Here is a 68,450-nt window from a genome sequence, read left to right as displayed (position 1 = left end):
AACTGTCAAGTAAGGGTTCGTCTAGCTCGTGTTTGACTCATTTTCTGGCAGTTAACAACTTCAACCATCGCTGACTTTCTTTTGGGGATTTCGATAGGATGGGGAGATATTTCTGGTCTTTGCCTCTTAGTTCATTTATTCTTTACCATACGAATGTCCCCGGGTAATAGATGAAGGTTATCAGATATTGTAAAGGATCTTTTCGTTTTCTCTGCCGCATTTCAATCAAACGACATTTGTGATAACACCGATGATAACACCGGGATAACACCGATGATAACATCGTGATAACACCGATGAATTTAGATTGATATTTTTGCTGTATTTGACAAAATGTTTATTCTATCTTCATAGGCATCATTTTCGTACAAAAATATATTTTAAAGGAAAATTTTCATTTTAACTTTACCATTTCTTTGTATTTTATAAATTAAAATAGGTGATTAAATAAATGTAATCCGACTATTATAGATCACTTTGGATCAAATTAAACATATCAATCACAGTCACCTTAATTGTCACCAATCTATGTAGAAAACTGTGAAATCATAAAATTCAGGCCACAAAACAATTTTCCTTGCAATGTGCTAGTTGTAAGTGATCAATTGGACAATCTGTGTTATGCAACATTGACTTCAGCTCAAACACGCATAAATCGAGTTTCAGTATCAGATTTGAAGGAAATCCTGATGCATTGCGCGAGTGTTCTACTAGGTAATGATGTAAACTTGGTCCTGTGAATACCTCTTTTATTTGAGCATTCCATGCAATACTTTTTATTCCATAAAACGGCCAAAAGAGTTTTTACTGACCTATCTTGTTTGAAGCTACAAATTTTGCTGTCCCGGATCCCAGTTCCCATATATGACATTAGACACGGTGAATCCCACATATCAATTAACGTAACCTGTTTTCCCTAAAGGGGCTCGGTAACTGGATATAAACTTTCAACCATCATATCTACTTTTATTAACACCACATATTGAATTGAGTATACGGATATTGATAGTATACCATAATTATATTGATGATACACGTAACACATATGTTAAATTTATAATAAACGTAGTAATCTTGGTGTGAATTATGGAACGCCATGACTGCCTTGTGTTAATGATCCTAATTATATGCAGTGGTCACAACATTATTTGCAGTTGTCGCATCATTGTATGCAGTTGTGACAGCATTAAATGCAATCGTGACAGCATTATATGCAGTGGTCACAACATTATATACAGTGGTCACAGTATTAGATGCAGTGGTGACAACATTAAATGCAATCGTTACAACATTAGATGCAGTTGTCAAAACAGTATATGCAGTTGTCACAACATTATATGCAGTGGTCACAACATTATATATAGTGGTCACAACATTTTATGTGTTTTGTTGATGACAATAGTGAAGGTGGTGGTTCAAATTCGGTAAACTGCGTAAATTTTATCGGACATTGCCGAATCCGGTCATATATATATATATACATAAAAAGATTGAACAGGTACAGTAACTGAAGTCATATAATTTAGGCAAGTGGACTGAAAACTTTATCAGAGAAAAAATAACACCTGATATTGTATGGAAATTGAAACCGGGGTAGTTTATTCCGAGGAAATGATGAAACTGAGAGTTACATGCATTTATAATAGTTCTGTTGTCCTAAGAAACACGAATGGCATAATGTGAGTAAAACAATGAATATTAATAATCATGAAACATTCAATGGCAGTTTGTATACTATATGCCTCGAGGTCATTTCTTACGGAACCACCAATAGCTAGGTGCACGTACCATTTAGGTCGATATTCAGTGCCATAATGCATTTATATGTAAGACTCAGATCGACGTCCGATCCTCAAATCAACGTCCAATCTGACGTCACATTCTCAAATCCAGGTCTAATATGTTTACCTTCTTATCGACGTTTGATGTGATGTCATGACTGTAAACCATAGCTATTCTCCTCTTTTCGATGTTTAATATGATTTAATCATTTGTTCCCAGTTTGATCTTTATTTATTGTCTCTGAAGTGATCGTTTTGTTTTCGTATAATGCTGTCTAAATATACTTGTTGTTTCTTTTTCTTTCAATATTTTATACATGACAAATCATAATGACTTATGTAAAGGAACAACTAAGGATAAAACACCCCGTCCTGAAGAATGAAATAAAAAAAACGAGAAAAAAAACGAACATGGATAAATGACAAGACAATCATCGACAGCAGATTCTATGGACATTAATATTTTGATACACGAAACAACTTGATCCACTCAATCTACGTTGTCTCATTCCTTTCATATTCATATGAAAAAAGGAGATATGGGTATACGTCAATGAGACAGCAACTCAACGACAAAGATAACCGTACAACACTGGAGTCATAAAGACGGCAACAATAGACAGCTATATATACAATATATAAAACTCTGAATTGAAATAAGAAAATTTATAAGTAGGACCAATTTACCCGAATTTATTCCACGCCAGGTGCATTTTTAAAGTCTTTTAATTATACTTTAATTATCAGTATCATCATAGCTTTATGTTTATACTTTAAGTAATTAAGAACATATATAATTGCGCATTTCTGAACATTTAAAAAAAACCAAAATAAACATCTTCGGATTACTCGACACTGTTACAATACTGTAATGGTATCTTATACTATTTTCGAGAGACCAGAAATATTACCCCTTTCCTTTGACATATTTTACATAAATTGTATAGACGCCTGTTATATTCAAATAATTTACAACCGATGTATTATTAACATGGGGTATGAAATATTTAAGTTTTATAATTAATTCATAATTCATTAATATTGACGACAAAATATAATATGCTCGTTTTGGAGATCAGCATTTTATAGTTTACTAAGTCTTTACAACGAGTTAACTAAGTTGTTATTACGAGTTAGCTAATGCGTTATAACGAGTAAGATCAGACGTTAAAACGAGTTAGCTAAGTCGTTATAGCGAGTTATGTAAGCCGTTAAAACGAGTTAGCTAAGTTGTTATAACGATCGAGTTACTAAGTCGTTGTAACGAGCTAACTATGTCGTTATAACGAGTTAAAATAATAATAAAAAAAAAATTCTCCATGGCACGTACCGGCTTCCGTAAATTATGACCGGATTTTCTTCAATGTCCGATAAAATTTACATCACTTTCACTGATCATCACCTTCATCAACAAAACACGTATAATTTTGTGACCACTGCATCATTGTGCATATAATGTTGTTACCTCTGCATAATGTCGTGACGACTGCATAAAATATTCCGACAACTGCATATAATGTTGTGACCACTGCATATAATGTTGTGACCACTGCATATAATCCTGTCACAGCTGCATATATTAATGTTGTCACCACTGCATATAATGTTGTCACCACTGAATTTATAGCCTAGTCAATTTAGCTCTAAAATCGCTCAACCTGCAACTAATTGCAACACAAGGTTTTTTGAGTGCAAATTATAATATAGACTTGTACTAACAACATACTAAAACTATACATCGATATAATTTGCGGAAAAGGTTATTTTGGGGTGAAATATGTGGTTTTTAGAGAAAAAATGCTGAAAACTGGAAAAGAAGAAAAATTGTTATTTATGGTTACATTTTTAGACCTAAAGCTTGTTGAAGACAGGTAACCTTATCTTAATAGAGTATTATGTGGTCCTTTAGTTATTATTATTCATATTGAAGTAATTTTGAGGTGAAATGAGTGATTTTTAGTGAAAAAACGCTGAAAACTGGAAACGTAGAAAATCTCCGTTGTTAATGGTTAATATTTTTGAAATTTGATCTATATAGAAAAAAGAACATACTATTTTATGTTTTATTTGTGAAGTCCTTTAGTAATCAATATTAATATTTGGGTAATTTTGGTGGAATGTATGTTTTAAGACCGAAAACCCGGAAAACTTGAAATGAAAATATCTCGGTTATTGATGGTTAAAACTTTCAAATTGGGATATTAACAGAAAATAGAGAATACTATCTGATGTTTATCTTAAGAATTCCTTTAGTTATTAGTATTTAAAAAATTGTAATTCTTGTGTAAAATGTGATTTGTAGAGAAAAATTGTGAAAAATGGAAATAAAAAACTCGATTATTCATGGTTCAAACTTTTAACATAGGATCTTTATATACAGACTATATTATCTTATTATCGCATATGTATTCCTCTTGTTATCGATATCAATAATAATCAATTTGTTATGTGAAATATTTTGTTTTACACACTAACTACAAAACAACAATATATCCATAGTACACGGATGCCCCACCCGCACTATCATTTTCTATGCTCAGTGGCCTGTGCAATTGGGTCAAAACTCTAATTTGGCATTAAATTTAGAAAAATCTTATCATAGGGAACATTTGTACTAAGTTTCAATATGATTGGACTTCAACTTCATCAAAAAATGCCTTGACCAAAAACTTTAACAAAAAACTTTAATCTGAAGCTTGGTTATTTCTAGTTTGATTTTCAAAAACGAAAAAATGGAGAATGGAAACAGGGAATGTGTCAAAGAGAAAACAAGGCCACTAATGGGTCTTTAACATAGCAAGTAAATCCGGCACACGGAGGTGGGCTTCATCTGACCCCTTAATTATTTTGTACACTAGTTCAGTAAAATGAACACCACCCTAAACTCCAGTACATACAAATGAACCAAAATTATCACCAAATTAAAAACACATACAAGACAAACAAAGGATAGAGGTTCCTGACTTGTGAGAGGTGCAATAATGTGGCAGGGGTAAAACATGTTGTGCGAGAACTCAACCCTCCCCTAGTTTCTCTAGACAATTTAGAATAAATAAACACACAGTAAAACTCAGTTTTGAATATGTGCATTTTGTGGAAGTTTGAAATTTTATCTTATGTTTCGGTTATGTATTTATAGTATTTATACGTGTAGGTATAATAAACAAAAAATGATTGTGTTCAAAAATAGCTCTAAATCAGTTTGAATACTGACTTTGATTTTGTCATGTTAATAGCTGGAAAAATCATTTTTTCTAGTGTACTTGCATCGTCATTGACTGTAGTCCTTTTTGTGTATTTTTTCATTAGCTACTTTTACAATATTTGAATTGCATAAAGTCACAGTTAAACACAGACGATTAGCATTAAAAGAGGGGCAAAAGATACCAGAGGGACAGTCAAACTCATAGATCGAAAATTAAATGTAGATCTGATATTGTTTAAGGCAATATCAAGAGCAGCTTTGTCAATACGATTATAACTTTACCTCAAGAGCTTGAATTTAAATAGTAAATGTACTAACGTGGTCCAATTTTGGATGTTGAAAATGAGATAAGCACTGTTGAATGAAGTAATGGGATCACTTCCTGGAGGAAGTGTTAATAGCAACAGCGCCTTATGTGTGTACCATATAAACCTGCATGTGTGTGGTGGTCTGAAACATCAACCAAATGGTAATGACAAAGAACTAACATGGGTTGTCTGCTATATGAAAATAATATGGTTAAAGATATATATATATACTTACTAGTATATAAAGAAAAGCATTACCAAGTTCTTTATTTAATATATCTCATTGAATTAATTTAATAAAAGGTAATCAGCTTTAGCATAAGAACTGTAAAAATGATCATGCATCATCTGTGTATGAATTAAAATTTGTAGTGTCTGTGGGCGACTTTGATGGCCAGAGATATCGTTTAGATAGTCATGTCTAATCTGAAAGTATGTCTGTTGGTTTTTGTTAATCGTTTGGGTTGCTTTCTTATTGACTTTAAAAACCTCAAATCTCTTAATTCATAAATATACTCTATTACAGATATATCAATGTTAAAGACGCTGTTTTCTGCTTCCGGAATGCTGACCTGTCTTCAACTCATTTGAACGAAACTATAAAAATATTTTAAAAAATACACCTCATGCCAAAAGAATATAAATGTTTAGCTTTTAAGGTCCACTAAACTCTATAAGTGATCTCTTGGTAGTAAGTTTGATCGCTTGCCAATGAAACCATCACTTATTATAAAATCTCCCCACTTTAAAAACATAAGAAGATGTTGTATGATTGCCAATGAGAAAACTTTCCACAAGATATATCAATGATGCGGGTGTGGATGTAAACTGTAGTTCATTGTCAAAATATAAAACAAGTCAAACGAGAAACTCAAAGGCCTGATTAATGTTAAAACAATAAACGGAAAAATAAATATGACAGACAACAAACAATAACAACCAAGTAATAAAGGGCCACTGACTTGTGATAATCATATTCATAGTGTGCAGGGTTAACCCTGTTTGCGAGCACTCAACCCTCCAATAATCAGGAACAGTTTTTATTTAGGAGCCGGCTGAGAACCACCTCCTGGTGCGGGATTTTCTCGTTGTGTTGAAGACCCATTGGTGGCCTTCGGCTGTTATCTGCTCTTGATCTGGTCGGGTTGTTGTCTCTTTGACATACAGTATTCCCCATTTCCATTCTTAATTTTATTTAAATAGCAAACAACGTAAGAACAAATTGTAAAACCCAGTTGGAAAGAGGGCTCAACTCAAAAAGATCAGCACGGAGTATAGAACCAATAAATAAAAAGACACTGAGTTCTCATAGCTAGTTCAAAGCTTAGTAATTACAGTTGATGAATAAATACTGTTGGCACTGACTAAAATATAAATAAGTACACATCCGATTAGTAACCAAAGTGAAAAGTGGATTCAGTGTTACAGTCAAAGCTTTATTTATATGTGTGTGAGTACTGAGATCGTCGCAAATTACATGAGTAGCTATTTGCTTCGAGGAGCCTGAAATTTTCATTTGTGAAAAAATATTTAACAAAAAATCATTTAACACTCATCATTCTTATTTTTTAAAGAAACATTTTTGGATTCTAAATCTTAACATGTTTGTTCCAGAAGGTAAATGAAAAAAATATATTGTTTTCTTTCTAAAGTTGTGGAGAAAAAATACATTAAAGACTTTGAATCTTGCAATAACATTTTTTTTTATAAAGAACAAAACATGATGTGTTTCTGGAACCCCTCCCCCAACAAAAAATAAACTCTCTGTGCCTTTAACACAGGGGCAGAATTCTTTCAAATACCAAGTAGGAATGTGACTAAGTTGATTACTCTAATTCATTACAATTTTCCATTTATAGGTTACTAACCAACAATATTTTGGAGAACTAGATTCTTGGATTATAAAATAGCAGAACACAGTCTCGGTCTATATCTTTATTCAAATATACAAATTTTGAGACAGGAAAGTGATTCATTTGTAATATTATTATTTTAAATTGAAAAAATTATGTATTGTATTGTATTATTTCAACTGTTTTAGAAAATACAGAACATTTTTTGTTTAATTTTATTTTTTTCAACTTTGGCAAATAAGGGGAAGGAACTCATATAACCTTACTTTTACTGCAAAACATTTTTATAAATTACACCACTTTCCGCAAAATATATTTTTGTATAGTTTTAGTATGTTGTTTATAGATAGTAACAGACTTGTTTTTCAGAGAAACACTTTGTGTTGCAATTAGTTGCAGGTTGTTCACTAAATTGACTAGACTATTAATGGTGGTCACCAACATAAGGCAGTCATGGCGTTCCATAGTAAATAATAAAAGTTTTTGTATAGACTGAGAATAAGAAATACATCTACTTTGATTAAAATCCGAGACACTGTAGTCGCTCTTGGTGTTGGTATATGTATCGGTATTGATTAGCTATCGAAAATGGCCGTACGTGTATATAGCATAGATGAACGATAGACAGTATTTAAATCAATCCAACCGGAGCATTTTAAATGTCATACAACAGGGAAGTAATATGTTCAGTAAATATGTTTACAAAGCTTTGCATAGTTTGTAACTAGGGAGCAATTACTACATTTTACGTGTAAGTATAATCATTCAAAAATATGTAAATCAAATGATAATGCTGTATTCATCGTTGAAAGTACCCCCGTAAGGTGCATACTGTATGTATTTTATAAAATTATTTTATTTACATGAATTAATTTATATGTGATTTGTGTATATACACTTTCGTTTTCGATTGATAAATCTTTAATTAGTTTCATAAAAAAGGAAATATAAAGTTGTATTTATAAAACCTTGCACCAAGGACAAGTTATGATAAGGACACTTGTTTAACCCTTAACTCAAGGTACGTTATACATACACGCTAAAATATATGTTATTTAAAATATATGTTATTTAGAATATATGTTATTTGTAGTGTTAACCATGTTAACCGTGTATAATCCTTGGTTATTCGTATGGAGAATGTTTTTCGTAGAGTCTCAATTGCATATCTCAACACCGACTTATGACACCTACAGTTCACAGGTGAAATAGAGCGATCGTTTCAAAGATAAAATCATTAAAAAATAACATTACATGTACATTTTATTTTAACGGTATTAAACTATTCTAAAAAAACCAACCCTGATATATCGAGCAAATAACTACTTACATTTTTTCTTGTTTTTTCCCCCTCTCTCTCATTTTATACTCAATACTTGTCTTTATACGACATTTCACGTTCAATTGTATAAACATTCAAATGAAAAAAATAGTGCAATGAATTCACATCCGAATCAGTTTTTTTCTACAATTATATGGTTATAAATATTTAAATGTGCGAGTCTTCCATGGATGACTGCGCTGCCAGCCAAAAGCGATAAACTTGTTTTTGGATGCCCTTATATATCATGTCTCTACACGTTAATATATCTTCGCGACAAAGATGCGGAGGAGATATTGTAACGGGACGGACTGTCAGTTCGTCCATACCACACTTGTGCACACTGTAAGGCTTATGTTTCCCAACAGATCTTCACCAAACTTGATATGGATATTCAATATAGGGCGGACTTGAAGCCTATTGATTTTAATGGTCAACGAACAGGTTATCATCGCCATTTTATTCTCAATTATATCAAAGAAGCTAGAAGTTCAGCGTCTGAAAAGATGAAATAAAATATTGAGGCCCTCTTTTTCAAATTCAATTAAAAAATAAAAGTGAATTCTATCCAACAAAGTAATTGAATGCTTTAACAAGAAGAATATATACTCAAACAAACATACAGGCAAACATTTGTTCAAGCCAGTTACTTACTAATAAGTCTGTCACAGAGATGTTACATATCTAAATGGATATTACAAAACACAAATTGATGTGACTGCATGGTATGTATTTGTCATCCTTTTCATGCCACTATACATCAAGCACTGTGTTATTATTTAGGTTACGCCGATGAGGAAAAGCCTCACAAGATTAACGAATGCTATATTTTATATAGCATAGGTCACCGAATGATTTAGGTGGTTGGATATAGATCAGGAGGAGTTGCAACGATGTCACACAAGCATAGGGTTAAATCCTTTTACCGCAAATATGCGGATCTAACACCATTGGGAATAATTTGAGCCGATATGTATTTATAAGTCTGCGTATTTGTGTAATAATACTGATACATTATATGAATAAGATGAAATAATATTGTATTAACAAATATTTCGGCACAACACATGGCCTTCGTCAGTAGAAGGCGTGAATGTGTACATGTACTTCGATATCCCATGATGTCAAAAGGTAGAAGTAAATGCAAATTTATACAGCCAAAGTTAAAAATGATGAACGCATTTCAAAACCTTAACTGCTCTTTCCTTTTTCTGTTGGTACCGTTTGAAAGAAATCCTCTTATACAAAATCTTTTCCGATTACACCGCAGTGCATTATTAAAACGGACTGAAATATTCATGTGTCAATCGACTGATTTTAAAATATCTACAATGTATATATATCGACATCCCCCAAAAATAAATAATCATGAATCTGCGTAGTATATCAATTGATAATAATAAGAGAGACGGATTTATATAAGTTCTTCTTGTTTCCGAATCCCAGCATTTTATATTTTATAATTGTATTTTGTGCACTTTTGAAAATAAAATATTGTTTAAACTAATAATAGTCTTTTTATTCAAAAGCAATACAGCTTATAGAATTTACATATACCAATATAAGAGAAGTGTCTTTAATGATAACAAACATTTAATTTTGAAATGTATTTTAGGGGAGTACTACAATTTCACACTTTATTGTCAACTTAGTTATATTTAAAGAGGATTGGGTTGTATGGTACATCTGGGGCCAATATATAAATGCATGTATTAGTCCCTGGGTACGTGTACGTTGAAAATGATCTTCGGTAGAAAAATAACAATCGTATGCGTCTAAAGCGCTTTAATGGATTTTATCAGAAACACTCAAACCCAAGCATTTGAAAGACAATGATTAATAAATACCTGAATACGTGGGGAGTGATATGACCAAGGTCAGCTTTGCTTGGTGGAGTTGTAACCTTGGTTTCAAAATAATTTCTGAATTTATCAACGGAGACTCAGAGAAAAGTTGGAACAAATTACAAAATAAAAAAAGGTGACCGTACTTATTTTTGAAAACAGGAGGCTATAAATTGTAAATTTCTGTAATTAAGTTGAAATTTTCTGATAACATCAAATTATCTTAAACTAATTATACATGTATTTTCAATAAATAAAGATAAAAAGATTTTTTGATCTGATAAATATTTATCTTAAATTTTTATGTCACCAGGAATCTTTAATTTAAAAAAAAGTCTACTTTTTAACTACTGAGCCAATTAAAACCAAACTTGACTACAATCATCCTTGTGTTAATTAATTTAGCAATGGCTTTACTGTCGGATAGGAGAAGTCCATTTAATGCTAATTAAAAGTGAAAGATGCACTCATTTTCAAATATAACATTAAATAAAGATATTGCCAGGAGAAACTCAACAGGGGCATAATAATCCCTTGTTTTTAATGTTGTGTTTCTTCATAAACTATAATACACAGAGAAAAACTGTATACAGTTCAAGTTGCGGATCCAGGATTTTGAAAAAAAGGGGGGGGGGGGGGGGGGGTATAGTTAGCTGACGTTTGGACTGATGCTTATAAAAAGTATATATTCATTAACATACATATAGCTCCATAAGGGGGGCCCGCCTGCCCCCCCCCCCCCCCCCCCCCCCCCCAAATCCGCCTCTGAGTTCTAAAAATAATTAAACATAGCCGGAATCATCAATTGACCCCCTATATTAGTTATTGTCCTTGAAATATGGATACCCATTTTTGCATATTTTGCAGAAACAATAATACAGACAGGGGAATAATAAACAGCAAAATTGTTAAGAACGACAAGACGGGAAAACTTATCGGAGTTATTTTCTAATTTCTATAAATTTGTTTCGGGTAAAGTAGCCCTTCTTTCCCATGAGATACAACAGATAACTCCTCATATCATTTGATAGAAGTGTCAAGAATGAATTTGATAAACATTGCCGATATTAAATGGGATCCGGTCTGTGGGGAGGGTGTTGATCCTGGGGAAACTAGCTTTTGTATCGGTAGTCGGCTGTTATTATACTACAAGATACTAGCTTGTAACATCAGGTTAGATGTTTCGGTACCAATATATGAGATATTGGGTTTTTATTAGATAATTTTAACTCTTTTAAAAGAATTTGGAATTTACCAACTCGTTTATGTTTATTGGATTAAACTGCCGACTTGGGTGTGAATGAACTGTGAACTAGATTCCCATCCAAGTGGCCAGTCTAATCCAATAAACATAAACGAATTGGTAAATTCCAAATTCTTTTAATGAGGTCCAAAAATAAAATGAAACAGTATTACAAATCAGTAATTTTAAACAAAAGGTAAACACATCTGCTTGTGTTAGAAAAACAGAACGCAGTTCGTGTGGTCTCGTTGGCATATCCATACGGAGTCCCCGAATAATAATCTAACTTTCTTTTAATTTAACTACCAAATAACGTTGCTTATACCAGTACTTTTGATTGTCTCGAAAGCTTAGAACGGACTCTGTAATCTTTGTCGTAGTGTGGCTTTGGGTGGGACTGGCTTTCAACGGGGATATGGGCTCATATTCCCTGTCATTAATCTATATCCCATTCGCCTGTCTGCTTATGATCAGGAGGTATTAAACACTGACAGGGAAAATGAGCCTATATCCCCTGTGAAGATCCCCAAAAAAAATATAATATATTTGCATAAACCTCACGTTGGGGTAACATTTCTTATACCGTTATATACTTACATAAAACTAACATTAGAGTAACATTTCGTATAACGTTTTCTATTTACATAAAACTGACATTGAAGTTACATATCTAATAACATTAGTCTTTGACCAAGAAGTAAACTTTATATTTTACAATTATGGATTGTTTGCCTGTGAGAGAACTTTCACATGTTTATTATATCTTTGTTCTTTATGTGTTAATTCAATATTATGGTGTTGGGATGTATAAATACTCATCCACGCTTGCTGTTTTTATTATTGCCCCCTGCTATGGTTTTACCTAGATTTCTTACCATCTTTGCCTATTATTTCTTATTCCGTAATTGTGATCCCAATTCAATGTTACAACCTCCGGTCTTTTTTATTTTTCCTATACCCCTACTTAAATAATCATGACATTACGAAATGGAAAGAAATTGAAAAACAATCCTACTCTTAGGATATCCACGTGCTTAAATAATCGTATTTCTAATATAAATTCTGCAGCAGCCTATCAAAATTATCCTGCTACATTTAGCACTGTGTACAATTGTGTCAAAGGAGGCAATGCCTCTGCAGCCAGATTGTTAAACAGAAATGCACGTGGATATCCACAAATTTTTCCGTGCAATGCCAGAAAATGACTGACCTGTTTCAGATTAACTTCACACAATACTGTTAGGTCAACAGTGAACGGGAGAGCTTTTTCGCTCTCCTTTTCCTGTGACATTACCTGGAAAACGTAAACCTTATTTATCTGGTAACTTGAACCCAGCCTAAGTGTGGAATTCAATATGTGGGACATACGGGAAGAGCATATTACAAAAGAAATCAAGAGCACCTTTACCGCTTTCGAAGACCTTAAAAATTCAAAAGTTTGATATACCAACATTTAGATAAACATATAAATCACAATCTTTAATTGATAAAATTCCAACCATTTGAAACCGTTAAGAAACAACCAGGACAATCACACAAACAATTTAAAAAATCTCATGAAGTTCACGAACTATTTTGGATGAAAAGACTTCAAACAGCTTAACCTCTCGGTCTCAATGACAAAATATTGGGACAGTGGAACATATCTAAAACTTCTATCGATGTCATGAATATTGTCGATAAACGGCTAAGAAATAATAGGTCTCATGGTAAACGTAAAAACTGTAATCTACGTATAAAACATCGTATAAATTTTACACTTGTTGATCTGTTATCTATAATAAAAAATGATGGTAGACATCAATTACTATGCAAACTTGGTCATACGCGGAAATCACTATGTGATCAGTGTAAACTTATCGAACCTTTTAACAAATTTATTAGTAAAGGTTATCTTATTAATGTTGTAATAAGATCTTTGAATATTGTTTTCATTGGCACTAACATCGATTTTGTCATCAAAAATTTAAAATATAACTTTTATACAAAATTTGTATTCTTTTCGAATGGTTTTTGGGATATATATATACACATCCACGTTTATTTTCTATTTAGACATTGTTTTATCTATACATAACATCATACATATTTATTATAAGGTTAAATCCTAACTATCCTACTGCCTGTCGTTACTTTCATTTTGGCATTGCACAAGTCATGTCTTCTTTGACTGTCCATGGCGTTAAAACACTAAATCCCTGCCTGGGATGTGTTTTAATTGATTTTAGTCTCTGATGCATGTTTTTTTTTTATCATTAATTGTTTTTGGCTTTTAACTAGCTTTCAGTAACTGCAAGTACTCTCAAATCGTACTTTCGTGTTAATTTGACTTGTTGACACAATTTGTAATGCATTTCTGTTATTCAATGTTTACTTATTTTGTGTTATATCTCGTCTTACTATTTTTAATATGTACCACCTTTGATAAGTATTTAGTATGACGAAAAAATGTTCACTTCTGTACTCGTACTATGAATAACAAATTTATTTTGTAAAAAATGTTTCTGTACTCCTTACAACAAAATTATTATTATATTTAAATTTACCTGTGTACGTTACTTTATTTTACGCCTTTTTGTCCTAGGTTAACGTTGTCTTTTTGATATTGAAACATCTTTTTTTATTTATATTGTGTCATAGATCAAACTTATTCGTTCAGTGTGTATTTACTTGTTTTTTTTTTGTATTGTCTTTTTGATCGAGTTAAGCCATTTCAATTGATATTTTATTATGTGTCTTTGTATGTTGTAGTGTTATACCACTGTTTCAGGTTAGGTTGAAGGTTGGCGCCTTTTAAAACGTTTAAACCCGCTGCATTTTATGCACCTGTCCTAAGTCAGGAGCCTGTTGTTCAGTGGTTGTCGTTTGTTAGTGTGGTTCATAAGTGTTTCTCGTTTTTTTATATAGCTAGATTAGACCGTTGGTTTTCCTGTTTGAATTGTTTTACACTAGTCATCTTGGGGCCCGTTATAGCTTGCTGTTCGGTGTGAGCCAAGGCTCCGTGTTGAAGGCCGTACTTTGACCTACAATTGTTTACTTTTTACACATTGTGACTTGGATGGATAGTTGTCTCATTTGCACTCATACCACATCTTCTTATTTATATTTAAGCTACATTTGTGATAACGCAAGCAATTTTTTTATGAAACACTTTTTTAAAGGGACAACTATCTTATATTATGGTGGAAAAGAGGGGGGGCAGACATATCAAAGTGCCAAAAGGTTTTAATGTAACGTTATAAACGAGTTACATCATGTTATATATAACATGGTCAGTAATTTAACATTAAATTATTATGTTAATCCAACGTGATATATATGTTAAAAATTTACTTATTTGAAAAACATTATTCAGACGTTGTACTGTCGTTTTAAGGAATGAATGTAATATTTTTTCTGTCTATGCTGTATATGCTAGTTCACAAGGTAACAGTCCGCAAGAAGACATGTCACCTTACACGGACACATTATTCTGACTCCGAGCCGACCAGTCTTTGTTTTTACTCCTTTATGCCGCGTGCTTAGCAGAGAAGCAGCAAATACCAATGTTAAAGTTTTTGCTTTGAACCTCCCGCACTCGAGGCGAACATGCTACCACGAGACCACCGAGGCGATAACGACTTTAGAACATGAACCAATCATGCACAGACAATTTCAAAGAAATACATGTTTATACAGGTTAACTGATAAATATGGAAAAAAAAATGTGTTAGTTTTACTTATCGGTAACTTTCTATATTGATTCTGGTATATCAAAACGCAGAAATACAAATAATTGTCCATGTTCTACTGCTTTTACAGAACGCCATGTTTATCTCTTTTAAAACATTTCAACCCTTTAACCGTGCTAAGGACATATATGTCCCTTGTCGGCAGACCGCGCTAGGGACATATGTGTCCCTCATTTAAATATGAAAAAGAAAGCTTTCCAAATAAACAGAAGAATAATAATTAACTTTTACTACTAGAATACTTATTATAACATATATTCTAGCATCCTTGAAATTTAAACAAATAACGATAAAACGCCATAATAACAGATTCGACGCAAGAAAATGCAGTTTGAAGATGGATATTTCTAGGCTAGACGGACATGGTATTGGAGATGATACGTGTGAGAGTGTTATACCCAAACAATATACAACTTGTAGTTGCATTGTTGGCTAATGTAAACTCAGAAAAATAAAGTTTTGCTTAAAATTATTTAGTTTTTACATTCATAACTACATGTCTTGTTTTTTTTTCTCAAGAAAATGGACACGTCTTGGGCTAGAAGCGCAAAAAGTATACCAAGATGATTTGAGACGTAAATAGTAATTGGAGTATTATTATACGCCAGGTAGCCACTGCTTTGAAAGTATTATGATTATATGGTACAAGTTTATGGTAAAATATGGTTCATAATATCATGCAAATTTGCTAAAGCTAAGGTTCAACTCTCACAGGCAAACTTAAACCTACACGTTTATGCACTTTAAATTTTTTCTTTTTTTCTTTTTTTCTTTTTGTTTCTTTTTTTTTTTGGTTTTTCAAACGTTTGGTCTCGCGCGTATGAAGGTTACATCATTTTGTGCGCAAAGATTTTATATACAATATCACTTTCGACAATAATAGGCCGTTGACACAAGGAGACAAACAATTTTAGTCACAGGAATGATTCCAGAATAAATATTAAAATGAAATTTATCATCACTCTTCATTGGGTCTTATTTAACGAATATCTTTCTTAGTTTCCAGAAAATTAAAAAGAAGAACCATTAACCAGTGGTACTATACATTATGGCACTTCAAACCTTGTATAAACAATGAGAATAAAAATGGGAAATTCGTCATCCAAAAATGTAAGTAAATTTATTTTATAATAAAAAATCGTTTTTTTAGTTTAACGTTCACCGCGATATAGTTCAACCTACAATATAGAATTGTTGTAATGAACAGGAACATGCATGTGCTCTGCATTTCAAAACGGATTTTTTATCATGCATGATAGTCGTCCTTGCCTCTCCTGATGAACTGTTACTACCATCGACCCGGAATGCAGTGAATTTTGTTATTTGGCCCCTGAAATTGTAAAAATAGTAAACTTATTCAAGCTTTTCAACATTATGAAATTTAATTGATAAATGAGAGGTTAATGTAATCTGTATACTTTAGTGCAGAAAAGTCACAAAAAAGTAAAATCATAAAAAAACTGAACTCCGAGGAAAACTCAAAAAGGAAAGTCCCTAATCAAATGGCAAAATCAAAAGCCCAAACATATCAAACGAATGCATAACAATTGTCATATTCCTGACTTGGTACAGGCATTTTTTTAGGTAGAAAATGGTGGATTGAACCTGGTTTTATAACTAGCCAAACCTCTCACTTGTATGAAAGTCGCATCAAATTCCATCACAAGTGATGTCACTATTAGTCATAAACATGTCGAAAATAACGTATTTGACCTAAAATTGTCATTTCGCGTTTAGTTTTTGGTCAACATTTGTATGAGCAATAGATTTACCCTAAAAGAGATATAGATGTTATGACTTTCCAAACGTTTTGTCGCGAGTACACCAGACGAAAGTTATTCTAGAGGAAAATATATCATTTATTTTGGTTTTAAGCACAGAAAGGTTTCAAAGCATTGGTTTTACTAAAAATGAATGAGAGAGACAAGAAAATTCTAAACTAAATGTATAATTTCATGGATGTTTTGTAAAATGACTAATAGAATAGAGAATGGAAACGGGGAATGTGTCAAAGAGACAACAACCCGACTAAGGAGCAAAAAAAATCACAAGGCCACCAATGGGTCTTCAACGCATCGAGAAAATCCTGCACCCGGGGGCGGGCTTCGGCTGGCCCCTAACATAGTCTATTTGCAAATTCCGAGATTGACCCTGTTATTAGAGATCCAATTGTACTAGTTGTTTTCCTTCGGAGGGACATACATTTTTCAGTGATAATGAAGAGCTAGCGGTAAGCTAACTTATGTTTGCGTAAGTTTTGTAATCATTGTGCTTTTCAAATTTTTTGATTACATTAAATCTTTTGTTAAGCTAAAAACTTTTAATATCAACTGTTACAGTTATTTTTCACAAAACAAAAATTTGTTAAAACGCCTATATATCACTTTCAACTTACCATGCTTAGCATGGGCAGCAGCCCGTTTTGTCAGATTTAAATCCAGTCTGCAATTAGCAAAGGGAAACAGCTTGTGTCAAAAGTGTCTAACAAAAAAATCAAATCGACAATGGCAAATAGTCTATTGGGGTATATGCTCTATGAAAGAAGAAAGATGCAGTTATCAATTTTTTTTCAAAAGCCACAATTTCAGTGTCTTACTAAATTTTGTACGGTAGACCAGTCCTGTTTTAAAACGATCAAGTGGTCTTATATTGTTAGAAAATAGACAGTATACTAGTTATATTTTTACATGATTAATAGTAGTATACCGTGTACGAAAGAAGTAAAATAACAAAAATACCGAACTCCAAGGAAAATTAAAAACGGAAAGTCCCTTATCAAATGGCAAAATCAAAAGCTCAAACACATCAAACGAATGGAAAACAACTGTCATATTCCTGACTCGGTACAGGCATTTCCGTATATAGAAAATGGTGGGTTTAACCTCGTTTTATAGCTACATAAACCTCTCACTTGTATGACAGTCTCATAAAATTCTATTATATTGACAACAATGTGTGATCAAAACAAACAGACACGATTATTATTCATGGAAATTCATTAGAGCGATTCTCGACTTCTTCGATCATGGAACTTGAAATATTTTCGGCTCATGCTTAGGGGATAAACTTTGAAAGCCGTCATCTTTGATGGCACCAATGCGTTTGCGTGACCAGAGGTCATTCTTTATTTCTCGCCTAAATTGGGATATGATTCGAACGGGAATTTTCCGTTGATTTGACGTTTGGCAGTAATCCATCGACTGTCTTCACGGATTTTTTCTTTAAATTTCTTAATTTAAATGCTTTGCAACTAATCAACGACAAGTAGATTGAAGCGGAACAACATTGAGATCAACCAAATCTTTGGAAATATCGCCAATATAAATGTATTTAACGAAAAATCACTAAATTTCTGACTATTTGTTTTTCAATTGTAGAATGTGAAAAGTTTAAATCAGTGAGTATAAACTATCTATTATAAATGTATTTATAGGACTTGAACACAAAGAAGTCAATTATGCAGAATACAATGGGTAATCTAGAGACAAAACTTGTCCGCCTTGCAAACACTGACAAGAGGGACTTTCAAATGTTTGGCACGTTCCCGACAAGGCCGCTATTGATTATAAGTTCGCAAGGAATACGTCCATTATCAGTAAAAATAGGGAAAATGAAAAAAAGTATTTTAGAAAAAAATTCTATGGATACTGTCTTTTGATCATAAAAAAGCTTCTGTCCATGTTTCATAAATTCCATGAAGATTTGACAAAAATTGTATTGAAGTCTAAAAATTTAACCACTGACTGTAACTATGACGACACCGAAGACGCCGGCCTGAATTAATGGTCGCTATATATATGTCTCGGTTCCGCGACAAAATGTCGCAGGCCCTACAATAAAAACTGAGTTATCCTTTAATGTTTTCACGTCATCTTTTAATCATAAAAAGCTTCATTCAAAGTGTCATAAAATTCAACGAAGGTTTGACATAGTTATTGATACGCAAGACTGTATCTAACTGTTTTATTGTAAATGTCACAGGAACATAAAATTATCCGCTACTACAAATGAAAATATACTAGAGAAGTTCTGGAAAAAATTAAAACATTATAAAGATTAGCACTATTGAATTGAAGTTAAAAGTCACCGATTTGCGACATACATTTGATGTGAATAATTTAGGCAAAAATATAAATGACCTTATCTATAAAAAATAAAATAAGAAAATAGTAAAATCATTAACAAATGTTTAACCTAAACAAATACGGTTTGGGTTTTTCTCATTGTTGTAGGTGACTTACAATTGCTTACATCCACGTCATTTGAACTCTTGTTGATAGTTATCTCACGGGCAATCATACCCCATCATCTATTTCTATATTTTTGTAAATCGTTGTATTCACATAGTAAATTTAATATTGAAAGTGATAGTGATAATGAGTAGAGCGGAGTGCTCCAAAACTTAATTGTTGAAATAGTTAAATGACCGGAAATTGTTCCATGTGAGGACTGCATTGCATAATATGTGTATGGGAGAAAGTTTGGATACTGTATGTACATGAATTTTACCAATATGCAGAAAAGATTAACATATTTTAAAATATCAGTGTAATAAGCTCATACAGAAATTATCGATAATTAGTGATAATTAGATAATATGCATTTGCATGTATATATATAATTATATAAGAAGTTTAACAAATACTTTAAAAAACGCCAAATTGTGGTATCGATCACGATTCAACAGTGCGATCACCAATGCAGCAAACTACCGAATTTTTTTTACACCTCCTGGCTTCGAGAGCTACTTTTCTATTGTTCTAGATTCATCTTTTTTGCATAGTTTCAATTTGTTTTAAACAGTTCAATGGAAAATTCGCTATTTACACTTTTTAATTGTTCAAGACCGTCTGTTCATATTAAAATGCTTTTATCCTGATATATTTATCACACAGCCAGGGAAAGACTTCGCTAGATCTGACACTGAACGATTACACTTGTCAATCAAATAGTGTAGAAGATCAGAAAAGAATTATAGGAACAAATTTAACTTGAATTTTACTTAAAGCGTAGATACGATAAGGTCAACTTGTTCTTCCTATGAACTCGGAAAAATATAATATATCTAAGAAAAAGTAAAATAACAAAAAATACCGAACTCCAAGGAAAATTCAAATCGGAAAGTCCCTTATCAAATGGCAAAATCAAAAGCTCAAACACCTCAAACGGAGGAAAACAACTGTCATATTTCTGACTTGGTACAGACATTTCCTTATGTAGAAAATGGTGGATCAAACCTGGTTTTATAGCTAGCTAAACCTCTCACTTGTATGACAGTCGCATAAAATTCCATTATATTGAAAACAATATTGAAATTTCCTTGTTTAGAAGATCCCAAGATATAAGTCTGTAAGATATACGTATATGATTGTTTTGCATAGTTTCTGACATATTTGTTTTTGGGCTGAGTTCATTTTTTTATGCAAAAATGCAAATTTGCTAAGATTCTCATTTTGAGATTAATGTTTAGATATTATCCAAGGTTGACCCTAAAAAGATATTTTGCAACAAAATGCTTGAATTAAGGGTAGAGTTTCTATTGATAATATTTAACTTTGCCAAAAAAATGCTACTTTAGGTTAAATATGTGAATACAACAAGTCCTATTTTTGACATTACAGTGAAATCACAAATGACATGTCAGTACTGAAAAAGAATTGAATAATTTAAATATTTATTTTTTTTAATTACCTTAGCATGCTTCTCTACATACCTCCCCCTTTTACTTATAACACTTTCAGAAAATTCCAAATATTGTTTGGGTACAAAGTTTTCACGGAAAGGTTTCACGCACATGTTATGATAGTCCATCAGTTAAGGTCAACAACGACTTTTTTAAATGACCAAAATCACAGGCAATGTATGCAAGATTGTACGTATATACAGTATACTGTGTTCATATTTTACAGGAAGAAAATTAAATCTCACGAGAAAGAGGACCAAGTCGGTAAAAGGAGCTCAGTTAGTATATTGTAAGTTAATTATCAGAATATGCAATGCTTAAAAAAGTTATTGATTATTTATGTAAGGTTAATATATGCAGTGTATATAAAGTGCGAATCCAGATAGTTCATTTTCACTGTCATACGCGAGGATTACTATTGTAGAATAAAGGATGATGGGAAAAACTGCGTTTGTTTAATTTTTGAAAATACATAATAATCATTGGTGGCCTTCGGCTGTTTTCTGCTCTTTGGTCGGGTTGTTGTCTCTTTGACACATTCCTCATTTTCATTCTCAATTTTATTATACACAACATCATTAGAATATGACTTTACAGTGATCATTTACAGGAATAAAGTAAAAAAATGTGTTATTAAAGCAACAGAATATAGAATATTGATTATTGAAAGCGGCTTTAACTATAAGTGCGATGCATTATCACTGTAATTGCGATCATTTCTGATGTGGGATTTTTGAAGGTGCGATGAATTTTCATTGAGGTTTGATGGGATAATTGGACATGTAAAAAGTAACGACATTCATTTGATGACTTTAATATTGACGATATTTATGCATCTTTTAAATCATGCCTACTTGAATATACACAGGATATACAGTTGATTCCGGACGTTGTGTGTTCTTAAGCGATAAACAACAACAAGCCGAGGGAAGCCGATCTATAATATTAAAAATATGCTGAGTTATGTACACAATTTGTATACATAAATGTATGTAAACGTTGTAGGCATGTTAAGTCATCAACATAGATTAAAGAATTCTAATCTTAACTCGAACTATACTTACTAAATGATGAACGCACGCATGTTTGCAAACCTTGGTCACAAAATATTCCTTTAAAACGCTTAAATATTAACTTTAAATAACAACTAATATATATATACAGATAGTGAGCGTATCTTCCTCCAGAATATATCCCGCATACATAGTTAATTTGATTTTCTAAAATAGTCATCAGTTTATGAAATTGTTTACTGTAATTTCGTTACGAGTTTTCGTAATAGTACTGTATCCTTCGTTGGTAAAATCATCCAGAAGAACATATACTGTCTCTTTTGAAATACCCATCTTTTATTTTTTTGTAACGACTTAACTTTTTGACATTTCTAACATTTTACATTGAAAATAAAAACACCTGAATTTTGTATATGTTCCACACGGAACAGAACTTACTGGAGTAAGATGAACCAACTTATCGGACGCGCCTACTTGCAATCTAGTTTTTGAGAGATTTCGCGAAAATCTCCCAAAAATCTAGTATTTTGATCTTGAGGTCAACTTCACACAAAGGTAATGATGATATTCGACACATCGTCTTGAGGTGATACAAGTTCATATCATGCATACTATACATTCGATGATAAAATGTCATTGCAATGGATAAATTCTACCATTTTATATATCTGGAAATTATTAGAAACAAATATTTTAGCAATAAATGCTATTTTTACGCTTTCACTCACAAAGTAAGCATTATCAAATCGTTCTGACTTTATTTAGTTTGTGAGCAAGTCGGCTGAATTAAGAATCTATTTGATGAAAAATGAATAAGATTCCTACTGGGAAAATGCACCGCATATACAATAGAAATGAATCGCCCATATAGTGAAAATGAAAGTATAGTGTATCATTATTCGACAGTAAGCATGAATCGCACAACGAAAGCAGCATAGTGGAATTTAACTCAATATCAACAAACTGAATGACAAAACCTGTTTTAAGTTATACAACATTAATAATTATGTTAAAAGGTATATTTTACTGACAATAAATCTTTACTGTTGCTTTTAAATCTCCTGCACGCTCTATTCGCGAAATATTCTTAATATTTACATGTTTGTGTATTGATTTCCTACCTGGAAGGCTGTGGACGCGATATAAACCCTTCTGCATCTCTTACGTTTTTGTACCTGTATCATGAATTTATAAATACAATACATTTGATATATCATTTCTTATTTTATTGAAAAAATCATCAATTTTTCGTCTTTTTATTTATCATTCTACATCAGAAATACATGACAGATACAGTAAAAATTATATTTCAGGATTCGCACTTCATATACACCGATAGGTGTACATTATTCATAAATGTATGCTTTTGATCTGACCAATTAAGAACATTTCGTCATGTGTAACAACCACATTATGAAATTAAATTAGAAAGAACTAACCACCCGTCGTGTTAGCTTTTATACTTGTCCGGGTTGATTATAATACTTCGTAGTCCTTTAATCGTATAAGCTCTTCAAACTTTGAATTTGGCTTTGAATTTAACTTTGAATTTGCATTTTATTTGGCCTCCAACATTATGAAAAGACATCAATTCTCGCAAATGCGCATGTGGTGTATTACAATATGTACCATTTATTTTATATCAACTATGCATGCTATGTGTTCCACCATATTTCAGGTCGACAGAGCAGACATCACAATGTTTGTTACCTGGAGATGTACAGATATTTGGTAATAGTACTGTTTTGCCACTGAGCGAATACTCTAGCAATGTGCAAGGTCGTATGTATAACAAGAGGTGTGTTGAATACTAAATTAAAAAAAAGGTGATATGATAACAGTAAATAAGAAAGAACATAACCATTAATAAAATTGAGAATGGAAATGGGGAATGTGTCAAAGAGACAACAACCCGAACATAGAACAGACAACAGCAGAAGGTCACCAACAGGTCTTCAATGTAGCGAGAAATTCCCGCACCCGGAGGCGTCCTTCAGCTGGCCCCATAACAAATATATATACTAGTTCAGTGATAATGAACGCCATACTAAACTCCAAATTGTACACAAGAAACTAAAATTAAAAATAATACAAGACTGACAAAGGCTAGAGGCTCCTGACTTGGGACAGGCGCAAAAATGCGGCGGGGTTAAACATGTTTATGAGATCTCAACCCTCCCCCTATACCTCTAGCCAATGTAGAAAAGTAAACGCATAACAATACGCACATTAAAATTCAGTTCAAGAGAAGTCCGAGTCTGATGTCAGAAGATGTAACCAAAGAAAATAAACAAAATGACAATAATACATAAATATCAACAGACTACTAGCAGTTAACTGACATGTCAGCTCCAGACTTCAATTAAACTGATTGAAAGATTATGTCTTCATCATATGAATATCAGGCACAATCCTTCCCGTTAGGGGTTTAGTATCATACCATCATAACATATATGAGAAGAACATAACCCGTGTCATGCCAACAACTGGTTTTTAAATAAATGTGTTTAGTGCCGATGCAAAGACCCTATAAGTGAATCAATATTAACGCCAAAATATGCAATCTTTAATGACCTGACAACAGTATCGTAACTATATCCCTTCTTAATAAGTCTATTTAAAGGTTTTGTTAGCTTCAGAGGTGAATACTGACATTTTTGTGCTTTATAAAGAATATTTCCATAAAAAATTGGATGTGAAAGTCTACATGTTGAGCTATATTTACGAATTATGTCCTTATACCGATGATAAAATTTAGTAAATGTTTTGACTAGTTTATGATATCGAAAACCCTGGTGTAATAATTTTTCAGTAATACATAAATTTCTCTCGTTAAAATCTAAAACATTGTTACATACACGAGCGAATCGTACAAGTTGAGATATATAAACACCGTAAGATGGTGACAAGGGAACGTCACCATCTAAAAATGGATAATTAACGATAGGAAATGAAAAATCATCTCTTTTATCATATATTTTAGTATTAAGCTTTCCGTTAATGATAAAGATATCATTAAGTATACTTTGTCTTAAGTTAAAATGTAAAAAAAAAAAAAAAACATGAACTGGAACAATTTGAAATTGACACGTCCCCATCGCATGTACGCAGTTTGAAAAACAATCTTGGACACATATTACACACATTATAGATCATTATACCAAAGTGAAGTCCTCATTAGCTGAAAGTTGACAGTGTATAAAATAAATCAATCTAATTGAAAGAACATGTATATTGTTTGTCATTTACTAATTGTTTTGCTAAACGTCATGAAACCGAACGAAAAATTATTCATATAAATGTTTCTAATTTCTGAATATATAAATGAAATTTGTGCGCAATAAGTAACTCGTATTGAATCGAAAATAATTTGATATAGCTGTCCCTTCTTGAACAATATCTTATAATTGATCATTTAATTTTAATGCGAAAAATTATTATAAACTGCAAGTCTGTTCATTTTCTATTAGTTATTTAATCATCATATTCTTTATTGTAAGGTTTGGTTACGTCATTCTTCTAGAGTGTTCACTTCTTAATTCATTTTTGTTTTAATTGAATGTATTGACTCTGCCGATATCAGGAGGAAACATTTGAACGTAAATAATATGTACGATTTATTTTATATACTAATCAACAATCAATCTATGTTCGTATGATAAGGTTAGGTAGATAGGTTGTTTTGTTATTAAATTTTTGTAAGAAATAAGAATATGTTCCAAAATTGAAATGTGTGGTAACAGCTTCTTAATTTTCATCACGTAGTTTTAGTGTCGAATTTTATTTGTAAATAGAAAATTTCACTTTTAACATAGTTTTTAGTATATTGAAGGACCTTTTGCTTATTTTTTTAAACAGTACCTACTGTTAAAAATATTTGAATAATTAGCTCTCGATGCTGTATTATCGTTTTATGCTGAAGCGTAAAGCAAATACTAATCAACACTCAATCAATGTTCGTTAGATAAGGTTAGGGAGATAGGTTATTTTGTTTCTGTTCTGAATTTTATTGTAGGTTCTTTGTTACGTTTTGGCATTCTGTTAATAGATAAGATTGATGATGTTAGAGGATCGTCGATAGCCTCTGCTGATTCATTCTCGACATTTTGGAGACTTTAAAAGGATAAGGCATGTTTAGGCCACTTATTTGTCCCCTTGAATTCGAAAATTTAAAAGTTTTATACATCTTCCAAAAAACATCCTTCAGATGTTCACAAGATATAGTCTGTAGGATGTCACTTTTTTATATTTAAATTTTGTCTTATATATTGACGTTCAAACTTTTAGTGCAAAACAGCAAAAACTGCTAAAATAGTCTTATTTTGGGACCTTTTTTTATACTTAGAATTGGGCAACTGCTTCACTAGAACAGATATTCGCTAAAAATGTATTTTACAATGATATTATTAGCTGTAAAATGTCCTGTTGGGTAAAGCTGCGGGTCATATATATTTTGACCCAAAACATGCGTGAAATGGATAATTTAGGTCAAATAAGTAATTTGCAACATGTTTGTGACGTAAAAGAGAGATAACCTCTATATTTTCGACATTAAAGAAAGGGGCGATTGAAAGTCTCAAACTCTTTGAACCACTCTCTATTGTTAAATAGATATAAGAAGATGTGGTATGAGTGCCAATGAGACAACTCTCCATTCAAGTCACAATTTGTAAAAGTAAACCATTATAGGTCAAAGTACGGCCTTCAACACGGAGCCTTGGTTCAAACCAAAGACCGTATTTTGAACTTTTTTAAATGTATTTTTTCTGTCGTTGGCTTGTTGTCTCATTGTAACATACCAATATCTCTGTGCCGTTCATTTACATTCAATACAGTAGGAGATGTTAAAGACATCATAATTAATCTGTATATATTGTAATACACTAATTTAACAACTATTTTGCTGACTGTATCTGTTCTGCCTTTCATCCTATGATCTGTTGAGAGCTTTTGCTATATCTGGAAGGGCAAATATTAATAATACCTGTTCCCAAATAATAAAAATAAAAAACGACTGCAGTCGCATTATTTGAAATTTCAAAACAAATGAATGTTCATCTGTTTTACATGCACACCCGTTTATACAATGTATGTAGGCTATATCCACATAAAATGTCATGAAAATGTTAAAGCAAGCAAGTGTTTTAAATATTCGAATGTCATCTGCTCATTAGCAAATCGAATGGTAGAATAAATTATATTAAGATCATGTTTATACGATTACTCGATCTTGTTTGGAATGTAATCATTGTTTGAGAAAGGATGTCTTTTTAAGAAGATCTTGAAAATATATATTAAATTTTACAAAACCGTTTTTCGATTTCTAAAGTATTATCGTCATCAATAAAACCCAGAAGTCGAAGAAAACTTATATCTCCAGGGCACAATCGAAAGACGATGTAAAGACAAACAAGTCCACAAAACACTATATAGATAACTAGACAGGGCAACACGAACTCCATCAAACACCGGGGATGATCACCAGTGTTCTGGAATGGTAAGCATAATCTGTTCCACTAATTGCATTCGTCGAGTTGTCTGGTAAGTACAATTAGGTGATTAGTCTCATTCGATAGTTTTACAATCGAGGAAAACTGGACGGGATTATGGTTACGACAATTTAGACAAATCTTGGTCATCTGTGATGCATATATTACATAACAGTCTACCAACTCGTGATAGCGTTTGTAAAATTTTGGAACTTGACTTCAGCTTTACTACTGAAAATAGTTGGTTCAATAGCTTCCTTTTTAGCATAACCCTCTTTTAAGGAAATCAAAACATGAAACGCAAGCTCTGGAATATCGTATAAACTGGGAGATTTTTACTCCATATACCAGCGCTACGTATACTGGATTGTTGTTTCGTAGAAATGGAAAGTTGGCTAGTGTAAAGTAGCAATTAACCCGTTTGTTTTGTTCTTAGCTGACCCTCATTTTCATATACTAGATGTAAATCAAGATATGAAGTATACTCAATGGTATCTATGGTATCCTTTAATTTAAAATTCAATGGGATAGATCCGTTCAACAGAATCACCAATATTTGAATCATTTACAAACAACGGTATATTGCTGGGTCCTCCAAGTGCTCCATGAAACCTCTTTCTAAATTATTAACATCTATTTTATCAGCAATCAAAGGCAGGCTCCAAAGTTATTGTAAAACTGCCTATTCTAGAGGTGGCGTGAATCAGATGTGGATACTAAAAAATTCCAAAGATCTTTTAGAGTACATACAATCTAAGACTCTCTCATCTTGCAATAGTATTAAAACATTTGACTTTTCTACACTTTACACAAGTATTCCCCATTCCAAACTAAAAGACAAATTGAAAGAGTTGGTATTACTTTGTTTCATTAAAAAGAATGGCGAACGTAGATACAAGTGTCTTGTCTTGGGGAGGGATAAATCCTACTTTGTAAAGAATCACTCTGATTCAAACAAAAAATTCTCTGAAACTGACATTATCAAGATGCTTGATTTCTTGATTGACAACATATTTGTTACGTTTGGAGGACGTGTTTTTCAACAGACTGTCGGAATTCCTATGGGAACCAATTGTGCCCCTCTTCTTGCCGACTTGTTTCTTTATTATTATGAGGCTGACTTCATACAGGAACTTCTTAGGAAGAAAGATAAGAAGTTAGTAATATCCTTTAACTTTACGTTCCGCTATATAGATGATGTTCTCTCACTTAATAATACAAAATTTGGTGACTATGTTGAACGAATCTATCCCATCGAACTAGAGATAAAGGATACTACAGATACAGTTAAGTCTGCCTCAAATCTTGACTTACATCTAGAAATTGACAACGAGGGTCGGTTGAAAACCAAACTTTACGACAAAAGAGATGATTTCAGCTTCCCAATTGTGAACTTTCCATTTCTATGTAGCAATATCCCAGCAGCGCCTGCATACGGAGTATATATCTCCCAATTGATACGATATTCCCGGGCCTGTATCTCCTATCATGATTTCCTTGATAGAGGATTGCTGCTTACAAGGAAGCTATTAAACCAAGAGTTCCAAATGGTGAAGTTGAAATCATCCCTTCGTAAATTTTACGGACGCCATCACGAGTTGGTTGACCGTTATGGAATAACCGTTTCACAGATGATATCGGATATGTTCCTTATGTCGTAACTACAATACCCTTCCCTTTTCACGAATGTGACCTACCGAATTAGACTATTTACCGGATTTGTAATAACATAAGCAACACGACGGGTGCCACATGTGGAGCAGGATCTGCTTACCCTTCCGGTTCACCTGAGATCACCCCCAGTTTTTGGTGGGGTTCGTGTTGCTTAGTCTTTAGTTTTCTATGTTGTGTCACCTGTACTATTATTTGTCTGTTTTTCTTTTTATTTTTGGCCATGGCGTTGTCAGTTTGTTTTCGATCTATGAACTTGACTGTCCCTTGGTATCTTTCGTCCCTCTTTTTTAATGAGAGGACATCATCTAAATGGCGGAACGTGAAGCTAAAGGAAAATGATTGCTTCTTTTGATTCTTCTAGAGAAGCCCCTGTATAAAACATATCTTTTATATATCCCAGACTATCTATTTTTCAATCTAGAATTGATGAAAGTACCAATCAGCGGCGACCACAAACATCATTGTCACAGTTATCAGTCGATTCGCAGGAATCTTCCGTTTTCAGTGGTAGTTTTCAAAGGTAATATATATTTAATTTAGAGATTTAAATTTGATTGGATACTGGTTTCTACAGATTAAGAGGAAAGTAAAACGAGCAAGCAATTTGTTTGGCGATTCATCAACAGTATGTAAATTTTGCAATCAGATAAAGAACACATCGCTTTTGAAGAAAATTCATCGTAATGGCCGTCAATGTTACTAGACTAAGTATATATTAAACGACAGGGATATGGCCTTATTTATTTATATTAGCTAGCTTACATATATCATAAAAAATGATTTTAACTCCTTATCTATGTTTAAAATATCAAACATTCCCTCACTGTAACATAATGTTAATGTTCTCTAATATTTGTTATCTTTCAGGAAGAATGAATACGATCAGTTGGATAGCGGACATGACAATGTTTCAGAATCAAAACGGTAGTATTATTTATGTGCTTCCAATAAATATAAATCCCCACCGATTTATGATAAAGTTACCAAATGGCAAATGGTGATAATAATTTTAATAATATAAATAAAAACAAAATAATGAATTTGATAATGATAATAATAATAATGACAAACCATATACATTTTGTGTTTAAATGCTAACACGATGTCGCCCAAAACTTCGCGGAACATTGATTAAAATTGAAAAATCTGGAATAAAACAGTTCATACATCTAAAAGGATGTATATTATCAAACGATTATTGTATGATTTAAAATTATAAAATAACAGTTAGAAAAATTCCAATATAAATTTGTTTTACGGTTGAAATCACAGATGTTGGAAACAAACGGGATATGCTTCTGATATAATATACACAACACACAGTTTGTAAACTTATGGTTTGAAGTCACAAAAACAGTTGAAAATTCCCTGTTTGAATCGTCTGTGCAAGTAGGTCTCATATTAACATTAAATAGTTGGATGTAAAACTAAACTTCACATTTGTAGTCTCTTTAGAAAACAGCAACCACTGACACTTTGTTTGAAAGTAATACAAATTCAATATCATATAAACAAATGGTTAAAGGAAAATTGTAACTCTTAATGGAAATATATACCTGCATGATACAACCATGCAATATATACGTTCAATAATAGGAAACTTGGGCTGTTTTCTGCTTTTTGGTTGGGTTGTTGTCTCTTTGACACATTCCCCGTTTCCATTCTCAACTTTATAACAACATACTTTTATAACAACATACATTTGTAAATACTGCACTTCACTTTTAAATACTCTCCAAACGATCCCAGTCGAATAATGAACAGTTGGTTGACATGGTTTGTATTTGGTAATCGTTCTATTAAATAGTTTTATTTGAAAGACAGCAATTCAATTAATTGGAATATATATGGCCATTGTGACGATATTATACATTTTGTACTCAGTGGAGAAATCGTAGTACAAGTATGAGAATCGGTACCGACTGCTGACATATTCAAACACTATTATTCGATTAAAACAATCTGAAATGAAATGGTAGGGGGTATTATTGACAACATATTTGTTACATTTTGAGGAGTTTTTTCAACAGACAATCGCAATTCTTATGGTTCAAATCGGCTGTTCTTCTCTGTTTCCTGACTTGTCCTATTGTTTGTTTTTCTGTGACAGGCTTCATACAGGAACTTCACTTTAACTTCACTTTCTGTTATATTAATGATGTCCTTTAACTATAAAATCCATAGTTTGGTGACTTTGTTGACTGCATCTATCAAAAATGAACTTGAAATTAAGGATGATACAGATACAGTTAAGTCTGCCTTATAACTTACACCTATAAATGAAAAATGAAGGCCGGTTAAAAACTTAACTTGAAGACAATACAGATGTGAAGTAACGGTCCAGCAGCGTCTGCAATTGGATCATATATCTCCCAGTTGATAAGATATGCCAGGAATTGCGCTTACTATCATGGCTATTTTTGCCGTGAAACGGTCTGTTTATATTTGACGCATAATTTTGTATTGCTTCCTTTGTATTTTTTTCTCTCTTTTTATGACGGATGGGAATGATGGTATACCATGATAATACATAACTAAGTTCATGAATACTCTTGATACAAGACACTTTGATGATAGATATAATGGCAAACATATTAAGAAACATTGCCTCACTTGTACATTAGATGATCTCTAAACTATATTTCAGTGATAGACATAAATTATAATGCAAACTGGACTAAATACCACCAAGGAATTACATAACGTACATGTAGTTTCAACCAAATATCGTATTAATACAGCTTTTTGTCACCATATAATGTTCCCGTGTATCGATGTCATAGTAGCTCTGAGTACACCTTCATCGGTACTTCAAATCTCTTGTCATATATCAATTATATTTTGTTGTTCTTCGTACCGTTTGGATAAGTCAAGCTCTTTCCAACTGATTTTTGAAATTTGTTCTTTAATATGTGGTACTGTTACATCACAGTCCAAGTTAATGTTCCTTTCTCAAGTCAGGAGCCTGTAATTCATTGGTTGTCGTCAGTTGTATTTGGTTTTCGTTTTTTATTTTAGCATAAACTTGACCTTTTGTTTTCTCGTTTGAGTTGATTTACATTTTGTCAAGGCGGGGCCTCACACAGCTGAAATTTATGTAGTTTTGCTCCTTGTTGAAGGCCATGCGATGACCTATAACTGCTTACACCCTCGTCATTTGGTAGATCGTAAATAGTTGACTCACTGGCAATCATACCACATCATTCTTTTTTATAGTGCATTTTATTGAATGTTTCTTGTCTATAAGATTATGTATACACTATCAGTATGAGACGTAAATTACCCTTACTTGCATGTAATCGCTCTAAAATGATTATATCATTGTTTTACAGACTACTGAATAGCACTGTTGGTAACTCTGGTTTTGAAAAAATAAATAAAATCGAAAGTAAAAAGAAAAAGAAAAAGAAGCATTTAAGGTAAAATATTTATTAAACATTTTGAATAAAATTAAAGACATTTCTGTATTGAATTTGATTAGAACTTTGTTTATTGAAGGCAGATCTTGAACAACAAAATTTTGATTTTTTTCGGGAATTGGTGTGATAGGCTATAACAAGTGTTTACATAGACCCACACTCCTCAATATCTCCGATTGTTTATATCACTTGCAACTTATCCAGCTTTGGCTTTGACATTTTGTACATTGCTGAAGATAGAAACTATGTTAACCTGATTTAGTTTTCTTCAACTCAAATGTCCTACTGAAAACAAAATAAATTTCAAAAACAAAATCTATATTATAGCAATGGTTTAGAGACATTTGCAAATTAAATTACTTCACAACATTTATTGACAGCGGTTTTGAAGATTAACTGTCACACATCGCGGTCATTACAAAGTAAATTATCAAAGTTCAAAGATGACTCGTTAATAATAATTTTTACTAAAACATGCATCCATTCATGTTGATTGAGCTCAGTTTGCTGTTCGCATTTTGCATACAATTAAGTCATGGGAACTTTCTCTACAGGTAAGCATTTAAGGTAAAATATTTATTAAACATTTTGAATAAAATTAAAGAAATATCTGTATTGAATTTGATTACAACTTTGTTTATTAAAGAGAGACCTCGAACAACAAAATAGTTTCGAATATTTTCGGGAATTGGTGTGATAGGCTATAACCAGTGTTTACATAGACCTATACTCCGCAATATTTCCGATTGTTCATGTCACTTGCAACTTTCCCAGCTTTGGCTTTGACATTTTGTACATTGCTGAAGATATAAACTATTTTAACCTAATTTAGTTTTCTGCAACTCAAATGTCATACGGAAAAAAAATTAAATTTACAAATCTATATTATAGCAATGCTTTAGAGTCATTGCAAATTAAATTACACTGCAGAACATTTATTAACAGCAGTTTTGAAGATTAACTGTCACACATCGCGGTGATTACAAAGCAAATTATCAAAGTTCAAAGATGAATCTTTAATAATGATTTTTACTAAAACTTGCATCCATTCATTTGATTGAGCTCAATTTGCTGTTCGCACTTTACATACAATTAAGTCATGGGATATTTCTCTACAGGTTAACATTTTATACAAAACATCAATAAACATTTTAACCAAATAACAAAAAAATTCAAAATCATATGAAAATAGAGAATTATTCATTGCTAAAATATATGTTAGTAATCATCCCCCAACATATGTGAAACAGATGGACCACATCAAACTAAAATCTATGACAAACGTGATGATTTTAATTTTCGAATGATCTACTTTTCATTTGTTAGCAGTAATATAGCCTCTACCAGTCAAATGGCGTAAACATACACCCGTGCAGGTTGACACTGTTCGAACTACATTAACAGGAGTGTCTTCCTGAAACAATGAATAGCCAAGAAAACGACTGAAATCATGACTACAGAATTTTACGGTCACCATCACGAATAGTTGAACAATACGATGTGTCTATGTCTCAACTTATTATCGGCATGTTTTCGCGGTTTAAGATCTTTGGTTGGATTAGAGTCGTCTGAACTGTAAATTTGCCAATTGTGTCTTCGGTAGACAACTGTACCTCTTATTCAATATTGAAAATCAAATAATTACAACCTTAGACCCACTATATTTTATTTTAAGCAGTTCTGAGAGCTAATGCAGATACACACTATATATATAGCATGGAATGTTACAAATATTTAAGATACTAACAAAGTTGATTGTTTTCATTTACGTTTGACTGGTCAGTATTCAGATTAAAAAAGTGTGAATTTATTCTACGTTCTTCTAGTATAGTATAAATTTAGATTCCAACACTGCATCGAGTGTGATGTGATATTTTACACTCGAGACAGGGAAATTGTTAAATGTATACCGTGAGGCTTGCCGAGCGTTTTAAATATTCAAAATTTAACTGTCGGGAGTGAAGAAATATCATTTTGTACCAGAGTTGGTGATGAAATCTGTTTCTCTTATGATTTTAGGCGATAGGTAGACAAACTTTTTCAAAGATCTACAAAACGTTGTGTTCTTCATATGTGACGTCAACAGGCATGGTTTTCCCTTTTCTTGACGTTATAATTGGATTTTCAGAGAACAGCAATTTTACATGATATTTGAATTTCGATCAGTGAAGAACTGAGGTCAAACGAACCACACGTTGATTAGATAAAATAATCAACCGATCGGGGAGAGGATAAATCGGCTAAGAATTAGACAAAACCATTTAATTATTTAGTACACAAGTACATCTGATTCTTAACTGAAATAGACTGAAAAAAATAATCAAACTTAGTTTCTTTAAATGAATAGCCAAAGGAGATACAAATATCCTTTTTTTATGAAGGGGGAAATCATACACCGTAAAATAATTTGATTAAAAATAGCTCTCTGAAACTGACATTATCAAAACTTTAGATTTTGTTTATTGGAAACATATTTGCTACGTTTTTGGACCTAGGATGTACATGTATTTGACAATAAACTATCGATATTCCCATTTGGAACATACTTTTTTCCTCATCTTGTCGACTTGTTCACGTTGTTCCTTTTTTGTCTCATATGGCAGTCTGAGACTGTCCTTTCAATTAATAATTGATCTCAATGACTATGTTGATCCAATTAATTTGACATATATACTGACGTATTGACGTATACACTGTTTAAGCTTCTTCATGATAGTATCATGACAAATTTCTAGATAATGATATCGAGGGTCCATTGAAAACTAAACCCTACGTCAATTATAGGATTTCAATTTATATATTGGGAATTGCTTGCTTTTGTTCATCAACTTCCAGCAGCATCTGCATATGGAGTGAGCATCCCATAGTTGTACATTTTAAAGACTGTTGAAGGATACCGAAGGGATATTCAAACTCATAAGTCGAAAATAAACTGACTAATTCCTTGGCAAAAAAAGGACCAAAAGACAAACAACAGTACACAAAACTCAACATATGAAAATAGTCTGAGCAAACGGTAAGAAGATCCTGCTTCACATGTGGCATCCGTCGTGGTGCTCATGTAAGTACAAACCCGGTGATAAGTCTAATCCGGTAGTACACATTCGAGGAAAAGCGGACGGGATTGTGGTAACGGCAATTGGAACACATCCGTCGTCATCTGTGAAACATATATTCCATAACGATCAAATGTGAATATGGAAACTTAAGTAATGTGAGACATAATTGATATATACAATTTATTGTCAGTCTCTATTACTTAGCATTGCTTTAATTATAATTAGCAGATTAAAGCAGATTCATGTCATACATTTATATTGTCATTGTCATTTTGCTTAGTTTCTTTCGTTACCTATTTTGACATCGGACTCGGACTTCTTTTAAACTGAGTTTTACTGTGCGTATTGCTGTGTGTTTGTTTTTTCTACATAGGCTAGAGGTATAGGGGGAGGGTTGAGATCTCACTAAACATGTTGAACCCCGCCGCATTTTTGCGCCTGTCCCAAGTCAGGAGCCTCTGGCCTTTGTTAGTCTTGCATGATTTTTAATTTTAGTTCATTTATATGTTTTGGAGTTTTTAGTATGACGTCCATTTTCACTGAACTAGTACACACTTTTGTTTAGGGGCTAGCTGAAGCCCGCTTCCGGGTGCGGGAATTTCTCGCTGTGTTGAAGACCAATTGGTGGCCTTCGGCTGTTTTCTGGTCGGGTTGTTGTCTCTTTGACACATTCCCCATTTCCATTCTCAATTTTATTGGAATGAAGAAATATAGGAAACAATTTATACCACAGGTTGAAAGTGATAAATAAAAGCAATGGAATTATGAAATATTATAAAACAAACAGAGCATTGAAATATTGACATACGAATGTAAATGATAAAAATCAATATTTTAAGCCAGAACGCAAAATACAAATGATTTTCCATTACAGAAAAACAGTTGATCCGCAGACAGAACCCGAAAAATGGGCTGATAGAAAGAACATTACTCCAAGGTAAATTATATACGCCGTTTAGCCGAAGGAACTCGCCGCGGATTAAACTGTCTGAGCGGCGCGGGAACAGGTTATCGATGTAACTTCCATGAACAGTGTAAAAAAGAAACGAATAGATATTCTTTTAGACAATATATTTTCTTAAAACCGTCAAGCAATTTTGAAATAAGTTCGTCCGATATTTGTTTAAAAACTAGATATATCACCGAATTTCAATTTGTCCGTCTACGTTTATTTACCATAATACAGCTGAATTTTCTAGCCTAATTAGGACATATGTATATTTTCTTAGTTTGTTTTTATAAATGATCTTTTTTCCAAAAAAAAAAACGTTGTTTATCGACCGTGCGTAGCTTGTCAATGCATGTTCATTTCGTACGACCAAATTCAAAATGACTGAACGAAATGGGCAGAGACATTTAGAAAAGAAAGTAATTAGATAATAGTGTCAAGGAAATGAATATTCAGTCATAAATAGATACGTAACATCGTAGAAAAATATCTACAGAAGCGAACTATTGAAACCATACGAAATAGTTTTGTTATACACATATACACTTTCACAGTACTACAATCTGTCGATACCTATATTTTGGCATTGCACAAGGTCATGATTTTCTTTGACTGTTAATGACGTCTTTACACTAAATTCATTGGATGCTGGATGTGTGCTGATTGATACATTAGTCTTAGATACATTTTTTCTTTTATTAGTTGTTATTGGCTTTGAACTAGTTGTCAGTAACTGCGAGTACTCTGTGATCTGTACATTGTGGGTTTTTTTTTTATTGTTGTTAGGTATGTATAAATACCCTGCCATGTCCGGTCTGTTTTTTTGTTAGATGTATTTCTGCTTTGCATCGATCTGATTAGTTAAACCATTTTCAACTGATTTTTAAGTTTGTTCTTATGTTGTGCTGACACCACTGTACCAGGTTAGAGGAGGGTTGAGCGCTCACAAACATGTTTAACCCCGCCACATTCTTTGTATGCCTGTCCAAAGTCAGGAGCCTGTAGTTCAGTGGTTGTCGTTGGTTCATGTCTGTCATATTTGTATTTCGTAAATTGTTTTGTTATAGATTAAGCCGTAAGTTTTCTCAATTGAATTGTTTCATATTTTTCATGTCGGGGCCTGTTATAGCTAGTCAACTTTACGGTATGGTTTTTTTCTCATTGTTGAAGGCCGTACGGTTGCCCATAACTGCTTACATCCACTTCATTTGAACTTTGGTGGATATTTGTCTCATTGGCAATCATACCACATCTTCTTTTTTTATATATGCATTGACAAGCCACGCACGGTCGATAAACAATGAATTTTCTGGAAATACGTGCGACCTGAACCTGGGTCGCAATTCTAAACGTTTTAACATAGGATTATTCCGTAGCTTTATTGGTCGCAAAAAAGTCTCATTTGTTGATTTTACTATCGAGAACGTGATTGTAGTTACGACTATAGAAAATATCTGTGTTTGGTAAAAATAGTTCTATATAACCAACAATGCCAATAATTTTCTTTGACAACTTTTCATTGATTTGGTAAATTTACTTTTATAAAATAGGTTTTGTTATCCTCCCCGTCTGAATTGATATAAATGTTAAAATCATTTGTATGTTATTAGGTTTTATATGGATATATTACCACATCTACAATGATTTACCAATGATGAATTCAACTTGTTTCTATGTGTAGAAAAATTTATTTTGTTTTCTGTATTGTCGTAGCTCAACTACAGTGTAAATTTATGTTTGGGGCACTCAGTTTGATATGTTTTTATTGGGCATTTGTTTGGTAATTTGTTCTTTCTTTTTATAAGCATCAATGACGTATAAAGATCTGTCCCTGACCAGACTGACAACTGCTGATATCAGGACAATTTGAATAAACCGTCAATTTTAATATTCAGGACGTTGCTTCGTATCGGCCAACCAAAATTAATTAATGAAGATACCACTTTTAAAATTTCGTGCATCTAACGCAACAAAAGTATTAATTTCTTCTCCAGTACTGGGTAGATACCGATCACTGGTGGACTTATTTTCTGACGTATCATCTGCCTAGTGGTCAGTGTTTTGCCAGAGACACGATTTATAGCATAAATTTCTTAAATTATCCTTTGATATACTGTAAGGGCAATATACTGGCAACTTAGATTCAAATTCCTTCAAGCAAAGTTGATATTAAATGGTTTTGGTATTGGTTATTTGAATTTGTCTTCCACTTGTTGTATTTGTTTTGTTAGATTATACCATTTATAAAGAGTTAAATATCTTTCATGTACACATGTTAATTGTATACTCAATATGTGGGGTGTACGTTTATGAAACAGCAACCGAAGTACACAAATCAAACATCTTGAGGTCACAATGCTATCAGGAACAATACTCTCATGAGTTGTGTTTTGGCAATGTGTCAAGCTAAATTGTTCTTAGTCTATAAATATTGTGTATAAATTGAACAGGGACGTTTAATGTACGTTAAGTGTTGTGTTTTCTCACTTTAGTTTTATTAATGACTGCAGAACTGTTCAATGAAGTGAACAGTGAACACGTTCGATTTATGCATATCTTAATACTTGGACATTTTCATAGCCACAGACAGAAAGTATGAGAAATTTAGTTTGAATTTGATAACATTTGAATGAATTTAACCACCAGTGATGCTTACGTATATGCAGTGACAGATCACATCAATTCCAAGAACTTTTAAATTTAGAAGACCCAAGCCTGTTCCGGCAAAACTGTGTAGTGTATACCCTTATATTTTACAGTTATGGTTTTTTTATCATTACATATTTTCTATTTCTTTAAATTCAAGTTTTGGTTATCTTATTGAACTTTGGTGGATAGTTGTCTCATTGGCAATTATACCTCATCTCCTTACTTTTAAATTATTTAGAATAAGCAAATAGTCAATAAGTCATTATTGCCATTTAATGAAAGTAACCTTTTATTAATTTCATGCGTCTGAAGCGCTTTTCTATTTTTTTTCGTGCACTTCCGTTCGCTTTTTTATGTCTATTTAAGCTGTAATAGTATACATGTATATAAAGATAGGGACTTCCCATACTTTTTCTGTCTCTCGGGGGCTTGTAGATGAGTTCAAATTTCTTATGTTTGGATGTTATACATTTTTACGACTCACTAAAAAACATATAATTTGTCTGACATTGATATAGTTTGGATGTTTTATGAAGCCATTATTGTATATAACGAAAAATGTATGTGTAACAGATAATACCGAAACTATAAGGTCTGAATTAAATCTTGATCTTAAGCACAGTATACAACTTAAAACTAAAGTCTATCACAAACATGATGATTTCTACTTTCCAATGGTCAACTTCCTATTTCCTGGCAGGAGCATACCCTTGTCCTACCGTAAGGCGTTTACATATCTAAATTTATAGATTACGCTCGTGCATCTTCACACTATACAAACTTCATTAACAGGGGTTTGTTCTTGACAGAAAAACTGTTCTAAAAAGTTATAAGCAACAACGACTAAAATCGAAATTACAAAAGTTGCGTGGTTGACCGATACGTCGTGTGTGTGTGGTGTCTCAACTCCCTAGCGATATATTTTTGCAGTCTTAGATCTTTAGAATCAAACAAGGCTGATGTGTATATTTATCGATTTGTTTTCCTATTCCTGATTGTGACATTTTGACTGAGTGTGGATTTGCTCGAGGTTTAACATGTTTAAGCATGCATAGCAGGAAACTCTTACCTTGTCGATGCACCCTGTCTCGCTCCTATTCATGTTTATAGTTGTTTTATCTTGATTTGTATCTTCTTAATAGATGTATGAGATTTGAATATCGATAAACTATAGCTGACTCTAATTTAAGATAAAATGATTAAAAAATAATTTTTCAGAAAAAGTGGACATTTTGAAAAAGAACATGATACTAGAGAACTTACGCATGAAATGGACGATTTCGACCTCAAGGATGTTAGGAAACAACTGGCTTCAGTAGAGACAGGAAAGAAGTATGCCTGTTTTTCTCGTTTTTATTTGTGTTATTTAATGTTAGAAATTATGCTATGATACCATGTCATGACATCAATTTTTATTCTAGTTGAATTGCGTACTTTTTATTCCTATATGACGAGACCTGTATTTATGAGATAAAATATATGACACGAAATCAGTTAACAATCATCACATTGCGCATTAAAATATCTTGTTTAGCTCTTGTGTTCCTAAACAAATGCAAATGTTGCTATGCAGTTATGTATTACTTATCCCCTATTATTATACCCGAGGTTCATGCGCTGATAGTCTATTTGTCAATTCCTAATTAGAATCTGTTATCACACACTTTTGAGACATTTTGTCTTTGCGAATTGTATACTATAGAAACATACCGTACAAAAAGCGCTGCTGCCCTTGCAACGCTGGATACGTTGAAAGTGATATACATAAAGACGTTTTAATCATTTTTCAAATAACTATTGATATCAAAGTATTCAGTTTAACAACAGAATAAATGTGAGTAAAGGATTTGGAAAAAACTTTAAGATCACACACATTACGCAGAGATAAATTTAGTATGCCAGGTAGCTCATCATTGTCATTTAAAATGTATGTCCCTCTTGAGTTAGAATGTCCCTTTAGTATCTTTCGCCTCTGTTTTAAGGAAAACAATTGACAAAATCTTTCATTACACGATAAATTACAAAATTTGCAAATAGACTGTGGTAATCAGCACATGGAACCCATATACAGTCATTTGAATATCTCTATAGATTACTGACGTATATATTAGACCATGCAAAAATCAATTTCTGTCTCCTGTGTCCTTATTTTGTTATATCAAATACCATTTAAATATCCAAACTCATGATATATTTCAAACAGCTTATGTGCGTTACCAGTTTAATTTGTTTATATAATACATAATGCATGTTATTTATATTCACGAGGAACCAGTTTTTGTTGATTTTTTGCCTAATTTAACCAACATACTCAACGTAACGAAAAATTGACAACAATCTATTGATTTGGCATGTGCATACTTAAAAGATCAATAAACCGCAAATGTCAGGTCTCAAATTCCAATACTCTTACATTGTGATGTTTAAAAACGCAAATTTTCAGTATACGAAACGATATTTGCATATGCAGCCTGGTCTGTACATTTAACCGCTTTGAATAACAACTATTGTATCATATAGATGTCAAGTGCAAGTTTAGACCTTCATCACATAAAAAAATGCTTTTTTTTTTTTTAGAGTAGCTGATTTCCAGATAAAGGTCATGACTATAAAAGCAGAAAGGCTTGCAAAAGTTTGTAAGGGTGATTCTGAAATGTCTTCTTTGGACAAGGACAACACTGATATCTGTCCAAAAGACTTCTTGCAAAGTATAAGTTATGTTGAAAAGTATACTATCGACCAAAAAAGTAAAATGCAACTTTTGGAAAGAGAAAAGCAAAGTTACCTGAATAGGTGAGTAATCCTTTCCAGGTAGTGAAATTATATTGAATACATCATGTATGTTATAGCCTAAGTAAGTTTTAACTAGTTTAATCATGTTTTACGACACCCCTTATTGGTAAAGTCAACGTACCATACTTTATTTGAGAAAAGCCAACTAGTGTACATGATGTGTAACTTTTATCCTATATGCAATCTAACTTGAATATAATATCCAGAGGTCCACCATTGGCATTTGCTTGAAGCAAATTAAGAAAAAAGGTATAACAAAAATACCGAACTTAAAGGTTAATTCAAAAAGGGGGAAGTCCATAAAAACTGAAAAAATCAAACCTGAGACTTTATCAACAAACGGAAATAATGGAAAATAACTGCCATATTCCTGACTTTAAATTACTTGTATGATTTGTGATGTCTGGAAAAACAAACGGACGTTAAAATAAAATAAGACCTGTTGTGTATTATTTCGTTCTTCTTTAAAAAGGTTATAAAATTTATTAAATAATAGCTAAGGTTTTGTGTTTCATTTGATTTTGACGTCAACCAATTAACGTCATAAGACGTATTCGCCAGATTAAAATAAATCTGCATTTTTCCAGAAAAATTTGGATAAATTTACATACAGCTTAATAATACCATTTGATAAAAGACTTTCCGTTTTGAATTTTCCTTGGAGTTCGGTATTTTTGTTATTTTACTTCTTAAGATTAAGTTTGCCGGTATGCAGATAGAAATTATAACTATTTATTTGCATGTTTGCATCAATCGATCAGAATTTTGTGTAACTTTGCCAGTTTATATATCTAATTGTCATTTCGGCGATGTAAAATCCAAGTTTGGAGTACATTTCAAGAAAAGAAACAAAAAAGATAAACCCTTTTCTAGATAAATGCAACAATTATTTCAGCAAATTGACGACACATTGAATTACATTTTAATGCCAGGGCCAGTTTGACACTTGCTTATACATTTATGTGAAATTGTTGTTTACTATTAATTTTTAAGCCTTATTAACGACATAAGAGGTATCATGTTTTCCGGTCTTTGTGTCTGTCTGTCCGTTCGTATGACGACCCATAGGTAACGGGTTCTCTTTTTGAGTAATTACCATTCAGTTGTGGTCAGACTAACTATGTACACATGTGAATAATGGTGTGAACTTAACGATGCATGTATAAGCCAAAATCAGGGATTGACCCATATTTTGTGGTTTATTGATCAGGATTAAGTTTTGGTTTGAAGTAGCTTAATTTGTCTATGGTAGTTAATGAGATGTCTTTAGCCTTTGTACATTATATAACAAAGAGATTATCTACGGCTGCATTACACCAACGCAGGAATTCTTGAAATCCATACCAAAAGCGACTGTGGACATAGTTAAGATTTAAACGTTAGAAGGATATATTGCAATTTATCTTTGTCCGTCTAACAAATTACCAATTCAGATACTTGGTGAAGAGTACGGTCCTTTTCTGTAAATTCTTCATACAGGAACATTTTTTAAATAAATTTTTAATCTTTGCTAAAATTCACAGTATCAGAGCTTCATGCGCTCTTTGAGTTCATCAACATATCTTTCTAACATGTTACCAAAGAAGTGTTCACAAAAATACCGAGCTCCAAGGTAAATTCTTATACGGAAAAGTCCATAAAACCTGATAAAATCAAACGCTCGACTTTATCAATCAACAGAACGAATGGAAAACAACTGTCATATTCCTGATTTAGTACATGCATTTTCCAAAGAAAATGGTGAGTTAAACTTGGTTTTAAAGCTAGCTAAATCTACCACTTGTATCACTGGTGTATTATTTTTAGTAACCAATAATTCATTTTGGTTGTCGGTTTTCTTTTTATTTATATTATTCTACAAAATCATGCGCACTTTGAAACATTGTTCATGTACCATGATTATCTCCAACAATGATTCAAAGTACGTTACTAATTCTGTTTCATATCCACTCCCAGGTAGGTTTCAAAACTGTTCAGGATTATACCATGTACAAATAATAAAACATTTGAATTGCTATATTTCTTTGTGAGTTCTTGGTCGAGTGTGTGGGAGATCGCAAGTTCGATCCGCTATCTGCACTTTTTCCAATTCTGATATTTTGCTGAAATATTCAAAACCTTTAATTTCAAAATGAGTTTAATTTAGAAACGTTTCATTTTTTATATTGAAAATAAGTAAACGTTTATTTGATATTTGGTACTTTTGATCCGTTAAACATAAAAGGTAAAATATCTAAACTATTTTAAGATTGAACAAAGATCCAACCCCTTACTTAAAGCTTGAGCTACAGCTCGCTATATACATTGTAGTTTGAGTAAACATTTACATTAGTCAGTTTCAGTTCGATAAAAAAGTGAAAAGACTACAAGGTGTCAATAAAAAACCATCAGTCAAATAAAAACAGAAAAACCATGGCAAAAAGAATAACGACGAAACGACAAATATATAACAAATAATATAATAAAATAACAACAACAAATTTCACTGAAAACTTAAGATTGGAAAGAAGGATCAACGCAAAATTCACCAAAAACCGGGATGAACTCATGTGCTCTAAAAGAGTAGATAAAATTGAGAATGGAAATGGGGACAAAGAGCAGACAACAGCCGAAGGCAACCAATGGGTCTTCAACGCAGCGAGAAAATCCCGCAACCGGAGGTGGTCCTCAGCTGGCCCCTAAATAAAATTGTGTACTAGTTCACTGCAAATGGTCGTCACACTAAACTCCAAAAAATATAAATGAACTAAAATTAAAAAAACATACAAGACTAACAATGTATGTAATTACTGCTTGAAATATGGCACCCGTCGTGTTGCCCATGCAAGTAAAAATACAGTAAAAGTTTGCTTCCGTAATGTCACAATCGAGAACAGAATGGTAATTACGACAACAGGAACATATCCGTAGTCATCTGTTAGCAGATATTCCATAACAGTTAACAAAATCATGATGTCGTCTGTATAATTTACGTAAGAATATCCTTCGAGTATAATTTCGAGATGATACTTGGTGTAAAAGTTAACACTTAAACTTCTTATCTATCATACAAAATTACTAGTCGTTAAAAGATGATTTTTTGCATATATTCATATATATTTTCTTTTATATATCATTTATATAGTTATAATATATTTTTTTTGTTCATATCTTCAATGAGGGCATCATGGACGCGTGTATGCCACAATTGTGGTAGGCCTTGGGTTAAATCTCCAATTGGATCACACGATTCGTGTTCGGAGAGAGTAAGTGGCATGTCCTTTTTCAGATAAGAAATCCAAGACAGCATATACGTTTAGTGCAATGCATGGACCATTACATATGACCGTACTGAGTATATGATATAAATCGTAAGACGTAAAACGTTAAAATCCATGAAAAGGTAAATAATTTCATCAAATTTCAGCAATTTTCCTTTAAATGGGGTATACTTTTCATTTTTATATTGTTTTTTTTAACATTTTAAGATTAAGCAGTCTTGCAGGAGCAATGTTATCTGATGATAATCCAAATATAACCGACTTAAACGACCCTAAACGACCTACAAAACTGGCTGAACAACTATGCAGTATTTATGATAATGATTGGACTGATGCGATGGAAATGTTAGAACAAAGTCTACCAAACACAGAAGAAAATAAGGAAAAATGTGCTCATCATTTATATTGTGTAATTAAGGTATGAGTGAAGATAGGGTGTAGTGTTTTGACAAAGGAGTTACATATACGGAGCAATGTACAATGTATAACAACTATAAATTTTAAAATGATATATATATCGTTATGTCACCAACGTTTCGTAAAGGCGTCTACTCTAAAAAGTCATCTAAATTTACAAATAATTTATTAACTATATTTGCATAAAACTAATGTTTCATCTCAATATTTCATTTTTTTCTTCAAATAAAATGTCTCTAAATTCATTATCAAAGTCTGCGTCATCTACCTCTACTATTACCAGGAAGCTAGAAATAGGTATTTTCGGGGTTATTATTTGTTAACCTTACTCATTTGATATCATTGATTGATAAACAAAAAATATATGTTATCAGTTTCAATAAAATTGGTTCCTCTTTTAAATTTGATTTTATGACCCAAACACCTACATTCTCGTAAGCTTACATTGACAACTTGTGCATCATATACATTTTGATAATTATTGTTAATATAAGTGAGATGTATAATTACAGAAACAATGTTAGCAATTGTGTATGAACTTTTAATGTTAGGTGTATACCTTTTTTCTCAACTATAATCTAATATATGAATTAATAAAATAGAGTTAAGCAGCATTTCTTCTAAATATATTATGCTAATTTAAAGGTGAGGTATGTCGTCTAACTTTTTAATATTTTTTGTAAATGTTACATATTTGTATTGTTTATTGTAATCTGTGTTTGTAATTTGGTAGCAATCCGATTATTTGGATTTTATACTAATACAATATCTTATCTTATACAATCATCTTCAAGTTCAAATAAGCTTTCTTTAACACAACTGTTAAATTGCAAATTACAAATCATTTTTTATGGGCCGTTGTTTTTTGAAGATCATTGCGTTATTTGCACAAGTTTAATTTAATTTAGGAAATAGGTAAGTTTCACTAGAAAGACTGGACAAATTCAAATTGCACAAGTAAGATGATCTGGCATTATTGCCATCCAGACAGACGCTTCAAAGAAAACAGTTTGATTTTTCTTCATTCATATATTAGGAGATTTGCAAATTATGTTGTATTTCAACTATAATCACGACTGGATTGAGTTGTTATTGGCCTTAATTGATACACTTAGAGTTAACATATTTTTGAAAAAAGTTAGAATACCGAAAATGAAATAAGATGTCGAAAAAAGACACAGACGTATTCAGTTCAAATTTCAGAGGTTCGCAGTCAATATGAGACTTTCAATAGGATAACATAATAACGGTTCTTTAACAAATTGAGATCAATGATCATACCAAGTGCTTAGAAACAAAAGCGGTCAAAACTGTACAATTATCGTTATCATGTTACTTTATTTTGTATTATTGATTTGTAAAACTAGCTACGTCTACTTATGTGAATTCGTTGGTGAATTTCTATGTTATTCGTTGAATTGAATGTCCCTTTGGTATATTTCATATCTTTTTGTAAGTACGATAACTCGGCTAACTGCTGTAGATTGAGCAATTTGTTATATCTGCAAAGAAAGTACAATAAAGATGTTTTTTGTTCTGTTTGCATTTTGTTGTATCTCACTATTTCATAGTTTATCTTTATTCTTTGCAGGTGATTTACCAGACATGTAAGCTTAAAGCAGACGTACAGCTGCAAGGAATAACAGAACATTATTTTCTATTAAATAGTCCCTCTTTAGACCAGGTAATTTATATAGTAGTCAATTACCCGCAGACCTTTTTTTATGTATTGCATTACCAATACTAAGTATTGTGCATTTCTACAATTTCTACCATGTCTGTCTCCTCATTGGTGCTCGAGATCACACTTTATTAAAACAAAAAGGATACTGGTAACCTTGTCAATGAGACAACTATACACCAAAGACCAATCGACAAGGCACTTTTGTTTTACAAAAGTAGGTTATTTGATGAATTAAAAATCCATGTGAAAAAATGTGTAACAAAAATAACGAACTCAAAGGTAAATTCTAAAAGGGGAAAGTCCATAAAAACTGACAAAATCAGACGTAAAGAATCAACGGAACAAGTAAAAAAACAACTGACTTGGTACAGGCATTTTCACATGAAAATATAGGAAATAGTTATCACAAAACATTTGTAAAGGGTCCCGCGGAATAATGTGTCTCAAAGAACGACTCGTCCTTTTTTTCTAAAACAGTTCATCGGAAGATACCAAAACCTTGTTGATAAATATTCCGTATCAACTTCATAAAAAATACATGATGGTCCTAAAGTATAGATTCTAGGTATTTCTAGGTAAACGTTGTTTATCATCTTAATTACGTGTTATGGTGTTTTTTTAATTGTCTTTTCAAATTATTAACCTTTTCTGTTTAGTCCATTTTTGGTAATATCCTTTTGGCGTGACTCGGTACTTATACATGCCGCCATTGTGTTATTGTGCTATAGTCATTTTTTGTATTCTTGTCTTTCATTTTTGGCTATGTGCTTTGTTTATATGTCATTTTGGTTTTTCTTTGTTGGCATATTTGTTTGTTTTTATAGTGATTAAGATTATAACAAAATGTTGACTGCTGTACCCCTATTTTTGACATTTTTACCTATTATGTATGTTTGTTTTGTTCACACACTGTTGTCAATATAATGGAATTTTATGCGACTGTCATACAAGTGAGAGGTTTAGCTAGCTATATAACCAGGTTTAATCCACCATTTTCTACATAAGGAAATACCTGTACCAAGTCAGATATATGACAGTTGTTTTCCATTCGTCTAATGTGTTTGGGCTTTTGGTTTTGCCATTTTATAAAGGACTTTCCGTTTTGAATTTCCCTTGGAGTTCGGTATTTTTGGTATCTTACTTTTTTCTATAAACAGTGCATATAAAGAAATTATTTGATTTTAGGAATTCTGTCACTAACCATAAAGTTTCTTCAGTATTTATTGGCAACTTTCATACAAGTGAGAGGCTTAGCTAGCTATCAAACCTGATTTAATCCAACATTTTCTACATAAGGAAATGCCTGTGCCAAATCAGGAATATGACAGTTGTTTTTCATTCGTTTGATGTGTTTGAGCTTTTGATTTTGCCATTTAATAAAGGACTTTCCGTTTTGAATTTTCCTTGGAGTTCGGTATTTTGTTATTTTATTTTTTTTTTTCTCACCTGCGATTGCTGCTGTCAGTGTAAGAGTGTAATGTCGACTGTAAAAAGTGAATCAATTTATCAGTTATATAAAGAATTTAAAACAAAATCAAACTTTTTCTCTAGATGCTATTTCTTGATCTTGAACATAAGCTCTTGTCCAAGTTTCATAAAAATCCATGAAGGTTTAAACATTTATTATGTCAAAAGCATTTCATCCAAGACTGTCTGTAAGTGATAACTGCAAAAAAACAAGTTCATTTTTGTGTAAAAAATAATATATATTTTCGAAATTTAGTTTCAGACATTATCTTTTTATCATAGAAAAGGTTCTGCCAAAGTTTCATAAAATTCTATGAAGGTTTGGTAAATTGATGTGTAACAAACCTTAACCCCAGACTGCATCTATTTGTTAACTGCAAAAAACATAAGTCCTTTATCAGTAAAATGATAATCCCAGACTGCATCTACTTGTTAACTGCAAAAACATAAGTCCTTTATCAGGAAAATACAGACAAATGAAATTTTTTTTTCTTCAAAATTTAGCTTTGGATACTGTCTTTTGGTCATAAAAAAGCTTTTGTCCAAATTTCATAAATTTCCATACATGTTTGGTTTGACAATGTTATTGATGATCGAAAAACTTTAACCTTAGACTGTATTTAAATGTTAACTGTAAAAAAAACTAAGTCCCTGTATCAGTAAAATATGGAAAAAGTTTTGCTCTGGATACTATCTTCTAATCATAGACAAGCTTTTGCCAAAGTTTGGTAAAAATCCAGGATTGTATGAACAAAAGTCGCAGGCTCGAACATTCTGATTGAAATAAAGACAGTGTAACATATATGTTAATAAGAAATAAATTATACTAAATCTAATTTATTAGACAAGAGAAATATATTTTCACATAGATTATACACCTATATGGAGTTGTTTTCTTTCAGAACGATAGGTCTTTCTTTTGAAGAATCAACCTGGACGATACCAAGTTTCAATGAAATTTAATTCAAGGCATAAAATAATGACCTGTGTAAGGTCATTAATTCCCGGATTAAAATTTACTGTAACATTTAATTCGTTTGATAGTTATCGTGTGTTGTTGCTAATTGGGGTTTTACTTTTTAATTTTCCATCTTTGATAGGTTTAAGGCAGAAACAATCCTTTCCCCGTTTTTGTTAGACTGAAATATCAAACATCGTCGTTGACGCACATTTTAACTTTCGAAATAAATAATGTGAAGTGTTGTTAATTTATCGCTACAACAAAGGGATATTATATGAGATGAATTTAATAATGCAAAACTTTTCATAGCACTTTTAAAACAAGCCAGATTTAACACATTCGTGCGTAGGATTTTTCAAATCTTTTTGATTCATGTGTTGAAAACCATACTATGACCTATGGATATTCTTCTTCTAGTTACATGTACATGTATAACGATTTCGTGCTCTCTTCGTGACAGTTCTTAACTTTTTACATCTATATATACCTATACTCTATCAAATGATCAAATGACCAAATATTCTTATTTTCCATAGAATAACAGCCACGAACTTTGATAATGGGGTGGGGAGGGGCAGTATAATATTTAATCCAGATTCTCAGATTAAAAAAGAATTGTGTTGCCAGACAAAACAGAGAAAACAATTATTCTAAATACTTCGTTAAAAATCTACTTTTCCGCGATAAAAATGTCACAAAAAAAAAGGATAAAACATAGCATCCCCCTTTCATAAACTAAGATGATACAATAAATTACTTACAAACTGACTTGTATTTTTCATACACCGTAACAATGCATTATTTGTGTCTTGCTTCATGCAGTTACCGTAATATTTTTTATTATAACTTGATAATGCCATGATTTCAAGTGTATATCAAGATTTATTAGTGAGTTTTATTTCACATTATAAATGAGCCGTAGGGCGTAATAAAACCTGAACGCATCAGAAAAAAATATCCCACTTTAGTTTGGTCGGTAAAATATGATGCAAATCAGATAATGCATATTTTAAGGTTTTTCTTGCTTGTCTTATAACACACCGAGGGGTGTCAGGATTGATCAAACGAAAGACTAACCCCCCGAGGTGTGTTATACGACAAGCAAAACCTTAAAATTTGAATTATCTATAACTTAATTGGGGGGGAAAATCTTCTACAAGCAGATTACATGTACTTTTAACTGAATTTTTCTAAATACAAAACTGTAACCAGTCTCTTTATGGATTACTTACCAATTTTCCATATTTGAAAGAATGATCAACATAACTATTGTACTTTTAGTCCTTAAAATTCAAATTCATTTTCAAGGGCAATCAGTTAACTAGATTTGGTGCAACATAATGCAGTTGTGTACTTGCTTTTGCCAACGGACTGTTTTTGATTCAATTGTAACTAGTATGGGCTTTGTTACTGCTTCTTTATTCTACTGTTACCTATATCTGAATTATCATTCCAAGTGATCTTAATTCTTACTTCTATTTTCTATGTTTTCAAATAGTATTAATTATTAATTTAAGTTGGAAAAACTGGAAGAAACAACGAATTTATATAAAATTATCGGATAACAATTTGTTTTCATAGAATGTATATGCTATCCACTATAGTAGATTTCGGAATTTGAATTGTTCAAAAAAAAATTTTGTGACACTGACCACAAATTTCCAACATAGTTATTATAACGACAAGTATGTGTATGTTTGAAATAATTTTCAATGATCCAACTTTTCCCAAATACACTAAAGGCACATCATTGCGAACAGCTACGAGTCAACATCCGACCTTCAATAATGAAAAAAAAATCAATAACGTGTAGGAAGCGCAAAAGGCTTAAGTACAAAAATCAATAACGTGTAGGAAGCGAAAAAAGCCTAAAATAAAAAAAATGTGAAACAATTAAACAAGTATAAAAACAACAGCCTGGTTTGATATAATATCATCAAACATAAAAACAATAACAAGTAGCAACAGACGACAACCTCTAGACTACATGCTCCTGGCTTACGACAGTCACATGCATGATATGGTATATAGAATACTACGAGTAGTAACAATACAGAACCTGTACAATAAGATAAGACACAACAGTAAAAATAAATGCAGAGCAAGACAAACACCTTTAAACAAAACTAGTGGAGAAATCAGGAATTCCACAATGTTCATATTCGACATAATCACCCGCCATGTTTTGCTTACGACCCAAAACTTCAAATAACGCCACACAGAAAAGGTTAACTGAATTAAAATGACGACTTTTAATTTGTTTCTGTATTATACGACAAACTTCATACCATTTTGTCTTAAAAAAGACAAGTAATCTATGATTGTCTTTTGCACTATTGTCTTCATATTTTATGCGATGAAGTACCAGCGAATGTCCTGCTTCCTATTCATGGTTTGGGGTTTTATTAGAAAATCGTAGTAGTAAACAATATGTTTTACCCTCTAATTTAAAAAGAGAGAAAATGCTAAAAATCATAATACCAAAAAAAAAAAAAAAACCCCAGACAACACCATATGACACAAAAGAAAACCATCTGGTTTAAAATATGTACAAAAATAACATTCAATATTTCTTTATACAAATTACCGCTAAAATGAATGTTTATTTTTATTATTTATAAGTCAAACTTAAGATTGCAATATTCAAATATCCCAGTTTATACTTTATCATTGTTCAGATCAAAGGCTGGTGGCTTAATTATCCGTCCGAAAGAAAGAAAATAATTGAAGGCAGAAAACTTACCGCTATGGGTGTTATAAAGCAACTTCAGGAGGTATTTATTGTTCACACAAAATTAATTACTGTATAATTTTAACAATTGCAACTACCAGTAGTAACCATTATCATAAAAAATCATTAAAATAAAAGATGTGCTTATTGTTTATGTCGCAAGAGTAAAGGGAGACATTTTCATATTAAAGCTGTATCATACGGGCATTTTAATGTTATCTTATAATTATCTATTTCATTAGGTATTCATGGCATAGGTCTCCCCTGGAGTCAACAACTGAAAATTGACTATACATGTCTAATTAGATTATACTATTTGTAATAATTCAATGATATAAAGATTGATCCGTGTTATATGGTCCATGAGTGATTATGAATAGTACAAACAATGATCATTTATCGAAAATTTAAGACATTAGACCATATATGAGACAACTGAAATCCCACTGATTACTTGAAAGAAATGTTTTCATTAAATGTCTTACTCATCAATACAAGTTTGATTTCGAGTAATCTATGTACTTTGTAATATAATATTTTGAAAAATGAAGTGAAGTAGGAATTAAGAAAGTATCGAACATTCATAAGGACAATCGTCCTTTTGACTATCTTATACATTTAGTTAAGAGCTGTAAAATAATCTTTCTTTAACGAATAACACCTTCTGTTGGGAACATGTTTTTTGAGGGATCTCAAGGGTATGAATATAAAAATGATAATTGGGAAAATAAATGCTACAGAATCGTTGGTGGGCTATATTGTGAAGTAAGTGGAAAACAATTTACGGATATATTGTATTATAAATCAATGTTGTAATGAAAAAAAGGTAAAAACCAGAAAGTATTTCATGAACTCCAAAATAGAGCAAGACTGGGTAAGCCGACAGCGTAGGCGTTTTATTTAATGCACACACCATCACACCAGTAATGCGAAAAAACTACCATTCAAAATGTTACGATAGAAAAAGGAACTGAATCGGTAAAATTAATGATCATCCTATTATTTGGTTTCTTAAAATCTAGAACCACAAGGAAATAATTCTATGGGGTGATTCACAGAAACAGCGAATCGTTGAACGAAATTTTGGTGGTCACAGTTAAGTTTTTGTGCTGTCAATGTCTGTGTTTTTCCTTATATCCCTGCTGGATGATATTTTAATGTCCGAAAAACAAAATCATTATGTTTTATTAAAAGAAATCTTGAACTGTAGTGATGAAACTGGTTAAGTTTTCAGAAACATCACTTGTCAAATTCTTACAAGAAGCCGAGATGAAACGATATTCGACAGTTTTGTGAGTAAATTAGATAGTCAATACATAGTTGGGACTCTCAAATGTTCAGAAAAAACGTAAGCTGAGATGTGATAATGCTTTTATTGTCTACCATTTGGCTCTCTGTTTAGTGCAGAAGACTTGGATGTAGATAAATACACAGATACATTCTAATGAACGTTCGAGCGGCAATCACATCATTCCAAAACCCCATTTTTGGCTGCCCTTTCGGCCGGTACTAACTCAGATGTTGCGAAAACTTGAATCTAATCCTTGATATGGTCGTATCATAAATCATTTATAAATCACAAAATTATTTTTCACAATTTTCTTACATTTATTCAAGTCCAGTGTTCTTTTGTTCGCCTATTTACAACATAGTAATGTAGGATGGAATAGCATCTTTATTGACGTAAGAACCCTCTCGATTAAAGTCTATTTGTTAACCCCTTTTTAGAAAGGTCATTACCGTTTGGACTTGAACATGTCTACAGGGATCGTGTCTTAACTTCGACGTTTCACAGACTCATTTAAATAAGATATTTTCTTTAATGACGTCTGATCTAAATGACAATATATATATGTACTATCAACGACAAACAAATTGTTTTTGTCATTGTCAAATTTACGTCTTATGTAGGCGAAACTAGCCTCTGGCGTACAAAATTTTAATCCCGGCATCTATGAAGATTTTATTACTATCTGCTACCCCTTTTTTGCTGACGTGTTTGTGAGATTAATTTGTATGTTTGTTTGAATGTTTTAGTTAGTTGTGTTGTATATCTGTTATGCATGTTTAAATAGTTTCTGTTGCTGGATCCCAATTATTGTCACATTAATCTATTATGTCTGTTTTGGTTGCTTACCCAATTATGTCAATATAACGGATCTATAAATAACTGTCATACAAGTAGGAGGTTTGGCTAGCTATAAGTTATACATTTATAGTACTGAAAACACACGCATACTAATAAATAGTATACCCCCTGCTAATGCAAAATGTAAAATTGGAAAACGTAGTCGATGTTTCAATTGAACATGAAAAAAATGAATATGTGGTAAATGAGGAAAGATCAATTTCGATATTGATATACAATTGTAAAGATGGTGATTGAAGATTTTGGAGTAGATTATCCTTAACATAATTATGAATTCACATCTGATTGACGACGATGCTTGCATATACCTTATTACAATTTTAAAAGCAAGCTTCCGTCATACAAGAATGGCATGACAATTCTTAGAAAGTTCTAGTAACTTATCGACTTGTATATTGATTCTTTGAAGTTTGTGAATCTAATATTTGATGTCTTTACACAAGAAGAAAAGATGAAATTTTCAGTTTTTACAATGAATGATTTTGTATAACTTAGATTCTGAGTGCCTTTTAAAGAATAAATGATCATGGTTTTCTGTGAGTCAATCAAGCAAGGTGGAACATTATATTTCATAAAAACAAATAAGAATAAAGAAATCGGATATAGAAAAATCATAAGACGAGGGATGTATATAGGACCATGGTCTAAGGATAAAACGACATATCGAAAGATAAAAATAAATGAGAGAATTAAAAAAAGTTAAACAGAACTACTATTAATTAACTATCCACGGGTGAACATGGAAATCCAATGTATGATTTATTTGTTGATTTAATTCAATCAAAGATCAAGAAAATGTATAGTTTTGCAATTAGTAAAATGAATACTTAAACATCAGTTATACCATCGTCTTAGAAACCCACTATTAGTAGCTTAACTGTGAATGTTTTTTTTTTTATTTCTCTGATGTTTTTCTTTGTTTTCGATTGCCTTTTCGGAGGCGTCAGGTGTTGCTGTAAAGTTTGGTCTGTTGTGCTGTCCAGTACTTTTGTTACCCCAGTTGGCAATCCCCTTTATTATGTCTAAGTTTCATATTGATGTGTGTGGCTTTTATATTGCAGTATTGCATATAAACGAAAATGTACACTTAGTGGAATTTCAATTTCAGACTTTAAAAGATGATCCAGTCTTTCTGCAGCAAAGGAATGATTGCTATCCTAAACTTGACCTTGATATGTTTGATGTTCTATTGGCAACCTCATATTTCAATAAATGCATAGCTATTTGTTGGAATCTTGTCATACAGGATCCTCCGATGTATCTTGAGACGGTCAAACTAGAAGGCAAATTATTGGACAAAGAACATTACAAAGAATATACAAAATCTGGAACCAAAATAAAGTATATTGTGTGGCCCGCATTATACCTGTTTTGCAACGACAAAAAAGGTCCTTTGATGGCCAAAGGTGTTGTTCAAGTCAATTGAATGTTTTCAAAACAAAATATGGATAATGTAATCTATAATAACGAATCTAGGTTTGAAATCTTACTATATATAGAGATAAAATATTCCAATCATAGTATGTGTTGTAATTTGGCATGTATTTTTGTTATTTTACTAAATAATGTTTACATTTGAATAAATGATTGTATGTATGTGTCAACTTTATTTTTCTGTCGACATCTATAATGTAGTTCAGTAGATATTAAGATGTAGGATTAATTATTAAAAAAACAAAGAAAAATAAAAGAACTTCGTGTGTTTTCATAAATATGGTCCATCTGCAAACAATAGAATCATACAGTTATTACTCAAACTGTCCTATAGATATTTGCAGAGTATACTATGATATATATTTCATGAAACGAGATAATTAATATGACCAGTCACTGAATGTAAAGGTTAAATATATAAATGCTAAAATACAGAACCCACAACTGAAATTTATGTTTTATAAAAGTTTGTATTTTCCAGAAAAGTTAGGAAAATTAGCATACTTTTTGAGATTTCTTGTGCTATTATAATGTTTCTGTAAATCATTTATACTGTTTAGTTATTCTTATTCACATAAGGAAATACTCTAACTTAAATGACATTAAATTATTTGTAATGTTTTTCAAATTATGTATTGTTTGTCTTTGTCCTATTAAAAAATTTAAAAAATGTAAACTGTACAAGTTTAAAAGCAGGTTACGATTTGTAAAGAATATAATATAATGACTGAAATAGTAAGCATATTTTATTAATGAACACAGTTTACCCTTGAATACATGTCTCAAAAAAGTATTTTTTTCCAACCATTTGGATATTCAAAATTATTTGAGCAGAAAAAACTTGTTCACCTTAATTCTTGTTTGCTCTCTTCAATCTTTTCCTGTTTTCTAAATATATAATGTGTCATACTAATTTTGGATTTTCAAGGCATTAATAAAATGAATCGAATCATAAAAACAGCCTCACATTTAAATATAGGGTTCCCTTTGTTATTTATGTTTATACTATCATTAGTTTGTAACTAAACTTTCAACTTATCAAGCCGGTAGTATATTTGAAATGAATTAAGGAAAAATAATAATCATATCTTTAGAAAAGCAACATTTTATATAGTTGTAACATTTATCTCATCATTTCATGTTTGTGTCGAATTCAATTCACAATTCCAATGTACAAAAACTGTTTTTGTTTTAATAAGTAGTTGGAGTTTTAAATAAGACACGAAAACGAGTAGATTAATGCCTTTGCTAAATATCTTATAACGCCATTTGTGAACAAGTGCCAAAATACGAAATCTGCAAATGCATATGTTAAAGTGAATTATTACGAGTTTCGATATCAACATCAAGATTTGTGCATAAGACAATACGCCTTAGAACACAATAGTTTTTTTAAAGGTTTCTTCTTGCATAATAATTTTAACGCGAATTCCAAATTAGCAGATAGTTAGTTTCAGCTTGTTTGTAAGTATTAACTTTTCTCGAAGAAATTTATTTAGTTTTTGAACCGATTTGAACATTTTTTTTTGTTCTGAATTTACATGTTAACTGATTTTTTTTTTAAAAACAATATATGTATTTGGGTAACATGAATCAATATCTTGATCTTTTGATGAAATACTAGAGTAAGTTGATCTGTTTTGCATCTGTCAAAGTCTTAAGACGATTATGTTGCTGGGCACATGCATGTATTGGGGCCTTTTTTTAACACATACATGTAACATCGTACATATTGATGATATGTTATTAATTTCATGCTTGAGATGATACCTTTTTACACCTCTGTTCGCCTTCGTTAACAATTTTGTTCAATCACTTAGTTTAGCTTGTTATAATTTCAAATTATGTACCAGTATCTGCAGTTTTATTCTTTTCAGGAGATACATGTATCCTCTGTGACGCCTCGTTAACAAGGTAATAGTCATGTTTGGTCAGAAAGCTGTAAAGGTAGAGGTAGGCATTGCCTTTACAATGGCCCATAGCACTTATGCCCTAGACCTATACGATTTTGTCAGCATAGGATAGGATGGGGGATTACCCTTGTATATCACACAGTCAAAATTAACTATTGCCAGCGGGCCAGACTAAGAGATTCTCCGCGTGGGCCATGATACCAGAGGTAGAGGTAGGCGTTGCCTTTAAAATGGCTCATAGCACTTATGCCATTGACCCGTACGATTTTGTCAGCATAGGGTGGGGGGATTGCCCTGGTCAATCACACAGTCAAAATTAACTATTGTCGGCTGGCCAAACTAAGAGATTCCACACGTGGACCATGATACCAGAGGTAGAGGTAGGCATTGCCTTTAAATGCCTCGTAGCACTCATGCCCTTGACCCGTACGATTTTGTCAGCATAGGGTGGGAGGGGGTAACCCTGGTATATCACACTGTCAAAACTAACTATTGCCAGCTGGCCAAACTAAGAGATTCTCCACGTGGGCCATGATACCAGAGGTATCTGATAATTTACTACAGAAACACTGTACCCAATCTGCACAATCACTACAGAAATTAAATCCTCATAGTCTTCAATTCTATATTGCATTATTCACATTCAACCAAGTTCTATTTGAAGACAACCCTTGCCCGCAATATTTTTAGTCTTCATAACGCATTGTGCTATCTAAAATAATTGCTGATTTGGCTGTTATTCCTCACTGCATGTGGGTCAAACATTCTCTGTATTCTGAACATGGCATCTCCAAGGCCTCATTCTGCAGGTTAAATATTGTCATTTGAATATACAGTCGGTATCGATCATAGAACTTACATAAAAAAACATTGTCGTATTCTTTGTTGACCTACATGCAGAGCGATGTCAATATTTCTATACCAAAGTCAATCCTGTTGAATAAAAGGAGATCGCTGTAGTTAGGAAGATGAAATTAATGTGCCCAAAAAATATATTGCAATTTAAAAGTATACCTTTTAAAAACTTTGCTATGGGAAATTCATAGATATCTAACTTTAACTTGTTAAAACATTCTCTCTTCTCATCATGGGCAATATTGCATTGGCTACAGGACAACTTAGAAGTTCCGTTTGCAACGCATACAGTGTGGTGTACAAAGGAACGGTTTAAAGGTATAATAATATGACATTTTATAAAATGTGTCTACTTATAACGGTCCTCTCATGTACTGTCATTTTACGTGCATTATTGGCTAATTCTTCAATCTGATTTTCAGAAACGTTCTATGCTTAAGATGGCAACTTAAGGTATACGTAGTCCAAATAAGCGCTGGTATATATTGATAAGTAATAGGCAACCACAACAGTTTCCCTAACTTAAAATAGAGATCATTATTTATTGTTATTTTCTGTTAACTACGTCTAATGATTTTAAAGATATAAAAATTTACACGCGTTCAAAAATGGTATACAAAGTTTTATTTTGTTATTACCCACGATCGATTTTGTGCTTGATTCAGTTTTATACAATTGTCAGCATCACTGTGTTTTGTTAGTCTGATATTACTAAATAAATGACTCAGAATAACAATGGCAGATCTTAAATAGTTTCAAATTGGTATAATAACTTTTTATAGACAATTTTGAAATAGACACCTGTTGTTGTCCACTATATGTCTTTTAGTTTTTTTTGTCGTTTGGTTGCCTTCTTATTAATGTATTGCCTACATCTCCTTTTATTTATATCGAAAGGTCATTGAAAAATAGTAAGTTTCAATACATTCATTACAAAAAATATAGTTTTGGAACGAAAACAAAAATCATCAAATAAAACGATTGACATTTGTAGATAATCCATAGGCATAATATTGAAACCAATATTGCGGCAATTACTAATTATACAACATACATAATTATACCTGGTAGTGCTTCGAAAACACACAATAACATTGTTTCGATATACATGAGGTATATTTTGTCTTTAAAACAACTGCTTAATAAAAAAAAAATTCAAAGGAGCTTGAAGCGCTTACCTTGCAAACATGTACCATAGCGGACATAGCGACATTAGTATTATTTTTTTTCTTCACTTTTTGAGGTCATTTTAGGAAAACGTTCGATTTCAATTGTACATGTACATGCTTCAAATATAGAAATAAGGAGATATGGTAACTATGATTGCCAATGAGACAACCATCCACCAAAGTTCAAATAAAGTGGATGTAAGCAATTATAGGCAACCGTACGGCCTTCAACAATGAAAAATGCCCATTCCAAGTACGTTAAGGGGAGATAGAGGCAAATTATGTGTTTACCGTGCCAGGATCACATTAGTTATGTATGTATAAATTAGGATAGAACGTATTTAAAAGATCTGTAAAGCCCTAAATCAAAACGCTTGAAGTTCGGAAAACTACATTTAAGTGTTTCGTATGACAATATTGATGGATAAAGTTTTTCGCTATATTTTCCATATCTACTAACAGTAAGAAAACTATTCTTTTCGTAATACCTAATGATTTAGGTGAAAAGACGTTGAGGAATGTCCACACTATGTGTGCAGAAATTGAAAAAGTGCAGCTATGATAAATGGTATGCTATCTATGTCTGTCCCTTTTTAGGGACATTTTTTCCGCGCCGCTTAAAAAGCATAAAACAATAGTTAATCTGATTTGTCAATGAAAGTCCGTACAGCTAGCTACTAGCAGTGATCTTGAAATAAAATCACTAGGAAAGGATATGTACGGCTTCACAAATCTCTATCATTAAAAGTTAGAGTTCGTAAACGCCTTTTGTCAATATAAGTACGTCATGTGTAAGGTTTTTTGTAGACATAGCTTAATTTTTATCAAGCTAACATTTTACTGATTGATTGTGAACATTTTTCGAATATCATAACCCATATTTTTGCCAAAATTGCAACGGCTCTTTGTGATTTTAAACCAGACGTTGATTGGGAGTAGAGACAATGCCAGTCGTACAACTTTCGTGACACAATGCATAGCCATGTATGTGTGCATTTTGTTGCGGTATTGCACAATTGAAAAGACATCTGCTATAATACTACAATACCAGATCAGGTTGTTCGTTTACACATTTTTGAAGTTCATGCCTCGCAAACCTCTGAGTTTAACTGCAACAAGGTAAACGTTGATACTTAAAAGAACAGGGTATTTATAGTATAACAATAAGAAGATGTGATATGATTGTCAATGAGAAAACTCTCCACAAGAGACCAAATGATATAGAGTAAGAAATTAACAAGTATAGGTCACCGTACGGCCTTCAACAATTAGCAAAACCCATACCGCATAGCTATAAAAGGCCCTGACAAATGTAAAACAATTCAAACGAGAAAACTAACGGCCTGATTTATGTACAAAATAATGAACGAAAAACAAATATGATATACTGTAACAGCAAGAAACGACAACCACTGAATTTTGTCTGAATCGGTTGATAGCAGCTGTTTCTCAGCCTTAATTTGTACGACACGCGAAACTTTTCATGTCATGTCCTTACAAAAGCAAACCGCTTTTCGAGTCATTAATGTAGGACTTATGGTACTCATTAATATAGTTTGCACTATTCTTGATCTTTTTGGTGTTGTATCGAAAGTAAAATGTGCTGTGAATTTGTATATTTTGACGATTGTTGCCGTCACAGTGAAGAGCTGGGAAAACTTATGGTTGCTGGAATGAAAACCAAATGTTTTAATGTTGTGTTTTAGTCGTTTTTCGTTTTTGCCATGGTGTTGTCGGCTCTTCTTTGACCTTTTATATTCTTATTGGTATCTGCTACGTAATTTATAACAAGGATAACAGGAATTACCAAATATGTGGAACAGAACCACTGACAACATCAACCACCGACAGCACCAATCACCGACAACATCAATCACCAACAACATCAACCACCGACAACATCAATCACTGACAACATCAACTACCACATCAACCACCAACAACATCAACTACCGACAGCAGCAAATACCGACAACATCAATCACCGACAACATCAACCACCGACAACATCAATCACCGACAACATCAACAAACGACAACATCAACTACCGACAGCAGCAAACACCGACAACATCAACCACCGACAACATCAACCACCGACAACATCAATCACCGACAACATCAACCAACGACAATAGCAACTACCGACAACAGCAACTACCGACAACAGCGACTACCGACAACAACAACCACCGACAACATCAACCACCGACAACATCAACCATCAATAACATCAACCACCGACAACATCAACTACCGGCAACAGCAACCACCAACAACATCAACCACCAACAAAAACAACCACCGACAACATCAACCACCGACAACATCAACCTCCGACAACATCAACTACCAACAACATCAACTACCGACAACATCAACCACCTACAACATCAATCACCAACACCAGACTACTTCAAAAAGAAAGATGTACAGACCAAAATAAACAACAACAAACAATAAAAGGCTGAAATAGCTTGACTTTGCATATGTACAATCACAAACAATGAAGGGTTTGGACTAGTTTTACGTGCACATAAAGCTCTCTCTTTCCTTATAAGATCATGCATGTATGTGAAATTTAATACACTATAAAAAAAAACCTGCACAGTTCAGCAACCAACAGGTTGATCATCAACTGGAATATGGAATTACAAAACGGCAAATAACTTAAAAAGCAGGGTCAATTGTGCTCCCTACTACGAAAGCTATCTATGGTAGTCACAGATGTAGGTTGAATACTGCACACAAGTTATAAAAAAATCCAGAAATATATAATCAAATAACATTTGTTAAGATGGATTTTTTTTTATTAACGAATGTTTAATTGCACAAGTGTATTCATAACATAATTTTGCAAGGCAATAACAAACATCTAATGACAATTACTTGTAAATAATCTAAATTACAAACAAAACAAGCAGAAATTTAGTACGGCGAACATAATTATCCTCCTTGCAACTATCCAACTGCACATTGATGGATGAACCTCTCATACGCAATAATACTGCTGAAAGTTTATAAACTAAATTGTTGTAAATTCTCTCTTTAAAGCCATAATAAGCAGATAATCATTAGCACAACCCTATAATAAATGGGCAGTGATTACCTGGACCCCTGGCTAATCCATCAGGTCGATAAAAGATGGACAATTATTATGGTATAATTTTAATCTTTACGTAGCTGTCGTGTGTTCAAAATGTTTGTTAGAGAGCACTGATATTCAGAAACAATTTTGCTTTGCCCCGCACAAAAAATTTGGCAAGTATTCCCTGATCCTTGCGAAAGGTTTAGGAGGCATATCTCAAATTCGAATAATCCTTAAAAAAAGCCATAGTAGAAACCAACATTTTTAAGAATTTCATGAAACATATAGCTGGTTCTTTTTGTAACTGTGACTTATTAACATCAAATTAAATATAATTCGCATCTTTTCTATTGTCTTCCACTAACATGATTAGGTTTTTTAATCGAACAAGTGTACCTGAATTAATCACCCAGAAATTAAAAAAGAATATTTTTTTCATAATTTGCCTTATTTTTTATTTTTAAGTAGCTGTGACCTTGACTGTTTATCGATACAAGCTAGGCACGGAAACAAAAAATGTAAAATAATTCAAACGAAAAAATCGATGGCCTTACTTATGAATAAACAATTAACGGAAATTAAATATGACAGAAAACAACCAACAAAAACTACTCAATTACAAGCTCCTCGTTTGTGACAGGCATATACAGAATACATATTAGCGAGAGCTCGATAAGGTAACGTTGTTTTATATAGTTTCAATAACAAACAAGAATGTGTCCATAGTACACGGATGCCCCACTCGCACTATCATTTTCTATGTTCAGTGGACCGTGAAATTTGGGTCAAAACTCTAATTTGGCATTAAAATTAGAAAAATCATACCAAAGGGAACATGTGTACTAAGTGCCAAGTCAATGGGACTTCAACTTCATCAAAAACTACCTTGACTAAAAACTTTAATCAAAACTTTAACCTGAAACGGGACAGACGGACGGACAAACGGACGGACGGACGGACAAACGGACGGAAAACATAATGCCCCTAGGTGGAGCATAAAAACAAAACATCAAAATATTGTTTTGAAAAGTACGTTTAAGAAATTGTATTTGTTTAACAATGAATTCATGCCATGGTACAATGGAAAGCAGTGACGAATATAGTGCCTTTAATCAAATTTATTCATTATATTGATGTACGTTTGGGGTATCAAATTGTAAGCCTGATATCTTAGATAGGTTTAAGGTACATGCAACAAGTACCTTAATAGGAGATCTGAAGGATTTTCTTTTTAAATTATACATGCTTCAAGAACTTGAGGAACTGCTTATAAATATCTAAAAATGATCTGTGCATCTACAATACTTTCGGGGATATAGCAAATTAAATATCCGAAAAATAAAAGTACAAATGTAAAGAATATACGTAAATATCGCAAAATATAGCAACTTCGACTTTACATTATAACTTCTAGAAATCCTGTCAACGAATTATCTTTAAACTGATATGTTATTGCTTCTAGTGAAACCCCGTTAATAGGAGGTCGCCGAATACTTTTTGTTTTGTTTTTTTGTATACATAGTTGAATCCTCTGCACAGCATCAAAACACCCGCCGAAAAGGCAAATTAAAGTTAGAGTGACGGCGTAACTGAATTGTGAATAAAAATCTTCTTGGACGTTTTTAGATTTCATACGTTCACTTGAAATATTTATTAACCAAACAGAATCCGTTGACCAAACTTATATCACTTAAACGCAAATGTTAGTGGTTATAACATTTCATTTATAAAGATAATTCGTAAGTTTTTAAGATGAAGTAATTTGAACTATGTTTACGTGCATCCTCTCTTCAGATTATTTAATTTGCTTGATCTCCGAAAGTACAAAAAATGTTTTACAATTTTTTAAACACTCATATGCAGTCATTTCCACATGCTTTAGACGTAGCAAAATTTCATAAAAATCCATTAGATTGCCCATATACGTATCTGTTACCTTAAGTTGTTGTAATAACATCTATTTGGTTTGCTGTAAAAACGTTGACACCCGATATACAAAAGTCGTTTGCATAGCACTTATAGTTAGGCAATCTTTATAATTTAGATTTCAGTAAAAGAAAATTCATTGAAACAATAGAACATCAACGGAATTACTGCCTCATCTTAATTATTTTAACTACAAGTTTTTATTGACCTTTTCTATTAACAAATAATGCTTTCAAATATTGAAATCTAATCAGTATGTTTGATCAAAAGAAAAAAACTTAAAATTAGGTCGGGAAATATGTTATATAGATACAATGGATAAGCGTGGATTCTTGAAAAAGAAACCATGAGCCCGGAGGGCGAATGGTTTGTTTTTCATGAATCTACGCTTATCCATTGTATCTATAACTTAAACTATTGTGTTAATTTCTTTTCAAAATTAAAGCCTTTTCTTAATTAGAAGGTATTGTAAGTGAGTTTAAATAACCATGTTATCGTGTCCAACGATGCATTGATAATTCTCAGATCATAATTAATTGGTTAACAGAATACAAATATAACACTTCTACCTTGAAAGATCTTTATATTATCAGGCATCTGAATATTATCTGTTTTTAGAAAATAAGACATTTTCGAACTTATTTCTAATAAAATTGAGAATGGAAATGGGGAATGTGTCAAAGAGACAACAACCTGACCAAAGAGCATATATAAAGTATATATATTAAGTATGTTACCGAAATTTCTAGCACTCTAGGCACATCACGATTTTCTAGCATAGGAATTTGCGAACAAATATTTGTAAAATTATGTAGTAAAACAGATGAAATCATACTATATTTATACAACAAAAATTGACAAATAGAATGTAATCATTTTTGTTTCAAACATGTGAAATAGCCAATATTAATCCAAAAAATAAACGGTAAAACACGCTATTACATGTTTTAAAAAAATATCCACTATAACATGCAAAATTAGAAGAAAAAAACAGAATTGGGACAACAGAGATAATACAGGGATTCGAACCTAAACCGACAAATCCCTATCTTTTAACTCGTTGATTTTAAGCATGCTAACCTCGCGGCTACCAACTTATACTATACGACTACCCATTGTGTATATATAAAGGTACAACCCCTGTGTGTCCGATGTTCATTTATATATATAAAATAGACATCTAAGTTGTAACCCATTGGTAGCCGAGAGGTTTCGTCGATATGTTGATGTCAGTCATTCATAACAGATTTCAAGGAAGGGTTCGATTCCCAGTGAAGGCATATACAAACTACAAAAATTAAAAGTAAGTTTTTAAATTAATTCCATTAGTGAACAGAAATCAGTAAATTAGCCAATTCAAACTTAATGAAATAAGACACACAAAGGAAACAATTGAATATAATTTGGTGAGTCCACTTCAGCAGCAGATTTAGGAAGCGTTGATTCTAGAAAAAGAATCCACAGTAAATGAATAGGCTGACGTCACCACAATGGTTTAAGTTATATAGATACAATGGATAAGCGTGGATTCTTGAAAAAGAAACCATGAGCCCGGAGGGCGAATGGTTTGTTTTTCATGAATCTACGCTTATCCATTGTATCTATTACTTAAACTATTGTGTTAATTTCTTTTCAAAATTAAAGCCTTTTCTTAATTAGAAGGTATTATAAGTGAGTTTAAATAACCATGTTATCGTGTCCAACGATGCATTGATAATTCTCAGATCACAATTAGTTGGTTAACAAAATACAAATATAACACTTCTACATTTAAAGAATTTATATTACCAGGCATATGAATATCATCTGTTTATACAAATGATAAGACATATTCGAAATTATTTCTAATAAAATTGAAAATGGAAATGGGGAACGTGTCAAAGAGACAACAACCCGACCAAAAAGCATATATAAAGTATATATAATACGTATGTTATCGAAATTTTTCTAGCACTCTAGGCACATCACGATTTTCTCGCATAGGAATTTGCGAACAAACCTTTGTAAAATAATGTAGTAAAACAGATGAAATCATACTATATTTATAAAACAAAATTTGACAAATAGAATGTAATCATTTTTGTTTCAAACATGTGAAATAGCCAATAATAATAAAAAAAAAAACCGGTAAAACTCGCTATTATTACAAAAATATCCACTATAACATGCAAATTTAGAAAAAAAACAGGATAACTTAAGAATTGGAACAACAGAGAGAATACAGGGATTCGAACCTAAACCGACAAATCCCTATCTTTAACTCATTGATTTTAAACCAACTCATACTATACGACTGCCTATTTTGTCTATATAAAGGTACAAGCCCTGTGTGTCCGATGAACCGATGTATATCAGATGTTCATTTAAATATATAAAATAGACATCTATAGTGTAACCCATTGGTAGCCGAGAGGTTTCGTCGATGTGTTGATGCAAAGTCACACATAACAGATTTCAAGGAAGGGTTCGATTCCCAGTGAAGGCATATAAAAATTACAAAAATTAAAGGTAAGTTTTTAAATTAATTCCATAAGTGAACAGAAATCAGTAAATTAGCCAATTCAAACTTAATGAAATTAGGCACACAAAGGAAACAATTGAATATAATTTGGTGATTCAATTTCAGCGGCAGATTTAGGAAGCGTTGATTCTAGAAAAAGAATCCACGGTAAATGAATAGGCTGACGTCACCACAATGGTTTAAGTCCATATAAATGTATAGATAATAATATTTACATGTAAACCTGTTTCCCAATTAACAATTATATAACCATCATTCCTAAAACCGATTTTTTTTTGTCGCAATTTAACCTGTGAATGTTTTCATAAATCCAGAAACCAATGAGTTTCATTTGAGAGAGAAAAACACGTTCGGGTTTTAAGGTGTGTTGAAAGGCAGAAAAGTGAACTAAGGTAGTAAATCTGCTGTATATAGTTTGTAAATATACACAAATTGCATATACTGATTTTTGTTGTTTTCCGGTTGTCCTTGTAAATATTTTTCACAGAGATTATTAATTCGAAATGTTTTTAAATAACAGTTTTACTGTTTGCAATTTGGAACAAAGTGTTTACCTTATAACCCACACAAAGCGCAATTTTTTGGTAGATTGGACAATTTTCTTCCAACATAGACCAAATTTTATCTACTGACGAACTACAATACATTTTCAATTTTATCATTAGGGTCTGAGTTCACTCTCATAGCTACGGTGCATTATTCAACATTTTTCATAGTACTGGCTGACATTACCATCACCATGTAGATATTTACTTGTTTGAACCAGAAAACATGATCCATCCACCGCCATATTGAATCCAAGGCAGTTCTCTGTATTTCTGCATAAACTGGCGCAAAGCAAACGTGTTGCATTTTTCAAAC

General features: G+C 32.2%; 1 protein-coding gene across 3 annotated transcripts; it reads left to right on the top strand.

Moving 5' to 3' along the window:
* The first annotated feature begins 7,740 nt into the window (after positions 1-7,740).
* Positions 7,741-56,279, top strand: LOC127716434 (uncharacterized). 3 transcript variants are annotated; one of them, XM_052222622.1, is made up of 16 exons: positions 7,742-7,898; positions 15,806-15,894; positions 16,286-16,396; positions 18,664-18,683; positions 21,196-21,258; positions 23,661-23,780; positions 29,567-29,665; positions 30,013-30,069; positions 32,478-32,564; positions 36,498-36,560; positions 40,440-40,553; positions 41,799-42,014; positions 45,482-45,692; positions 47,283-47,375; positions 52,482-52,577; positions 55,792-56,279. In XM_052222622.1, exons 3-16 carry the CDS (start codon positions 16,361-16,363, stop codon positions 56,107-56,109), a joined length of 1,593 nt encoding a protein of 530 aa, XP_052078582.1. In that variant the 5' UTR covers positions 7,742-7,898; positions 15,806-15,894; positions 16,286-16,360; the 3' UTR covers positions 56,110-56,279. The 3 variants fall into 3 exon arrangements, with proteins under 3 accessions (XP_052078584.1, XP_052078582.1, XP_052078583.1); XM_052222624.1 differs by lacking the exon at positions 15,806-15,894 and having other exon boundaries at positions 7,741-7,898; XM_052222623.1 differs by lacking the exons at positions 7,742-7,898; positions 15,806-15,894 and adding an exon at positions 15,921-15,941.
* Positions 56,280-68,450: the final 12,171 nt, after the last annotated feature.

The sequence above is a fragment of the Mytilus californianus genome, unplaced genomic scaffold, assembly GCF_021869535.1.
Source record: "Mytilus californianus isolate M0D057914Y unplaced genomic scaffold, xbMytCali1.0.p SCAF_9, whole genome shotgun sequence".
NCBI lineage: Eukaryota > Metazoa > Mollusca > Bivalvia > Mytilida > Mytilidae > Mytilus > Mytilus californianus.
Note: the sequence above shows the minus strand (reverse complement) of the source record. Positions and strands in the feature narration are given on the sequence as shown.

Excerpts from the sequence above, each read along its gene's own strand:
- LOC127716434 (XM_052222624.1), top strand. The coding sequence starts at position 16,361 with ATGAGAATAAAAATGGGAAATTCGTCATCCAAAAAT. Across the intron at positions 29,666-30,012 it reads TTCAGTGGTAGTTTTCAAAG|GAAGAATGAATACGATCAGT; the intron begins GTAATATATATT and ends GTTATCTTTCAG. Across the intron at positions 52,578-55,791 it reads TTATAAAGCAACTTCAGGAG|ACTTTAAAAGATGATCCAGT; the intron begins GTATTTATTGTT and ends TTTCAATTTCAG.